The following is a 72089-nucleotide window of genomic DNA, read 5'->3' as shown; positions in this document are numbered from 1 at the left end:
TGGTTGGTAAATTCCTGTTTGGGGTATTGAGGTAACAATTTGCACCTTGATAATAAAAACAGGAAGGTCTGGTCTGTATCTTTCTTTGACATACATTCAAAATATAACAGAGTCTCCCAAGACTTTTCAATATAGATGACTACTATCCAATTCTAATGATTACTGCCCAGTTCTAGTGGGCACCCATGATGTTGCCAGAAGGAACCTAAAGAATATTATTAAAAACATTGACAAAATGTTGAGCAATAAACTGAAGAGAAGATCACAGGAGCACATTGTATTTTACTCATTGTTGCCCATTGAAGGCTAGGGACACAGAAGAGGAAAATTGCTTGGAGAAGTGGATGTCTAGCACAGAAAGTGATGTCTCAGAAAATGATTTAGACTTCTGGATTGTGGTTTAAAACACAGGGAAGAGACTAGTTCTGGGAGCCAAGATGGCAAAGTAAGCAATAAATCTCTGTAACTCTCCTATATTCACCTCCAACAACCATAAAATAATGTCCCAAAACAAATCCTGGGGTAGCAGAACCAGCAAAAAGATGGGGTGAAACAATCTTTTAGCACAAGAAACTTAGAGATTGGCAAGAAAGGTCCATCTGACTCAGGTAAAAGGGGAGCACAGTTCAGGACAGAAAGCATCCCAGCAAGCCAGCAGCAAGGCCCACCTGAGCAAACCAGCAGGAGATCCTGAGTCTCAGTGCTGTGGAGCAGCAAACACCAACACCAGGACTTCCATGTGTCTTGGCCTAGCCAGGGGAACCTGCAGACTCCAGCTCCAAGAACCACCATGTACTTTAGTGTAGCCCCAGGCAAAGAGGCATCCTCTAGTGGCCAAACTTCCAAGTACTTCCGCACAGCCCTGGGCAAACAGCTACATGCCAACCCTACAGGTGCTTAAGCAAACAGACATTTTCCAGCAGCCAGACCCCCATGTGCTTCAGTGTAGCCTTGAGGAAATGCAGAAACAGTCCACTAGGCCTCAGCACATATCAGTCACCACCACTAGGACCCCAGGTCAGCACCAGGTCCCTACAGCCTCCAACAGTACCAGTCATCCCCCACCCCACCCCACCAGTGCAGTAACCAATACAAGAGTTTCCAGTGGGCCTCAGGGCAACATCAGTGCAGTACTGGCTAAACAGCTACGGTCTGCAGCCACTGGCACAAGAAGCCTGAGGCAGTGCCCCTTCTACCTGGGTGTAGAGCTGAAATTTAAAAGGAAAAAGGCCCAAAAACATGAGCAAAAAATAATAACAAGGAGACTGAATCATAGACAGCTATGGTGATTTCCAGACGTCTCAAACCACAAATGCCAAAGACAACTTAGAAAGTCAGTGGGAAAGGTCTGTCAGACCTGGGTGAGAGAGGAGGATGGTCCAGCCCTGGCCCTAGCACAGCAATGGGGCTGTGGCCATAGAGGAAGCAGCTGCTTCTGGAGCTCTCGCCCCACTGGGGAAATTGAGCAGCTACTCAGAGGGGGATTACAGGGATATCTTTGCTGGCACTGAGGCAAGATTCTTTGCCTGTGCTTGGATCTGGGTCACAGTCCTGGGTGGGAGTCCCAGGGTGAGGAGGAGTGCTGGTGTGGCAGAGCTTATGGCAGTGGTGAGAAGTGAATTCTCAAAGTTCCAAGGCAGAAAAGAGTGCTTGTGTTCACTCATAGAGCAGAACACAGGTCAGGAAAGGAGTAAACACCTCTCCTTTGATCATATCACCTTGGAAAAACTGAAAATTTACAGGCTCCTAGAAGTATCTCTGAAAACAGTTGCACAAAACCCCTGAAGCTTAGAACAGTGCACTCTCCACACTGGAAGTGGAGCATTAACTTAACAAAGAGTTAAAAAAGTGAAGTAATTGGCTGAGAACATGAGCAAACTGCAGAAAAACCTCAGACTATACAATCTTACTTTGGTGACAAAGAAGATCAAAACATACAACCAGAAGAAGAAAACAAAGTCAAAACTCCTACATCCAAAGTCTCCAAGAAAAATATGAATTGGTCTCAGGCCATGGAAGAGCTCAAAAAGAATTTTGAAAAGCAAGTAAGAGAAGTAGAAGAAAAATTGGGAGGAGAAATGAGAGTGATGCAAGAAAAACATGAAAAATGAGTCAACAGCTTGCTTAAGGAGACCCCCCAAAATACTGAAGAAAATAACACCTTAAAAAATAGTCTAACTCATATGGCAAAAGAGGTCCAAAAAGCCAATGAGGAGAAGAATGCCTTAAAAAGCATAATTGACCAAATGGAAAAGGAGGTCCAAAAGCTCACTGAAGAAAATAATTCCTTAAAAATTAGAATGGAGCAAATGGAAGCTAGTGACTTTATGAGAAATCAAGAAATTATAAAACAATAACAAAAAAGAATCTGATCATAGAAAGCTATGCTGACAGGGAAGACCAAAATACCAACTCAGAAGAGGACAACAATGACAAAACACCTAAGGGCAAAACCCCAAAGAAAAAATGAGAAGCGGTCTCAAGTTCAGAAAGAACTCGTGGAAGAACTCAAAAAGGAACTTAAAATCATATAAGAAAGGTAGGAGAAAAATTGGGAAAAGAGGTGAGAATGATGCAAGAGAATTATGACAAAAAATCAACAACTTGGAAAAAGAAAACAACTCCTTAAAAGTTAGAATGGGGAAAGTGGAAGGAAACTAATGACTCTATGAGACATCAAGAATCAATCAAACAAATTCAAAAGATTAAAAAAATAGAAAAAAAAAGAAGAGGTATAAAATACCTCATTGGAAGAACAACTGACCTGGAAAATAGACCTAGGAGAGGCAATGTCAGAATCATTGGAATACCTGAGAATACTCCACCTCAAAAGTAGGACCTGGACAACATCTTTCAAGAAATTATCAAGGAAAACTGCCCTGACATCCTGGAACCAAAGGACAAGATAGACATTGAACGAATCCACTGATCACCTTATGAAAGAGATCCCAAAATAAAAACTCCAAGGAACATCATAGCCAAATTACAGAACCATCTGGTCAAGGAAAAAATGCTGCAAGTGGCCAGAAAGAAACAATTCAAATATTGGGGAGACACAATCAGGATTACACAGGATTTAGCAGTTGCAACATTAAAGGATTGGACATCATGGAACATGATATTCTGGAAGGCAAAGGAGCTAGGACTACAACCAACAATCATCTACCTGGTGAAATTAAGCATAATACTCCAAGGGAAAAAGTGGTCATTCAATGAAATAGAAAGATTTCAATCTTTCATAAGGAGATGACCAGAATTAAATAAAAAATTTATCTCCAATCAAGACACAAGAGAAGCCTAAAAAAAGTTAAAAAAAAAGGTAAAAAGAAAACACAGAGGGTTCAATGAAGCTGAACTCATTACATCCCTACATGGGAAGATGATGCAATTCTTAAAAATTGTACCACTAATGGTACAGCTAGAAGGAGTATACATAGACAGAGGGTATGGGTATAAGGTGAATTTGAGGAAATTACATGAATAAACAATTAAGTGATGAGAAAGAGGAATACACTGGATACAAAAGGAAGGAAGAGATAGAATGGGGTAAATTATTTCACATGAAGAGGAGCAGTGGTGGAGGAAAAGATGGGAGAGTGGGTGATGGGCATTGCTTGACCCTTACTCTTATAAGTATTGGCTCAAAGAGGGAATAATAAACACAATCAGTTGAATGTAGAAATCTATCTTACCTGATGGGGAAGTGGGAGGGGAGGAGATTAAGTGGGGGGACTTACAGAAGAGAAAGCAGACTGGGGAGGCAGTAGACAGAAGCAAAATGCTGGTGAGAAAGGAAAGGGTGAAAGGAGAGAGAGGACAAGCAGGAGGAAAAGTAGGATGGAGGGAAATATACAGGTAGTAATTATAATTGTGAATGTGAATGGGAAGAATTCTCTCATAAAACAGAAACAGATAGAAGAGTGGATAGAAGATAGAATTCTCCCATAAAACAGAAACAGATAGAAGAGTGAACTGGAATCCTACAATATGTTGTTACAAGTAACACACTTGAAGGAGAGAGACACACAGAGTAAAGCTTCAGCTAAAGTAAAAAAAAAAATTACAAAAAACAGGGATAGCAATTCTGATTTCAGACAAAGCAAAAGCAAAAATGGACCTAATTAAAAGAGATAAGGAAGGAAACTACATATTGCTAAAAAGTACCACAGACAATGAAGTAATATTAATACTAAACATATATTCACCAAGTGGTATAGGTCCCAATTCTTAAAGGTGAAGTTAAGTGAGTTACAGGTTCATGACCAAACAAAAGTTAGAGAGTATTACAAAATGTAAAGTAGATAATTTTGATTATATTAAATTAAAAACAGCTTTTGCACAAACAAAACTAATGCAACCAAGATTAGAAGGAAAGCAGAAAGCTAGGAGGCAATCTTTATAGCAAGTTGTCTCTGATAAAGGCTTCGTTTCTCAAATATATAGAGAACTGAGTCAAATTTATAAGAATATAAACCATTCCTCAATCAATAAGTGGTCAAAGGATGTGAACAGGCAGTTTTCACATGAAGAAATCAAAATTATCTATAAGCATATGAAGAATTGCTCTAAATCACTTTTGACTAGAGAAAATCAAATAAAAACAAAACTGAGGTACCACCTCACACCTATTAGATTGGCCAATATAACAAAAAAGGAAAATGATAAATGTTGGAGAGGATGTGGGAAAATTGGGACACTAACGCATTGTGGGTAGAGTTGTGAACCAATCCAACCATTCTGGAGAGCAATTTGGAACCATGCCAGAAGGGCAACCAAACTATGCCTATCCTTTGATACCATTACTAGGTCTGTATTCCAAAGAGATCATAAAAAAGGGAAAAGGACCTACATGTGCAAAAATATTAATAGAAGCCCTTTTCATGGTGACAAAATATTGGAAATTGAGGGGATGCCTATCAGTTGGGGAATGGTCGAACAATTGTGCAATAAGAAATGATGAACAGGCCGATTTCAGAAAAATCTGGAAAGACGTGTATGAACTGATGCAAAATGAAATGAACATAACCAGGAAAACATTGTACATAGAATCAGCAACATTGTGTGATGATCAACTATGAATGACTCAGCTCTTCTCAAGCAACACAATGATCAAAGACAAGTAAAAAAAACCTCACAAAGGAAAATGCTATTCACATCCAGATAAAGGACTGATAGACTCTGAATGCAGATCGAAGCATATTTTTTTTCACTTGCTTTATTCTTTTTCATGGTTTTTTCCCATTTTGATCTGTTTCTTCTTTTACAACTGTTACTAATATGGAAGTGTGTTTTACATGACAGCACATGCATTACCTATATCAAATTGCGTACCATTTTAGGAAAAGGGGAGGGGAGAGAGGTAGAAAAATTTGAAGCTCAAATCTTGTAAAAATGAGCACTAAAAATTGTCTTGACATGTAATTGGGAGAAAAATAAAATACTATTAAAAAAGAAAAAAAAACATAGGGCCTGGGCCTGTGTTGGAGTACTACCAACAAAGGGTAGTAAGAATGTACTTGTCTGGAATCTTATAAATCTAATCAAAATAATGTTTCACTAAATAGAATGCTAGAGAGAGAAAACTGCCAATGTATATTGAGCAAGATAGATACAATAGAGCATACTTATGGTGAAGGAAGAATAGCATGCCCAGAAACTAACAGGAGGCAAAACCCAAGAAAGGCTCTAGTAGCAAAACCAATAACCTCATATTTTATATACAAATGCCCAAAGTTCAGGAAATATGCAAGAGACTTAATGCAAATAGGTAACTTTGACCTCGTAGGTGTCACTGAGACTGGGTGGGATGAATCCCATGACTGAAACATGGATCTGGAGGGGTATGCTTTATTTAAAAGAAACAGGATAAGTAGAGGGGGAATGGGGTAGTGTGTATTAAGAAGGCATATTCATAAGGAAATCAAGGAGCCAGTTTTGGAAAACATTATAGAGAATGTAGAGCTCAATGGGAGAGAAACACAAGTGAGCTTGTCATGAGACAAAATTGCCTTCTGAGTCGGAGAAGTGTGGACCAGCTAGGGGTAAAAAAAGAGGAAGTAAATGAGTTCAGAAAAAAATGACAAACCTGTCACACAAGCATGACATGGTAGTGAAGGGAGACTGGTTATCTAGATATCTGCTGCAGCTCTCTGTCAAAAGCAGAGGAGCTAAAAACTTCTTGACTTTTTTAAAAATTGTAATTTCATCTTTTAAAATGTGGTGGAACCAAAAAGGGGAAATTCTATATTGGATCTGATTCTGACTAACAGGGAAGAGCTGGTTGCTGGGGTGGGAATAGTAGAAATCTGACAGAGGGGTGATGAAAAGTGGTCAGTCAGAGCCAGGCATTGTAGATTTAAAAGGGTTCAAAGTAAGGATAGTCAAGATCCTTCAAATTAAAATTCTACTGGGAAAATCAACTTAGGAGCATGGTCAACTTATAAAAATGAAATTTGGAAGACACAAAGGGAAACAATTTCAATGAGGAGGAAAAATGTGAGTTGTCTGGAGAGATCTATGTGATGCAGGGGACTTGACAATCAACTTAGATTAAAAAAAATAAGTGAAAACATGGGTAGGTAGCAGAGGATGGATACAAGAGGATATCACTGACTGTTAAAATAGTGTAAGGAGTGCTTAAACTCAGAATCAGTTGAGACCAGTGAAGTAGGCTCAGGATAGCAAAGATGATTTTTCAAGCTATACTGAGAAAAGAAGATACTCAAAAAAGGAAAAAGGAGTGGTACTTGGAGTGGATGGAACAATGATAAATAGACAATAGAGAGGTGACAGAGTTGCTCAATTTTTACTTTGCTTCTGTTTTCTCTACCTAGGACAAAGGCATTTGCACTATAAATGACAAAAATAGCTAAAGAAGAGTCAATGCTCATGATATGCAATGAGATAATGTACAGGGAACATAAAGATGTGACCTTATTATAATCTACATCTGGGTATCATGATTACATAACCACCCATATGATCACAGGCCATTCTTTGGCACCAAACCTTCTTTGTTCTGTTCATATATAAAATTCGACTAGATCTGAGGGCAGTGCAGAGATCTGTCACTGTCCTGCTGCTGCCCAGCACTGGCCTTGTATGTAAGTCTCTTTGAATAAACTCCATTTGCTATCATGTTGATTTGAATCACCTCTTTCTTTGTTCTCTCAATACTCTCTCAGTATGGTGAGACTCTCCCTCTGGATGGTCTGCTCCCTGACCAATGGCATAGTTGGCAGGATACCAAAGAAATGGGCCTGGGGAGAGAGCCTTCTGGGGAGGAAATCCTGGGTTAGACATCCATATCCATGTGGGGAGGGGTGGTCTGTATGCTAGATGCAGTCCACCATGTGAATACAGAGATGTACCTTCTTATTACAGTGGGGTCATCCCTCTGGATGGTCTGCTCCCTGACAGATAATAAGAGAAAATCTAGTTGGTCTTGATGCATTTAAGTCACTTGGCCCAGATGAACTTCACTATTTGGTTCAGAAAGGATTGGCAAGCCACTGTCAGTGATATTTGCAAGTTCATATAAAGTGGCAGTGGTACCACAGGATTGGAGAAGGGCAAGTGTTAACCTAATTTAAAAAAAGTAAAAAGATGGCATATGGAACCTATTGGCCCATGAACTTGACTTAGATTCCTAGGAAAAATTTTAGAACAGATTATTAAAGAATTGATTAATGAAGATCTGGACAAAGGGAGCAGGGACTTAATCAAGAATAGGGCATGACAGACTATACCTTTTTTGAAAGGAATAGATCAAGGGAATGTACTAGATATACTCTACATAGATTTTAGCAAAACATTTAATGAAGTATCTCTTGGGAAAAGATGGAGATAGGGTTAGGAGGCAGTACAATTAGATGAATTCAGGACTATTTGAATGGCCAGACTCAAAGAGAAGCTATTAATGGTTTGGTGTCAACTTGGAAGGAGGTCTCCAGTACAGTACCTCATGTATCCATGTTTGTACTCATGTTGCCAAATATTTTTTTGATAATAACTTAGATAAAGGCAGAGATCTTATGCTTATAAGCATATCAGATTACTCATAGTTTAGAAGTAGAGCTAACACCCTGGGTAAGTCAGGAACCAAGAAGATTTTGACAGGTTAGAACATTAAGAATGAAATTCTTGAGGGATAAATGTAAAGTCTTACATAGGTTCAAAAAGTCAAATTTACAGTAGTTTGGCTGAAAAAGGCCTGGAGATTTTAGTGGATTACAAACTCAGTATGAGCCTAGACCATGGTATGATAGATCAAAAAAGTGCCATGTGATCTGGGGCTATTTGAGGAGAGGTATAGCTTTCAGGAATAAGGACATGATTGTTCCACTGTGTTTTGCCCTTGGCACCTGGAGTGCTATGTTAAGTTTGGAGCATCGTAGCTTAAGAAGGCTACTGATAGGCTGGAGAGTGGCCAGAAGAAGTCAACCAGGATACCATACCATAATTGAATTCATTGAAGGAATTAGGGATGTTTCATTTGGAGGACTCATGGTCATGATAACTGTATTTTTAAAAGTCTGTAACAGGGAAAATGGATTGGACTTTTTCTATTTAGTCCCAGAGGGTAGAACTATGAGCAATGAGCAAAAGTGATAAAGAGGAAAAATTTAGGCTTGTGGTCAGGAAAACTTCTTAAATAAGGATGTCCAAGAGTGGAATGGGATTCCTCCCTCTCCTTGGAGGTCTTCAAGTGGAGTCTGGATGACTACTTATGGTGTATTTGATAGTGAGAATTCTTTTCAACTATGAGTTGGACTAGACAATGACTGGATCCCTTACAACTCTATGCAACAAAAGTGAATGTGGTTTCTTGAAATGTCCAAGTATGTACATCACCAAAGATCTGAAGGTCATTTGGCTCTTCATTCTATCTCAATTCATATTTAAAGAATGCCAGGTAATCTCTCATAATCCGTAAAAGCTTGAGGACCAGTATGGTGTAGCTCAAAGAGCCCTAGATTTGAAGTAAGGCTGAGCTACCAAGCAGAAAAACATTTATTAAGCACTTAGTATATTGTAGACCCTGTGCTAGGTACTGGAGAACACAAATAGGAAAGTGAGGCTGACTCTAACTTTAAGATGTTCCCATCCTACAGAGTACCTGGGTCAGCACCCCAGTTGTTCTGACTACTATCTTTGTGACTTTGTTGCTCAATCTATCTTTCCTCATCTATAAAATGAAAGGGTTGGACTTAAGTGATCTCTAAGTCTCCTTCCAGCTCCAAATCCTATAATTCTCTTAATAAATCAACTTATACTTCAATAGAAGTCCTCCTTTGAGTGATTCAAGAATCATGACCCATCTAAAACTTCCTATAATAATTATAACTAATATTCACATAGTTCTTTAAGGTTTGTCAAAGCACTTTACATATATTATCTCAGTGGATCTTTACTATAAGCCTACGAGGTAACTGCTATTATTATTGTCATTTTACAGATGAGCAAACTGAAGTTAAATAACTTGCCCAGGTTCAGTCAGCTAGATAAGCCAGGATTCTAACACAATTATTCTTAACTATTCCACCTAGTTGCCTGTCATTTTTTTTTTATGATTCTTATCCCAGGCTTTTCTCAAGTTCGAAGTCCTTCATGTGGGTAATATGGAAGAAAAACTTTGGACTCTGAATTTCTAGCCAATTTCTCTCTCTCTCTTTATGTATGTATGTATGTTTGTATGTATGTATGTATACACACGCATATAATACACACCCATATATGTACACATATATGTCTACAATATAATATCTATTGTATATATCTGTAGATAATAGAGACATATTGAATGTTGTATATAGTGTAGGTCTGTATCTATCTATGTATCTATCTATCTAGAGAAGTGCAGGGAGAATGACAGTGGATAGAAAGCTGTCCTTGAATTCATTAAAATCTGGGTTCAAGTCCTGCCCCTGGCACATGCTGGCTGTGTCACTTAACGGCAGCAAGTCACTTAACCTCCTAGTGCTCCAGGCAACTTTCTAAGACTATAAATTAGAGAGAAGGCACTGCATTGGTAGAGGGACCTTCTTCATCTTGGAGTTCTCAATGCCAAAGAAATCATGGATTCAGTCTCTAGTCTGATATTAATATATACACATTATTGTTTGGAGGAAAGTCCAAATGAGAAAATATCCTCTACTGATTCAAAATTTCCCTAACAAGCCATATCTTCTTACATTTATAGTGTTTAAGAAATAAAAGACAAAATTCATTCAGCAATATAAAGTAAGGTATAAAGTTTAGGTTATGGCTTTTGATTTACCAAACAGAACTACAGAAAGGGTAATGTTGGAGGTAAATGCCTGGAGATCATCTATCTTCCTGGAAAACTAAAGGATCTTCTTCAGGGAAAACAAAGGATCATCTCCCTTGAGTGTGGCTTTCCTTTCCAACTTGGCATGTATTCCCTTCCAAAAGGAAGGGAAAAATGGCCACCTGCTGAGGCTCACTAATCTGTCTCTGTGGTCATACTGTGCCAGCTGATTTACTAGAGGTATCTTCCTGGAGATAGTTCTCTCTCGTTCTAGACAGTTAATATAACAAATTAACAAACATATCTCTAGTTAATGTGTGGCTCTGAATCCCTGGACAGTTTGTAAATGTCAAAATTCAAATTGTGCTTACAAACCTCCAATGTATATTTCTCCCCTTTTGGATTTTCTTCCCATGCCTTCCAATCTCCCCATGTGAATTCAGGAAAATAGAACTAGGTGTCACAGTGGATAAAGTGCCATGCCTGAAGTCAGGAAGACTTATCTTCCTGAGTTCAAATCTGGCCTCAGACACTTATTACCTGTGACCCTGGGCAAGTCACTTAACCTTATTTGCCTCAATTTCAACTTCTGTAAAATAAGCTGGAGGGCACACCACTGCAGTATTTTGCCAAGAAAACCCCAAATGGGGTCGTAAAGAGTTGAACGCAACTGAAACAACTGAACATCAACAAAGCTTTGATAGCTATGTGGTTTTAATGTTTCAACTGTATAAGAAATCCAAAAAGCTACATAAAGAGACACCATTTAAAAATGCTAGCCACCAAGTCTAGATCTGTAGGGAGAAGAAAACTAGTAGCTTTTTACCTTTTCTGCCTTGTTTCCTGTTGGAATGGATAAAAGCAGGAAGTGGATAATGGCAGAGAAGAGTAGGGAGGTTCTCCACTCCTAGGAGAGCACCAGGAATAACCCAAGCTGGTTTCACTAATAGACACTTGCTGCTTCAATTTTGCTAGGAAGTAGTAGTTGTTGGACCATCTCTTTTCCTGTGTAGCTGTATCCCTTGTGCTAAGAACTCCTGTTATCCGGGTTATGATAGTAGTGGTCACTGAACTCAAGGCTCTACCCAGACTGGAAAAGATCAATATAAGAACTTTGGATAGGGCTCATCTTTGCCATCTCTTGTCTAGTACCACTTCCATTGTCTTTCCTTTTTCCCTTGGCATCCTCTCCAAACCAGTAAGAACTAGGAGGTTCTCCAGAGAAAATCTCTCCAGCCCCATCTAGTTTTCAGTCCTCTGATTTTCACTGGGCTTAGTGAGAAGTACCACATAAGCCTGAAAATCTATTCTTTATATGGGGACAGTGGACCATCTTTATTATTCCTCAAATCATAGAGTAAGTCTCATAAAAGTGCCTTCCCTTGGAATTTGTTCCAAGACATTGGAGTGTTCTATATAAATGTACTCAATCTATTCAAACTGGTGGTTTTCCTCTTAATTTTGGTCAAATTTGGATCCCCTTGAGTTCATAACAAGCTTTTGAAACAAGGTAGGATTGTAGCATTAGTTGTTAACCCAGGGAGCATTAATAACTTGGAAGAAGAAATAGAGTCATGTTCGGGGGCTAGGAAAGTGAAGAAAGTGTCTAAGATTCTTTGTAATCTGCAAATATGTTATGGACTTCTAATAATCTCTTCTGAAGTGAAAATAACCTTAACTTAAATGGCTACAGAGAGGCTCTATAGCCACATAACTTTTTTTTTTAAACATATCTCCATACTCCAGGAAGAAAAATACATCTCTGGAATCCAATAATGCCACATAGAGGAAAGGTCCTATTATCACAAGGTCTTACTCTGACCCCTTGAATGAGTTTTCTTTCCACTTCAAATCAACAGGTGAAAATCAATGACAGTAGGCATTTAGTTCATTGAGCAGTATCCTTGTGGATAAGCTTAAGGTTGATGAAAGTGAAGGAATGCTAGCTTAAGTGCTAGCTTAAGCCAAGCAATTTAGTGCCTGCTACTGCAGACATTGCTTCACTGAAGTTCTCACATGGCCTCTCAGTTTCAACTTGAATTACCATCAGCTCAGTCATAGGCAAGTGTCAGTCCCTAAGCCTCTTTAGTACTTAGTCCCTCCTTCCCTCTCCACTGTCTGGACATTTTAATAGGGTCATCCATCAGGAGACCTCCAAGGGTAATCAAGCCCAGCTCCTTGCCTCTGAGCATAACTAAACAATCTCAAGTTAAGCCAGTTAACTATTGGTTCTATTTCCAAAGGTCTCTTGGGGAGTGGAAAGTGATACATGCTTCTTATTAGATTTTTTTTTTTCCAAGACCCAAGCATGTTTATTGACAGGATGTTTCTACTAATGCCTCATTTGTAGGATTTAGAGCTGCAGTGGACTTTTGTTCAACAATCTCACTTTATACATCAGCAAACTGGGGGTCAGAAAGATTTAATGCCTTGTGCAACTAGTAAGAAAAGCTGGGCTTCAGACCCTGGTTTTCTGGTCCCTGGACTCTAGATCTAGTGTTCTATTTACCCAATATATTCTTCTTCCCAGTATACTACACTGCCTCATATCACTGGCTCTGATTTAAACTCCGTTCTTTTTACTTTCTTTGCCAGAAAAGATGGAAATATTGCTAGCCACTCTTAATGGGACAATTCATGACTCCATATTATGTTTTCCAACTACGGCCAATCCCATGACATAAAAATCTAAGGTCCTAGCTCTGTGTGTCTTGCCTCCCCACTTCCCAAGATTCTAATAAAGATGACTTTGAAACAGAGGATGTTAGCCAGAGGCTTTTCAACTCCAAGGAAAAAATAAGAACAAATAGGATGATATTTTGTACAGGGGACTTTCGATTAGATGTAAGGAAGAATTTCCTGATAGTGAATGAGGTTTAATTGCTGATTATGGAATCATCTTCTCTGAAGATCTTTTATTTTTAATAAGAGAAAGAATGGACTATCTTTGGACTATGGATTGGTTTACATGTCATTGGGTGACTTTGGATCCCTAATTCTGTGTAACATCACCCAGCTGAGTGTTCTTTGGATATTGGAAACAGGGCCCTGCATACTGAGTCATTGAGAGTAGAGTGACATTGTTCCTGAACCATTCTTTCAAATTTGGTTTAATCAGAGAGATGGCAGGAAGGGAGCTACACTTTATGGTCAGTATAAACTAGGACCGGGGATAACAGAACTTTGGAAGAAGCTGGGTATGTAGCTCGACAGCCATAACATCTCATGACCTAGAGAGATGAATTGACTTGTCAGTGTTGAGTCATTTGTGATGATTTTAATCTTTGCCTCTTAGAAGCCAGATGTTTCAACAGGTTATTTTTTAAAATCAATTAATAAGAATAGTAAGCTCTTCTCTCTAGCCAAGGAACACATTTCTCCTTGGTTTTCTTTAAGAATCCTGGAGTCACAGTTGACATGATGAGGACCAGTCCCCTCACAGACCACTAAAATTGATTCCACTTTCTCATCACCACTTAAATAAGTGATCACTGTCCTAATGGGATTAGTAATTGATTTGATATAGTTTCCCATCTTTACATATTGAGTGCTGAAGTGGTTTTCAGTATTGAGGTGTTAGAGGAAAACTGTTTGGTAGAAAAGAATAACATAAAATGGCATAACATATTTCATTGTATTAGGTATAGAGAATGGACAGCATGAAGATTTATGGTTTTTCTCCTTTACTTCTAATCCTTAATGTTTGGCTGTACTCCAGTGAGGCTGCTGGGCACAGGGAATGAATGCCATGTACTGGTCTCTTCTCTTTTGTCTATTTTAGTATTTATGCTGTCTAGAAGGTGGAAACTGGTGAAACATTTCATGGCCAAGTCATTTCCTCCTGGCAGTGACTTTCCTGCTCCTGGAAGGGGTTCTAGCTTTTCACCTTCTACTTTGTCAGTCCCTTGAGCTGCTAGACCCTTCCCCTCTAAAATTACTTTCTATCTATTCTGTATGAATCCTGTATATACCTATTTATGTGTGTGTGTGTATGTGTATATGTATCTATATATATATGTATATGAATGATATAGTATTTCCCAGTCCCATTAGAATGTGAGCTCCTAGTGGGCAGGGGCTGGTTTTGCCTTTATTTGCATCCCCAGTGTTTAGCACAGTGCCTGGCACATTGTAAGCACTTAATAAATATTTGTTGAGGCTAACTTCTGGACCCTAGTCCAAGGCACTGCACAAAATGGTTTTGGATTCTGTATTGTCATGTGGAACTGACTTGGACAAAGCCCAATAGTAAATGTTAGAAGCATGCTTTCCTTTGGGAGCTTTGGTTAATAATTAGATTGAATGTCACCAGGGCAGTGGTTCCCACCCAACCCTTTGGGACTTGTGTCACTCTGAAGTTATTTTTATTAAAATGTAAGTGTCATATGGCACATGAATACTTAATTAAATTACTTAAAGTCAATTAAAATGTTTTTAGAACTTTTGAGAGTTGTATGACTCTCCTTAAGATAATAAAAAACAGCCTGGGGTATTACCGAGTCAGAGTTGGGAATCACTGTCCTAAAAAGTAGCTGTGTTCCCACTAATAGTCTAGGAAGTGCCACCAAGGCTCTATGTGGATGAAGAATTTCAAATAGACTCTACTTGAAGGGAGTAATCTCAGTGATATGTCTAGAAAGGATCAACAGGACCTTTCATTGCTTGGTCTGTAGGTATGGTGACAACACATCTCACCTGTCTCTGGGTGGTTTGGGAGAATCAATGGACCATATTTGTAGAATTCCTAATTATTGAGAAGGAAGGAGTAAGGGCTAGAGAGAGTCAGAAATATATGGCAGAACATCACCAATTTGGATTCATTGTGGGAAGTCCATCATGGATTAATGAAACATCTAAATTACAAAATCTTTGAAAAACAAATTTAATTTCTTTTAAGAAGTCCAACAACATGTTGCCACATAGAGGGCTCTACAAATCCCTGAACTAAAAAATAGGCCAGAATAATTTGTAATAAGATAGTCATTGTAGCTAAATTAATTCTTCAAAAATAATTCAAAACAGTTTATCCATATGTGATTAGCTCCTCCTGCATTCTTATTTATATAACTTACTTAGCAAGTTCTCTTTTCAAAGATAAGCTTAATCTCAGCATCTGAAGTGCTACATTCTGAATTAGTTGGGTATTTTGTATGAACTTTACTGCTAATTTAAAAGAACAAATATTACCATAGGTGCCCAATTTACTGATAGACACTGCTTCAGGGACTAGAAAAATCTGGATTTGAATCAAGATATCTTAAAGGTGTAGACATTTTTCACCACAGATAAGTTGTATTTTATATTCATGGGATTTTAGAGTTGGAAGGTATATAAGAAATCATCTAGTCAAAAGTCCTCACTTTGCAGATGAAGAAACAGAACCAGAGAGGTTTTAAGATTACAGGTTTAGAGCTAACAAGAACTATAGAGTCCATCTTGTCCAATAACTTTATTGTGTACATGATGAGACTGAGGTTCAGAGAGGCTAAGTGATCAAGGTTCATAGGTCTGGGATGCAAACCCAGGTCCTATTACTCAAAACCTATAAAAACCTATTGCTCAAAAACTTTCGCTACTGTACCATGCTGACTCTCATCAGTTTCTGTAGTCACTCTATTGTTTTTTGTAAATGATCTTAATAGAAACTTTTATATGATTCTTCAGATTGTTAAAAAGCAGTTACTAACTCCTCCTGCTCATAGTAAACTTTATTGGCCCAAGTTTCCGTATTCATACAGTTTTTCCCCTTCTTAGTCCCTAGTCAATTTGTAGCTGGTCAATTTTCTAAAAAGTGCAGTAATTGAGGTACTTTTAAATTCATTTTGTCTCCTGATATATACAAATACTGTCACTGCTAACAGCAAGTGAAGATGGCTAAAGTCCTATCTTGGGTTGTATAACCATGAATGTTATACATCAGAATAATATTTCTCAACTGTTATGCTATGACCCTTTAGTGCATTTCAAAGCTTTTAATGGTGTTTCAAGGCAAACCAGGCTTCCTTTATAGCTCTGGCTCCAATTCCCCACTGCATGGGTTGTAATGTGACATCCCAAAAGCCATACAATAATTTAATGGTAGAGCTAGGACAAGAGCTAAGATCTCTTGACTGTCAGTCAAGTCCTCTTTCCACTAAGCCAAATTTTAATAAATTAAGTTAATATTATACAAATTCAATTAAATAAATGTTGGTTGAATTGAATTTGCTGGATGTTTTAAGTACACTGGCAGGGTTTATTTTTAAAATGAATCTCACTATAAAAAGGTATTATAAAATCAGTAATCATTTTGCAAAAAGAAATAATGCTCCCTAATTCATTTATGTGTGCATGTGTATGTGTATTTGTGTAAATCTGGATTTTCAAACATCAGGTTTCACCTAAAATGAGTTACAACTATGAAATTAATGAAACGAAAAGACTGTAAAATGATTTCAGAACCATGGACAGAAACAGAATGTCCAATTCTGACACCTCATTTGGAGTATAGCAGTAACCATGGGTTCTTAAAGGTTGGGTTCCTCTTTGGCCCAACCTTGTTCAGTTCTTCAGTAGTGGCCTCTACTACCCAGCATAGATCTCGAATTGCCCTTGAATTTTTGTCTCCCCTCCCCCATCTATGGGATATACTGTGATCTCAACCTCCTACATATCCTAGGTCTCATCTCTCCCTCAAAAATTGTCTTAAAACATTAATAGAAAAATGCCATTTATCTTGTTCATGCCAGATGCTTTTTATAGTGCTTGTCATGGGTACCAGAATTGCCAGTTATGGCTCTGCTGGTGAAGGAGGTATCTATCTTTTAATGTAGGACCAGTCTTTCTAAGAGCGGTGAACACCTCAGGTAAGAAGTTTTGTTGTTGTCATTGTTGTTTTTGTTTTACTATGTCAGGCTATGAAACATACAAGGGTTGCAGTCTTCATCAATGAAGAGACTATCTATACTATTGAAATCATAACTCTTTCAAAGTTTAAAAGTATATCTAACTTTGATCCCTAGATGCTATCATTTAAGCCTATTTCCTCATGTCTCATATGTATGGAGAGTATGATGGAGAATATTCAATGACCATTTTGTAGGTGACAATACTTCATTAACATGGTGATTTTAATTTCAGAATGTTGATGATGAGTTTGTTTCCTCTGCAGCTTTATTCTCCTTTTAATCAGAGAATTTCTTTCCTCTCTTTTTCCTGGCATGACAGTGACACATCCTTCCAATAAACCTAGGAAATTCACAGTTCTATTTATCCCAGTAGACACAAGCCTCTAACCACCTTGTTGTGTCTAGCAAATACAAGGGATTAATTGCATATTGCCATAATGGCTGAGCCATCACATTTAGCTGAGTGCACTAATAAAAGGATTATTATTTAACAGTTTGGCTTCCATAAACTGCCTTTTATTCTGCCTCCCTGGGTTGGTAGGAAAATTAGAAAGCTAAACCCAAACCCATAAGCTTTACTCTGAAGTTATAACACAACCTTTCAATAATTTTCTTCCACATGTTTGTATTATAATTTTTATTCCCCAAGTTGATGTAGAAATAGATTGAGACTAGGTACATGGTTGTTAGTATAAATGGCCATTTGAGTGGAATAATGTGGAACCTGGAGGATAAGTAGCCAGGACTTCTGGGCACAATCAATGTTCTATTCTCTAGCATGGTCAGGGTAATGGAGCATCCTAGTTCACCCGGTCTTGTGGTTAAAAGAAAGTGATCCTATATATCATATATGGATCACCTATAATTGAAAGATTAGAAGATCACAAAATATATTAAGCACTAAGATTATTGCAATGAACATAATTCTTTTTTTGGTGATCAAGAATTTTGCAAAGCCTCAGGGTTATTATGTGACTTAGAACTATAAGGGGCCTTAAAGACCATCTAGTGCAAGCTCTTTTATTTTATGGGTAAAAAAAAAACTGAGGCTGCAGAGGAGTCACATGGGAAGTAAGTAGCAGGATGAGGATTTGAACTGCAAAGGTACTTCTACTATATCATTCTGTCTTTCATCATTATGATCATCATGCATTGTTGTATCATAACCATTATATTAATGTATGGCTTTACACGTACAGGAGAGATTATTGATAGAGAAATAATGGACTTCTCCGTAACAGAGTTGACTGGTTTTATTTTCTATGTTTACAAGAAGAATGGTGTCTCTTCCCTCCAAATCTATCCTGAAGAAACAAAAATGTATCTTTTGGTCACAGAGTAGATGCTACTCATGCTTCCTTCTCATAAAACTAGTGCAATGCATAAGGTGAGACAGGGCTCTCTTCTTCGTGATATTCCTTTTAGTTTGCTTATATGTGTGTACATGTTGCATCCCTCAAGTAGAATTTAAGTTCCTTGAAGGCAGGAAATTATCATAGATCATAGATCTGGGAGTGGAAGGGATTTTAGAGGTCTACTAGTCAAACTCCCTCATTTCTGAGAAGGGAAAACTGAGGCTAAAAGACTGTACCAATGTCACACAGATAGCAAGTCGTAGTGCTGGGATTTGAACCCAGGTCCTCTGAATCTGAATATACTCTTTCCACTATATCATACCTTCTCCATGACTTCTCAGTTTTGACTTTGTATATTCAGTCAGTCAGTAAGCATTTATTAAGCACCACTATGTGTCAGGTACTGTGCTAAGTGCACCTCGTATAGTACATTGGATGTAGTAAATTAATAATGGATGTCTATTGTATTGAATAGGTAAAAGGCACAATTCAGGTTTATCATTTTAGCTTTTCAGTTGCTTACATAAGCACTCTCAATAGCCACAAGCATGAAAAACAAAGTACGCACCAGATCTGAATTTATTATTCATACAAACAAGTTTGCCAAACACAATATAGTATCTACTTAAGAAAATATGAACATTTACAATTTAGATATACTTCTTATTCTTAGACCTGGAATACCTAAAATTCAATTTAACTCACTTAGTCACTTTAGACATTCCTAGCTGGTCCCTCAACATTAAATATGCAGTCACTTTTCTCAAGTACGTTATTGTAATAGACATTCAATCCTCCTGTAAATTGATTTTTCTTTATCATCTTCTCTTTCCTCCTCTCTCTTCCATTCCTTGTCCCTCTAAGACATTCTAGTTCCCAAGTGGTTTAATGAAAATACAGTATGTGCTTGCTTAACTTTACTGTATGCCCATAGGAGGTCCAAATCATATAGCAAGAGTTTGGCTCATTAGCAGCCTTTCCAAGGAGCCTCACAGACCAAAAGTTAGGCCACAACTCATGGACAGTGGCTCCAACATGGCAGATTTCTTTAGTCAAGTCTTTGTTTCCCAAACTAGCCTGAAATAAAAGTCTTCAGAGTATTTATTATCTTTATTTATTTATTTACTTTTATCACTATTAATAATAAGTTAAAGCCCTCGATTTCTCTGAAGCAAAATTGTTCAAGAGACATATTTAAGAAACACATAATGAAATTGTTCAAGAGACACATAGAGACATTCACATGAATTCTAACCAGAAGAGAGTAAGGATTCAATGGAATGGCTTAAAAAATCAGATCTCTTTTATATGTTACTTATGAAGATATAAAATATAATCCAAAGGAAAATCAATGACACCACTAGTCAGTCGAGTCTCTATTGTTCAGAAAAGTAATGAATTGAAGCACATGGAAAACATTCTTTATGCTCAGTCTTAAAAAAAACCTAACAAACCTCAACATTCAAGTTTATATGTGATTAGTATAGAACAATGGAATTCATATAAATATTATCTTCCATGATAAATACAGTCACAAAAATGAATCACTTAATCTTTATAGATATTGCACTTGAACTCATTTACATAAAACTTAAACTAGCATTCCTTGTCACTAAGCATTTAAAAAATAAATAGACCTATTATGTGTTGATACACTTTGGTAAATATAAATCCACAAGAAAGCACTCATTTAAGGGGTTAATAGGGAACAGGTAGGGCCATGAAGACTGAAACAGTAAAATATAGACACTCCTTGGAATTTGGGCTGCTCAGGGGAGTCATGATTAACTGCAATAGAGTGGTCTTTTCCCATTCATCTATTGCAAATCCTGTTCAAATGGATATACATACACACTCAACTTTGGGACCCAAATAAAGTTAAAACATATTACTAAGGTAATTTGTTCTAGTGAGAACCTTACTAGATTCTCAAGGAAACAAGGGCCATTATCATAAAAGCATCCTATTTTGAATTTTCAGAGTCATTTTGGAAGAATCACCTAAAATTCTTCTAAAACAAGATGATTTTTCAGCCCTATAACTTCAGTCAGAGTGTGGTGAGCTATTCTTGGATGGATTTCCTTCCTTGATATAGAGAATTGGATGCATATGAATTCAAATCAGTTGGGCATGTATGTGTATATGTATTCAGATATGTGTATACGTTTGTAGGATACCACGTGGAAAACCTGATTCATTGACACTATATTGTGCATATTGGGAGTATGGAAGGAAATAGGTTATCATCATTATAACAGTCCAGCTATAAATCAGAACTAACCCTACTGGACAATGGGAGTCCAGTATGGAGATGCAGGCATGCTTCCCTGTTATGTTAACAGTTTCTGTCTGGGAAACTATTTGGGAAAGCTGATTGTACATATGAATTATTGGGGAGAGTTGATTTTTGTCCTTGTTTAAAACTTGGAGAACTCTCATAACTGAACCCAAAATATTTGGCCCATTTTTACCTCACCTCAAAAAAAGCAAATCAGAGAATGTCTGTACAAGAAGAACTGTGGATCTTGTTTTCATTGCTGCATGGCTTCCATAAAAAGCAAACTTGAAATTCTATGCTTAAAAGGTTTATTTGGATTTTTGAAGAAAAAAACCCCCACAAGGCAAGCCTTTTAGATGAAAAATATTAGAGTGCTGTGTCCATGTATAGTTCCATAAACTCATGAGCCTCTGGAAAATTCAATGAAAACTAATGGCAATAATTTGCTGCTGTTGTTGTTTTGGGCTCAAGAAATCTTCCTTTTCTTTTACTTGCCAGAAGATCCTTTGTCTTGGATAAGATGAAAACAATCTATACATAAAGTTAGTTTGTGGGGATGCTTCTTGGTTGCCCAGGAAATAGGAACGGAAAGTATTTTGTTCCAGAGATTTTTCCAAGAGAGCCTATCAAAAGTGAGAAGGACAGGTAAAGATGCTTCTATTTCCCGAAGTGTCATCTTTAGCACCAGCAACTAATGAGTGGGGAGATATGTCAAGTCAAAAACCCCCTTTTCGGTAAGTGCACCAAATGCAAACAAGACCTTGAAAAAATGCAGAAACATTCAATTTTAGGAGCTAGGAATAGCATGATGAAGAGATTACCTTAGCTCATTGAATAAAGAATGTAGTATCAATTAAGCACTACTGGGTCTTGGGTGTATTGAAAAAAATGAGTTATTCCCAGTGACCACATAGAGTGCTGAGACTTGACTACATACTATTTTTTATGCCATTGGTCCATACAGACCCAAGAGCAAAGTACTCTTGCCCTCCATAAAGGTATCAAACTGGCAGGGATTTTCACTCTTAACATGACTTGCCAAAAAAAACCAAAACAAAATTATGCTTCTCTTCTTTTTCTACCAGACCAGCATTCATTCTACCAGTTCGATAGTCTTTTAGGCTACAGAGACAAGAAATCTGATTACCACTCTTGGGAAGAGAAGTTTCAGCAAGTATAATGTGAAGATCTTAGAGCCCCATTAAATGGAGCAGAAGTGAAAATAGCAACCTGGTCATGGGGATACTTTTATAGGCTTCCCATTTTTATCATATTGATAAACCAGCATTTTGATACAGTGGGAATTGGCTGGTGAAATCCAGGGACTACTTGTTATTGAGAAGTTATGATTAGTATAGAACTGGACAGGCTGCTTTTGACACTTAAAGAAAGCTTTCAGTGTTCCAGCTGCCATGGTACGGAACCTCTTGCTGATAAAACAATAAAGGAAGAAGTTGATTGCAGTGTTCAACAAGGCCAGCATATTGGCAATGTCTGATATAATATGCACTAACCAGCTATTGTGGATAGGTGACACATAAAGATGATATAGGATCATTATCATTCTGGGTGCCCAAAGTGTGGCAAAAATGGAAGTGATGGTGAACAGAATAGCTGTGGTTTTTCCTGTGGAATAGCCACGGAGTCGGAAATTGCTTTTTCGCCTAAGCTTATATACAATGATAGAATTTAAGATGAAAAAAATGGAGCAGGGCACCAGGTACACGGTGAAACAATGAACCCAGATGAGGACATGGTGCATAGAAGTACTGATGTAGTCTTCAATCCATATATTGGGCCACCAGTAATATGGGATGCTGGTCAGAAAGCAGGTAACGTAGACACTTATGATGACTTTCCGAGTGCGAGCTGGATAGGAAACAGTGTGGTATTTGAGTGGATGGCAGACTGCAATATACCTGTCAATAGTTAATGGAACAGTAATCCAAATGGAGGTGTGAATGGAAGAAAATTCCAGAACTTCTATGATTTTATCTGGGACATGAGGCATCTGTTTGTTTAAGATAAAATCTTCCAGCAAAAAATCTACAAACACAATGAAGAAGAGGACCATGATGTCAGCAGCAGCAAGGGCTAAGAGATAGTTATAGGATGACTTCTGTCTACGTGCCACTAGCTGGGACAGGATGATCACAGTTAAGATGTTAGCTGCAGAGAAAAGAGAAATTAATACTGTTTAGAAGCACACATGACTTTTTGGTTAACATCAATCCCCAAGCCCACATCTCATGGGTTTATGCAGTGGCAATCATGCAAAGTGGAGACAAAGGCCCAAATTCTTTTAATGGTTAGTGTGCACTTTACTACTATATCGATAACCATCATTTAAATTGGTCCTGGCAGGAGGCATGGAGATTGACTGGATGAACCCTTGAGACTTTTCTCCTCCATTAGACTGTAAGCTCCTTAAAGGCGGGGAAAGTCTTTGCCTCTTTTTGCATTCTTGTCACTTAGCAGAGTATCTGACACATAGTAGGTGCTTAATAAATGTCTATTGATTTATTGATTGATTCCTGATTGGGTATTCTAGACTTAGGATTCTAAGAGAATGATTTTCAGATTCATTTTCAAATTCCACTTCCTCATTTTGTACCAGTTTCTTTAGTCATGGGCTATCTTATTCAAAGGATCTATAGATTCTTTGGAAATAGCTCACTGAATAACTCTGGGTAAATTTATCTTTTGGGGCCTCAGTTTTCTCCTCTCTGAAATGAGAAAGTTAGACTAAATGATATCTTCTTTTGAAGATTTTTATTGATCTATTTTATTTTTATATCTCTTACATTTCCCAATATATTTCCCTTTTCTCTCCCTCCCAGAGATCTACCCCATGTGACAAAGAAAGGGGAGTGGGAAAACAACAGTTCAGAAAAACTAGCCAAGATATCAGTGAAATTTGACTTTATATACAGAGTCCACTACTCATAGTCCCTTCCCTCTCCTTTCCTCACCCTCTCATCAATACGGAAGAGAAGTGCATTTTCATCTTTTTTTCTTCTGGGACCAAACTCGGCAATTATAATTAATTTTTTTTTTAGAATTCTGAACTTGAACAACAAAAAAGTACATTTATATACACCTAGCATAATACCAAAAGAGGATAGTATATTAAAGCATGAATCTCCATTTCACTTGGCTATCTTTTGAAAAAAAACCCACTATAATAATTCCATATTATTTTCAAATTGTTCTGCTTGTTGTACTTCCTTCTGAACTTCCTTCTGTCCTATGCATTCAAAAATGTTTCAGTGGCCCACCTTTTGGGCATTACCAAAATGTTAAAAAAAAATCGTTGGGATGAATAAGCCTAGTTAAATGAAAAAGAAAAAGTGGCCATATCCAAAGATGTAGATTTCTTTTTGAATCTTGAGTTCATCATCATTTTTCTTGGTAGATGGGTAACATGTTTCAATGTAATTCTTTTGGACACATGGTTGGTTATTGCATTGAATGGAGTTCTGCTATCTTTCAAAGTTACTTATTTTTATAATGTTACTGTCTTTGTTCTGATTTTGCTCACTTCTTCTTGCATCAATTCATATTACATAAATTCTTTACAATTGTAATTTTTGTTATTTCTTATGGTGCTGTATTATTTCATTGCATCCACGTATCAAAATTTGTCCAACCATTCCCTAAATGATGGGCAGTCCCTTAAATTCTAGTTCTTCATGCTTTTTGTTTTTTCTTATTTAAAATCCCTTTCAGTATCATAGCATTTGTTTTGCTTGTGACTATTTCTTCCCCAGTATTAGCCTCCCTTTTAGCCCCTCCCCCCATTCTTGCATGTTTCTTTGTTGGATTTGAGGTACTTCTACACTAAACTTTTTTTTTTGCATATGTATGTGTTCAACTTTCCTTTGTCTATTTCCAATAAGTGTAGCTCATTTGATGTTCATTTCCTCCTACCCCTTCCTCAATATTTGTATACTTCTTCTCATGTACTCCAATGATAAGAAATATCAAGTTCTACTCACATGTTCTTCCTTTCTATATTAATGAATTCCTTTTACCCTCCTTTCTCAAGTACTCTGTAAATGCTAGTTATTATTACTACTGCTAGTAATCATTGTTTATATAGGCTTTAAGGTTTGTAAAGCACTTTGCAAATATTTTCTCTTTTATCTTTACAAAAACTCTATTTTACAGAGGAGGAAATTGAGGTCGCTAGAGATTCTGTAGCTTACCCAGGGTCACACAATAGTAAGTATCTGAGGCCAAATTTGGACTCTGGTTTTCTTGATTCCAGGTTCCATACTCTGTGTGACCTACCTACAGGCTAGCTAAAGAGCAAAACTTGTAGGTTGTACAGTTGTGACCCGGGGCCCATCTTACTGGCCCAAAAAATGAAGTAGATAGGTGCTAGATAGCTAATAACCCCAGGACAGACCGGTAAGTACATTTAGATTACTCAGATTTAAAAAATACTTTAACTCAGGTAACCCATAGAGGTTGTATAAACATCCCCAAGCTTTGGATTCCTTCCTTTTTGGATTCCTTTGGATTCCTCTGGCTAGAGGCTAGAAACAGTGGCTAGAAAGTTTCCTTGGTTTCCTCATTTATAAAATGAGATTTTTGTAAGGTCAAAAGGAGAAAATATTTGTAAAGTGCTTTGCAGTCCTTAAAGCCTTGGATATGTAAGACAAGCTCTTTTGATTTCAATAAGAATAAATTTACCCTCTGAAGACTCAGGGGGCCACTTAGTGAAATCTCCATATAGAACAATCTTCTTAGCACAATATGAGAAGATACTTAGCTGTTTGTCTCCACAATGTAACCACAGTAGTTCTGGATCATGCTGAAGGGCTGTGTCACAATTGGTTTTGAGAGGCCTATTCTTCCCCTTCTCCCTCTCAAAATGCTATGGAAAATTGTTTTGAAGTGGTGGAGAGTTAAGTGTCCAAATCACATTACAGGTTGACTGACTCTGGGCTCTTACCTCGTCCCTCTCTGATTTGCCTTGATCATTGCATAAAAGCTTTGTATCTTACTTGCATGCAGAATAAGATGGCAATCAAATTACCAACAGCTTCCATTGGAGCTGATAGAAGTTTACCCACATGATTAGGGATAATTCAGGGGTTTGAGTTCATAGTGTGTGTGGGAACAGTGCTGCCGCAAAAACTAACTGCCGGCAAGGCTATGAAAATAAGTTGAGAAAAATAAATGCTGATCTGGCATTAATCCAGCATTTAAATAAAAACAACACTCCTTCAGTAGGCCAGTATGAAAACTGAGCTAAACCTTTTGGGGTCTGAGATTTGAGGTCATTTGGAATCAGTTGAAACCCTAAAGCTTGAGTAGGGGCACATCTACCTCTTGAGCCAAATCTTACCCAGTGCTTGCAGCTGGGTGGTGCAGTGGACAGAGAGCTGGGCCTGGAGACAGAAAGACGTGAATTCAAATCTACCTCAGACACTTAATAGCTGTGTGACCCTGGACAAGTCACTTAACCTCTGTTTCCTCATCTGTAAAATAATAGCACCTATTTTGCAGGGTTGTTGTAAGGATCAAATCAAATGAAATAATATTTGCAAAGTTCTTAACACAGTGCCTGGTACATAGTAGGTGCTATATAAATGTTGTCTATTATTATTATTATTATTATTATATTTATAAAATACTTTGCAAACTTTAATATGCTTTACAAATGCTAGTTATTATTATTATTAGCTAGCTTGCCACCACAATGGGGATGTTCAAGAACTATCATTTAATTATGAAGGTACATTACTTTAACAATAGAAATCATCCTTGAAGAGTGTGTATAAATTGATTTTTTTGGGGGGGCGATAAATAAAATTCTGTTTTATACAAATGTTTTACAATGAGAGGCAGTCTTGGGGGAGTGCCTAGAGAGTTGGTCTCTTGAGTCAAGAAGACCTAAGTTCAAGTCCTACTTCTGACACATACTAGCTGTGTGACCTAGGGAAATTCACTTAACCTCTCAATGCTCTGGCATCTCCCCAAGACTCAAAGTTGCATTGAAGATGTCAACCTATATTGGTTAGAGGGAGTTTTCTCACTTGGGAGTTGCCTGTACCAATGTAACCACAGATCCAATCCCCTTCCTTGCTGTGTGACCCTGGGCAAATCATGTAATGTATTTGGGCTTTAGTTTCCTCATCTGTAGAACGAGGGTGTTGGACTTGCTGACTTCCAAGGTCCCTTCTGCTTCCCAATCTGTGATTCTATGAGCAATGACATTGCTTTTAAGCTTTTGTATCCAAAATAGGCCCACCAACCAGCAACTTTCAATCTAGGTGGAGTGACAAGACATGCGTAAAGAAGAACAATGTGTGAGTTAAGCAACAATGCAAGATGAGTGTAAGGCAATGTCTGACTAAGTGATGGACTAAAGAAATAAGCATGTGTGGGTGTGTGTCTGTGTCTAAGGATGGAGAGTTGGCACCTGTTTTGCTTCACTGGATAGATGATGAGAAAAGGGGTACCAGTCCAAGGATGTAGAAGAATGTAAGTAGTATGTGAAAGGGGGCATGGACAATGGTGGATTCTAGGGCAATGGGAGTGTGTGGTTTGGAAATGTAGGTTATTTGGTTTAGAGCTGGAAGGGATCTTAGAGGTAATCCAGTCCTACTCCCTTTTTTGTTTTTCAGAGTCACAGAGAAGTTAGGCAACTTGCCCAAGGTTATACAGTGACAAAGCTGGGACTTGAACTTATGCTTTCTGATCCCAAATAATAAATGCATTTCACTTACCCATCAAACATTTATTAAATAACTATTGTATCTATATCGTTGTATTGGCCATTGTAGATGGGGGATTTGGGGTCTGGAGTGGTAAAGATTACAAAAGAGGTAAAATACATCATCTGTGCATTGAAAGAGCTTACATTCTAGTTTCTGGATAGTTGCAGATGTCTTAATAATCAGTGATTCAGTGGGACCTGGTCACCTGTGTTCCTGAGATAGCTTTCCTTGTCCTGGCTCTCCGCCATGCCTGGGATGATGCATCCCCTCACCTCTGAGTCTTGGCTTCTCTGGCTTTCTTCAGGACCTAACTCAAGTCCTACCTTTTCCAGGAGGTTTTTTTTCCCATTCCCCCTTCTCTCCCAGCTGCTAGTATCTTCCCCTCTGATATTGTCTTCCATGTACTCTGAACATACCTTGTGTGTACCTAGTTTTTGCATGTTGTCTCCTCAATTAGAATGTAATCTTCTTACAGTGACCATTTTGCTTTTCTTTATATCTCAAGTGCTTAGCACTGTGCCTGGATCACCAGAAGTGCTTAATAAATGCTTATTGACTAATGGTTGACTTCCACAGCAGTTTACCCTCAATGTAGTTCATCATCATGCAGCATTCAGTCCCCAGGGAGTATCTGAGGAAGCCCTTCTCTCCTGTCAAGTTGATCTAGCAACCGAGTTCCATGTTTTGAATTTGGCAAGGGCTAAGAGCAGCAACATTTTCACACAACAGATGCTCTCAGTCTCTTCTCCAACTATGAAAAAAATATTGTGTCATAACTAGAAGAAACAAAACCATTTTTTCCTTTCCCTTGGAATGCCCCCAAGGAGCTCTTTTTTCCCTCCTCTCATTACTCATTGCTTCCATCCATCTTTCCCAAAGTTTCATTGATTCCAGACTTCCCATTGGAATAAAACATGTTGGAGGCAGATCTGGCTGACTCAGCCTTTTGGGAAAGGTAGCAATGGTGTTAGCTGGTGACAAGGGCTTGCAGGACAATTTTTGGGCCTGGGACAACTTTTGCCTTTCAGGGTAATGATGAGAAAAAAGGTTTGGTGATGTATGACCTTGGGCAAATTATGTGCCTGTTAGCAAGTCACTTTACATCTCTGAGCCTCTTTTTCCTTACCTATAAATTTAATTTAGTTCAATAAATATTTATTATATACCTACTAGATTCCAGGCATTAGGTGGTAGGTACACAATAACAATAACAACAACAACATTGTCTTCTGCACTTAGCACAGTGCCCAGCACATAGTAGGCACTTAAATATTGTTTGATTGATTGATTGAGGAATTTATATTCTATTCATAGTTGGACTAGGTCAGGAGTTCTTAACCTTTTTTATATCATAGACCCCTTGGGCAGTCTGATGAAGCCTACTCAGAAGAATGTTTTTAAATGTATAGAATAAAATACACAGCATTACAAAGGGAACCAATTACACTAAAATAAAATTATCAAAGCATTAAAAAAAAAACCAAGTTCATGAATCACAGCTAAAGAACTTTCGAAAATGATTCCCAACGGTCCTCTCTCAAAAATCTATAAATCAAAATCCTTGAATTTTGAAGTTCAAGGAAACTATCTTTCCTTATTGACTCAGAACCAAGAAGTGATGACATTAGGCATTTGGAATAGTCTTGCTACTTTCTGTATCACCCAGTGGATCTGTAATCCTCAACTTATTTTCTCTGTTTCCTCCCCTCCCCTCTTCTACTGTTGAATGGGATAATAGAAAGATTTAGCAGCAGAGGCTGTACAGAACCATAATGGTAGTTACAAGGAATGGAGAAGACCAAGCTCAGGTAGTTTGGAGGCAGAAAGGTTCAAGAATAGCTATAAAGGACTAGAGGCAAGACAGAACCAGGAAGTCTAAGGTTAATGTGATGAAAATACCAAGAAGAGCCCAAATAGACTATTATGGAGTCAGGAATTGTGCTGAGTGATTTATTGCTGCCACAAACCTCTCGGGCTTCTTGAGGCCTTTTATTGAGTGGATGGTGTAGTGGAAAGAACACTGTAGATTAGAAGACCTGGTTCAAGTCTTGGCCCTGCTACTTTCTATCTCTTGTTTAATATGTTTGGGCCTCAATTACTTCATCTGTAAAATGAGGATGTTGGAGTTGATGACACTGAAAGGTCCCTTTCCCCTTCCAGCTCTAAATTTACCATCCCATGATGCTTAGTGAGCCAGCATTTATTAAGCATCTACTATGTACCAGGCACTATACTTAGTGATGAGGATACAAAGAAAGGCAAAAGCTATTCCTTGTCATCTCTGGTTGACTCTGACCCCTAGAACAGAGTTTTTGGGCTAAAGGGACCCTATCAGCATCTTGAGGTGGGGAAATCATTTATATTAATCAAAGAGCTTTTTTGTAAACCTTAAAACATGATATAAATGTTATCTACTATTTTGTACTACATAAATATTGCTATTAATTATTAATAACAAATATTAATTAATATTGATAAATCTTCATGATTAATAAAAGCAGCATTTATATAGTGCATAATAGTAGCCAGAATTTATATAGCACTTTACGGTTTGTAAAGCACTTTGTAAATCTTTGTTTATATAGCACTTATATGCTATAAATGCTATATAAATACTGGCTATAATAACAATAATTAATAATAGCCAGTATTTATATAGTGCTTTAAGGTTTTCAAAGCACATTATATATGCTAACACATTTGATCCCTACAATAATTCTGTGAGGTAAATGCTATTATTATCCCCATTTTACAGATGAGGAAACTGAGTCTGAAGAAAGTTAAATTACTTCACCCAGATTCATATATCTAGTATCTGAAGCAGGATTCAAATTCACATCTTCTTGACTCCAAGTACAACATTCTATCTATCTATTGCACCACATAGCAGCCTCAAAATGAGGAGAAAAAACCCTTCTCACTGGGGAGTAAAACCCCAGTCTCCTGTGTGATAGGCCAGGAAACCCTTCCACCAAATCAAAGGGGACTGTATTATCTTCTTCTTCAGAGCTATTTCCCATAAAGGTGAGAGAACTGGATCCTGATAACCCTCAGTTATACCCTTGCCATTGGGGTAGCTTTAGTATATTGGTTTGGCCAGTCCTGTCTGAGTCACCCTGCCTTATAAATCTAAGTTGGCAAGTCCCCAAAGTCCATGCAATGGGGTGAAGTACGTTGTTCTAAATCAGGGATCTTTGTTGGGTTTTGGGCTCCTTTAGCAGCTGGTAAAACCTATACCTTCTCAGAATAACATCTTTTTAAAAATTCATAATTGAAGGAAAGGAAATGCTAAATTTCAGTTCCAAATTAATGGAAACAGAAGTAATTTTTTTCCCATCCAAGTTCACAGACCCCTTCAAATGTATTCATGGGACCCCTTGGAAGGCTGTGATCTTCATGTTAGAACCCCTGCTCTAAATCATTAACAAAGATATTAGAAAAAAAGGGCTTGTGTCCTTGAAACTGAAAAGTGCTATTTCGGGGGGAAACTAACTAGATAAATGGCCAAGATCCACACACAGACCTGTGATGGAGGCAGCATGGAGTGGTGAGATTGGAGTTACAAGACCTGAGTCTGGATACCAGCTCAGTTTCTTACTCTCTGTATAACGTTGGACAACTCACTTCCTTGACCTCACTTTCTGAATGAATGAATGATTGAAGTATTTATTAAATTATCTATACAATGAAGAGATTGTACAAGATAACCTATTAAGACTCTTCCACTCTGGGTCTATGATCCTAAAATCTTAATTCTATACTTCTCATGACGAACTAAGCTCCCCTTCTTATTGTATATGTTTGAGTCCTAGGGACTGGAAAGAACATTTTCACAAACTGTACTTTATTTTTTATACTTCTAAGATTCTAATTTCATTGGAGTGAGTGCTCCCTCCACTGACACAGATTACAACTCCTCCACGACTAAGTAGATGGTCTCTAAGAGTTGCTCAACCTGAAAATTTTCATTACCCAGTGGCTAACCTGGTAATGAGGTTTATTATTTATATTCAAGATTAATTGAGTTTCTCCTTCAGAGGCTCCAGGCTTTGTACTGAAGACTGAACAATTCAACACTCTAATGGCAGAGATAAGAAATAATGTAAGGGAGGAACTAAGGAAAATATGGAGGAAAAAAGAGGAGTCAGAGGTAGAACATTTAGCAACTATTTAGTTAGGGTTGTGCAGGTGTGTGCAGGTGTGTATGATTACATATGTGCACACATGTGTACCAAGGAGAAAGGGAGACAGAGAGAACTACAAGGGCACCTCAGCCTTTCCAAATCATTAGAGATCTTTGATTAAAGGGTGAGATCAGCTTTGGGAAATGAGACACACTGAAAGCCTCAAAAGGTGACCTCCACCAGTAATCATGCTTCTTTATGAGCCTGGAGATAATGATATAATTCACATGGGCTATTGACCTGGCATGAAGGCCCTGCAGTTATGCGTCATTGGCTATCATAGTTGGCAAAGACATAAAGGGTATCTGAAAAAGACCCCGAATCTGACTGCTTAGCTTCTTGGATGCAGAGCTTTAGGGCCCCTGACACGAACAGGCAGTGTGAGTCTTGTTTGGGGCTATGGAGTTTCAATGTTAGCTGCAAGATCCAGCCTCCATTTGAGCAGGTGAGGAATCCACTGGGCAAGCCAGCAGGTGTAGCCAAAGTCCTCTGTAACTTAGCCTTTTATCACACAGGTTTGGTTACACTACCAATCAAATCATGCTGTTGAAACATAGTGACCCACATGAATAATCGTCACTTAATCCCAGAATTTGAGAATCAGAAGGGGCTTCAGTGGCCATCTAGTCCAAACCATATATGAAAGGAAACCTGACCAAAGCCTCTGCCTGAAGACTCTAAAGAGGAAGAAAATACCACTTCTTTAGGCAGATCATTCTACTTCTGGACAGCTCTGATTGTTAGGAAAGATTCTCCTGCATGAGCCAAAATTTGCTTCTTTTCAACTTCCATCCGTTGTTCCAGGTTCTGCCCTCTGTGAGTAAATGGAATATCTATCCCCTTCTCCCCATTATAGCCTTTCAAATACTGGAAGACAGGTAACACATCCCCCTGAGTCTTCTTGTCTCTAGGTTAAACATGCCTAGTTCCTTTAACTAATCTTCGAATGATATGGACTCAAGGTCCTTCGTCATTTTGGTTGTCCTCTCTTGGCTACTCTCTACCTTATCAATGTCTTTCTTAAACCATGGTGCCTAAAATTGAACATAAAACTCTAAATGGGGTCAGATGAAGATAGCATGCAGAGGAACTATCACCTCCCCAATAGCAGGATTGGAATGCCTTGTCAATTAAATTGTGGTGCACCTGTTCCTTCCCACCATCATTTATTTTCTTTCATTGAAAAAAGGTTTATTGATGGCTGTTGTTATTACATTATATTATAATCAGAGAAATATAATTAGAAATATTTGTAAAGTACTTTGCAAATCTGAAAGTGTTATATAAGTGCCAGTTGTTTTTGTTATTACTATGTTACATTACGGCAGCAATTCATTTCAGGATATCCCCTATTCCCTCTCCACCTTTATGACAAAGAAAAACAGTTAAACAAAGTTGACTGACAGTGACTACATCTGAGAATATGTGTATATAACATTCCATACCCATAGTCCCTCACCTCTAAAAAACAAGGAAGGAAATCTCACCTTTATTTGTTGCTGTCAAGCATGGTCTTTATGCAGAGCATATTACATTCTACATTCTAGACAGCTTACATAAACTTTATGTCATAGGCTGAAATGTAATGATTAAATGGAAAACAAACTGGGCTAGAAGATAGGACAAGGGCCTTATTCCCTAAACTGCCCTTGACTTCCTTCGATAACTTGGATGGATGCCTTAGTTTCTTAGGTTTTCTTAATTATGGAGGTGAGGAGGGAGAACATTCCAAATATGATAGCCCACTTGTACAAAGGCAGAGAGGTAGGAGATGGAATAGCATGTATGGGCAAAATTTAATACGCCGCTTTTACTGGAATGGAGATTGCAACGATAGCAGCATTTATATGGCACCCAACAGTAGCCAATATTTATACAGCACTTTAAGGTTTGTTGCTGTTGAGTTGTTTAAGTCATGTTTGACTCTGTGATCCCATTTGGGGTTTTCTTAGTAAAGACACTGGAGTAGTTTGCCATTTCCTTCTCTAGCTTATTTTACAGATGAGGAAACTGAGGCAAATAGGTTAAGTGACTTGTCCAGGATTACACAGCTAGCAAGTGTCTGTGTTCAGATTTGAACTCAGGTCTTCCTGGCATTGTGCTACTTAGCTGCCCCTTTAAGGTTTACAAAGCTCTTTGGTAAAGGCCCATCTGTAAGTTGTTAACCAAACTCTCTGCTCCACCTCTTAGGAAGCTACCAAAGATGAATAAGAAGGTATGAATGAACTCTCATAGGTTCCTCAGAGCAAAGGGGCTTTTGTAAGTTAAGGGGAGAACATTTTTTGCCCCTGTTATCAGTTTCTGTTGAACCACAGATGGACTTGGTTTGATGTTTTGAGCTGAAATTTCTATATATCAAAACCTTTATTTTTAAATATTCTAACCCATTTTAATTAGTGCTTTAGTAATGCATCCCCATCCTACTGACAAGTTAAATTGCTAGGTATTTATATTTGACATTTTCCTAAGTTTGTAATAATTGCCTCTCTTGTGAAGCGAACTCTTCAAACATTGAGCATTTCATTTCCTTTGTACAGATGTTTTCTCTTTCCCACCACCCCCCTTGCCCCAAGGCAAATAAAGAACAGTTAGAAAATGCCTAGGGATCTTAAGAAGAGGAAACCTGGAGGGGATAGAAATGATGTGATGTATGTGTATGTGACTTTGGGGAAAAAAAAGTGAAGAGTCATATTTTCCACCTCTTATTACTTGACATTTGCTGTAACTTTCAACTTCCAAAATGCCATATCAGCTTAGTTTTTTACAATGGCATTTTTTTTAATCCTTGGAAGGAAAAGGCTGTGGATATTGGTTATGGCTGTATTTGTGTTTATCTATGTGTCTGATTTCCTGTTCATGTAATGGGTAGGTAGGTTGAATTGCTCAAGTAATCAAATAAGATAATAATGGTGATGATGATGATAATAATAATAATAATAATTTTTGTCTTGTTCTTCAGTTGTTTTCAGTGATATCTTACTCTTTGTGGCCCCATTTGAGGTTTTTTTTTGGCAGAGATACTGGAATGATTTACTATTTCCTTTTCTAGTTCATTTTACAGATGAGGAAACTGAGGCAAACAGGGTAGGTGACTTGCCCAAGGTCATATAATTAGTAAGTGTCTGAGTCCAGGTCTGAACTCCAGATCTGGCATTTTATCCACTGTGCCACCTAGATGCCCTAATAATAATACTAGCTAACATTTATATAGTATTTACTATGTGCCAGGCATTGTGCTAAGCACTTTATAATTATCTCATTTGACCCTCACAATAATCCAGGAGGTAGGTGCTATTATTAACTCCATTTTACACATGAGAATATTGAAGCAAACAGAGGTTAAGTGACGTGCCCAGGGTCACACAGCTAGTAAGTGTCTGTGGCCAGAACTGAACTCAGATTTTCCTACTTTAGGCCCAATGCTCTATCTACTATTCCACCTAGTTATCTCTCAATTAGGTATATAATGTGCTTTGCAAAAGTGCCACAAGAATATGATCGTAGTGAAAGCAGTAATAGTAACTATAATTATAATCTCTATCTACAATTCCATTTCTTTAATATACATTTTTTTAGTGAGCCTAATTCAGGATCATATCACCTCTCACCTGGATAATCAGGAGCCTCCTGATTTCCCTCCTCCCAGTATCTCCTCTCCATTCTCCATACAACTCATAAATTGAGAATCCTAAAACATAGATTTGACTGTTACTCTCCTACACAAAAATCTTCAGTTGCTCCCTATTACCTTAAGGATAACACAAAAAATCATTGACCTGACATTTAACAGTCTTTGCCATCTGGATTTTAATAACCTTTCCAGTTTTATTTTGTCTCCTCCTCCTCCTCCTCCTCCTCCTCCTTCTCCTTCTCCTCCTCCTCCTCCCCTTCCTCCTCCTCCTCCTCCTCCTTCTCCTTTCCATTCCAATAAAAGTGACTCATTGGCTTTTCCCCACTATCCCCCACCTCTCTACCTTTGTACAGGTGGTCCCCATGTTTGGAATGTATTCTCGCCTCACCTCCACCTTGTAGAGGTGTGCTTCCCTTCAGTACACAGCTCTGGTGTCATACGCCCCCCCCCAACATTGTTAATGCTTTCTTCCAATTGAAATTACATTGAATTCCTTTGTATTTACTTGTGTACATATATTCTCCCCCTCCACACTATGTAATCTCTTTAACAGGAGGGACTGTTTTGTTTTTGTCTTTGAATTTCCGGTATGTTACATTAAGTAGGTACTTAATAAATGTTGGGTTGAATTGAATTTAATCCATTAAAGCAAGAAAATTTATCTAGTTAAGACCACAGCATGGAAACCAAAGCAACTACTTTCATGGGAGCTGGATTAAATTTGGTGATCAAAATATCAGAGCTTCCAAAAAGTAAATTCTTTCCCCCCAAATTATCATCAAGATAATTTAAGCTATCCAATATGTTGACAGGTCCCTTCAGTTTTACCTGTTGATTATTTCAGATTTATCTTGTATATAGCTTGTTTGTACAGTTATTTACATGTTGTCTTCCCCATTATATTGTGAGTTCCTTGAGGGAAGAGACTATCTTTTACCTTTCTTTATATCCCTTGGAGGCAGTTAGTAGTGAAGCAGAGAGAGCCCTGGGTCTGGACTCAAGAAGACCAGAGTTAAAATCTAGCCTCATATGTTTCCTAACTGTGTGATCCTGGGCACGTCACTTAACCACTGTTTGCCTCAGTTTCCTCAACTATAAAATAGGGATAGTAGTAGCACCTACCTCAAAGGATTGTTGTAAAGATCAAATGAGGTATTTGTAAAAAGTGCTTAGCAACAGTGGCTGGCACATATTAGGAGCTATATACTTATTCCCTTTGCCTTCCCTAGTGCTTAGCATAGTGCCTGGCACAGAGGCAGTTCACTGGATAGAGCACTGATCCTGAGTCAGGAAGAGCTGAGTTCAAATTCAGCCTCAGACACTTCCTAGTTGTGTGATCCTGGGCAAGTCACTTCACCTCTGATTGCCTGATAAAATGGATTTGCTGGAGAAGAAAATAGCAAATCATTCCAGTGTCTTTGCTAGAAAACCCCAAATGGGGCCACAAAGGGTCAGACACGACTGAAACAACTAAACAACAATAAAAGAGGAAATGGTCTAAAATTTTGGCAAGAAATATTTAGGATATATATAGAGATGGACTTCTTATTAACCACAGTGATTGTTGGAAGAAGAAAATGAAAGGCAACAGGAAACTATTATATTCAAAACCCTGAAGGTCTCCTAAGTATAGGAAAAAACAACCATATGCCTTGGGTGGTTTAGGTAGAGTCTTATCTAGAGGCAGGGCACTCAACTGTACAGCCTTCGAAAGTCCATTCCATATCACTTCATCCTAAGAAATAACAACTATGAGGAATTCAGAGAATCACGCTAAGACATTCAAGTGAAGTAGAACAAAGAACAAAGAAAACAATATTTACATTGACTACAGCAATGTCAATGAAAGAACAACAAAAATAATGAAATGGAACATTGTGTAATTTTAATGGTCAAATTTAGTCTGGGAAAAGACTTGAGAACCCTAACCCTCTCTCTTCTTTGTAGAGGTGGAGGACTAGGGATGTGGACTATTGCATATGTTGTCAGATTTTGTCACCGTCACTTGATTTTGCTGAACTGCTTTCTCCTCCTCATTCAAGTGTCCCTTACGCTAAAAACCTTTGCCCCAGTCCTTCTACCCTCTCAAGTTATCACCCTCTACCTCTTCATACCTTCATTGCTGAACTTGTAGAAAGATCAATCAGTAACAACTAACCCCACTTCCCCAGAAGCTCTCACCCTTGTCATGAGCAGTGTCAGATTTCGTTTCACAAGCCCTGCATCTTACAGGGATTTGCTCCTAGGTAGACTGATGCCATAATTCTTGCCTAGTGGCTGCATAGAAAGTGCCATTCTTTTGTAATTTATGACTGGTCTCACTGAGACATTCAGAGCTGGGTCTATATCTCTGGGGCAGTGTTTATGCAATCACAGCAATGGGGTTTTTATTTATGCTATTATAGTAGATAGCGTGCTGGCCAGAAATTTGGAAGAACCTGGGTTAAAACACTTCTTCATACACTAGCCATATTACCATGGGCAAGTCATTTAACTTTTTTGGGTGCTGGTTTCCCCATCTACAAAATGGGAAAAATAATGCTTAACATTTATACAGCACTGACTACACAGGGTTGTTATAAAGATGAAATAAGATAATATATAAAAAGATCATGACAAACTTTAAACCTTTAAATATCATTTGTGATTACTAGCAGTTTTCTTTCACTGTCTCCTTCCCAAAACCATCTGCTGCCTTGGAAATGGGTCTTAGGAAAGGTGAGGAAGAAAGCTGATGAGCTCAGGCATGAGCACAATCACCTTGTGCCCCTCATCTGATTCATGGATAGTACCTTGAAGCCCTTTCCAAATACTTCTGGCAGAGCACTCTACCTATGTTTTTCTGTAGAGAAGTTGCACTCACCCTAAAGGTTGTGAGAAAGAGAAATGGGAGGCATTCATTCACCAAGTGCAGCTGTCTAACTGCCTGCTTCCAACGTCAGTGGCCGCTCATATGTCTAGAAGAGATGATTGTGTGCTTCCTGGTGTCATGCCTCTCCAAATCCCAGGGCAGGGGCTTCTGGTTTGTTGTAGCTTCTTGTAAGATTGTTGCATTTCAATGGATCATTTAGGGTACACAGTCCCAATGACTCCATAGAGAATTAGGGGCAGGGACTGGAGTCCTGGAGTACAGCTACCCAATGTATAGTCCTGAAACTGCAAGAGAACTTTATAGGTGGAATGGAATAAGCCTACTATGTGCCAGGCACTGCTAAGTACTTTACAGTTGGTTGTCTCATTTGATCCTCACAACAACCCTGGAAGGTAGGTGCTATTATATGCATCATTTTATAGTTGAGGAAACTAAGGTATACAGAGGTTAGGTGACTTATCCAAGATCACACAGATAGTACATGTTTGAGGCTGAATTTGAACTCAGGTCTTCCAAACTCCAGGCCCAGTGCTCTAGCTGCCTAGATCATGGAAAAGGACTAGGGACAATTCTATTGATCTTCGTATCTCTCCTAGCACCCAGCAGAATCACAGAATGTTAGAACTGAAAGGGACCTTGGGAATCATTTCTTACAAACTTTTATTTTCTAGATGAGGAAACTAAGTCTTGGAGAGGCAGGAAAGTGACTTGTGCAAGGTGACTCTATAAGAAGCCTAACTGGGACTTGAAGACAGATAAATCCTGGAGTCGTAGAATTTGGAGCTAGAAGTACTGTGTTTAAATCCTGGCTGTAATACTCACTGTTTGTGTATCTACAGGCAAGTCCTTTTTCCTTTCTGGGTTCCAATTTCCTCATGTATAAAATGAGCAACCTGGATTCAGTCCTTTTGACTCCAAGTTCAATTCTTACTCCAATAAATAATACTTATTTTTTCCTCAACAAGTATAATAAATATGTGTTAAATTAATTTGAATGTAGTCCATCTTTGGCCTCTGGGCTTAACCTCACTTGGTGTACCCAGGTAAATGAACACCTCTAGGAAGGAAGATGTTGCAACTTCCTGCTACCTCCTACTCCAGTGCCAATCATATATCACTACCAGAAAGCTCTTCCTTACAGTGAACCTAAATCCCACCAACTGGAACCTAATACTTTTCTCTTGTTCTCGGTATAAGGGAGACAAAGCTCACGTTGTTTACCAATTTTTATTTATTAATTTATTTATTTTTAGTTTTCAACATTCACTTCCACAAGATTTTGAGTTCCAAATTTTCTTCCCATCTCATCCTTCCCCCCACCCCAAGATGGTGTGCATTCTGAATATCTCTTCCCCTAATCTGCCCTCCCTTCTATCTTCCCCCTGCCCTTCTCTTATTCCCTTCCCCTTCTATTTTCCTGTAGGGCAGAATAGATTTCTATACCCCATTTCCTGTATATCTTATTTCCCAGTTGCATGTGAAAACAATTTTTTTTACATTTGTTTTTAAAACTTTAGGTTCCAAATTTTCTCCCTTCCGCCCTCCCCACCCACCTTCATTGAGAAGTCAAGCAACTTGATACAGGTTATATATGTGTAGTCATGCAAAACACTTTCATAGTGGTCATGTTGTGAAAAACTATTTCCCTTCATCCTATCCTGCCCCCTGTTTATTCTATTCTCTCTTTTGACCCTGTCCCTCCTCAGAAGTGTTTGCTTCTGATTACCCCCTCCCCCATCTACCTTCCCCTCTATCATCTCCCCCCTCACTCTCTAATCCTTCTGATTTTCCTAGGATGAGACAGATTTCCATACCCAATTGAGTGTGTGTGTCATTCCCTCCTTAAGCCAAATCCGATGAGAATAAGATTCACTCATTCCCTCTCACCTTCCCCCACTTCCCCTCCACTGTAAAAACCTTTTCTTGTCTGTTTTATGTGAGATAATTTACCCCGTTCTACCTCTCCCTTTCTCCTTCTCCCACTATAATCCTCTCTCATCACTTAATTTTATTCTCCAGATATCACTTCTTCATATTCAACTCACCCTGTGCCCTCTATCTATCTATCTATACATACATATATATATAATTTTTTTCCCTCCAACTACCCTAATACTGACAAAGGTCTTATGAGTTACAAATATCATTTTTCCATGTAGGAATGTAAACAGTTAAACCTTAATAAGTCCCTTATGATTTCTCTTTCCTGTTTACTTCTTCATGCTTCTCTTGAGTTTTGTATTTGAAAGTCATATTTTCTATTCAGCTCTGGTCTTTTCATCAAGAATGCTTGAAAGTCCTCTATTTCACTGAATGTCCATTTTTCTCCCTGAAGGATTATACTCAGTTTTGCTGGGTAGGTGATTTTTGGCTTCTTCTTTGTCCTCCGGAATATTATATTCCAAGCCCTCCCATCCCTTAATGTAGAAGCTGCTAAATTTTGTATTATCCTGATTGTGTTTCCACAATACTTGAATTGTTTCTTTGAAGGACATTTTAAAAATCACCCTTAGAAACATAAGGATAAGACCATAAATTTAGAGCAGGATATGATCCTAGGGGTTCTTAACTTGGGGTCCATGAACTTAAAAATGTTCTGAAAACTTTAATGTTTTGATTTCCTCTTTGGGCTCCACTCCTGACTTTCTCCATCATGCCCCAGCATCCTTCTCCCCCTGGAAGTTCCTTCAACCCCTTACCTTCTCACACAGGAAATACACTCTGCCCTTCTGATTGGTTGGTTACACTGGAAGGACTTCCCTGCTTAGCACCTAGTAAGGACTTAATAAATGCTTGTTAACTTGTTGACTAACTATTTCAGTATAATGAGCTTCCATTGTAATTCTATATATTTTATTTTATGCATTTAGACACATTAAACTGAGAAGGGGTCCCTAGGCTTTACCAGACTGCCAAAAGGGTCCATGACACAAAGGAAGTTAATAACCCCTCATCAAGGCTAACCTCTCATTTTAAAGAAGCAGCTGAGGGATGTTAAATGACCTGCCCTAAGGTAGGAAACCAATGGTAGAACTGGGACTCAAACCCAGGTCCTTTGACTGCAATCCCAACAGTCCTTCTACTGTATTCTTCATTGTTTTAGCCTTTCATGAGTCTAAATTCACCGCTATTTAAATTCTTATTTTGGCTCCCTGCAGTTGGCTCCTCGTTTAGTTTTCCTTACCTTTCTTTTGTTCCTTTGCCCATAGTTGATGTAGTCCCCTAGCATCATATAGACAGCTGGCAATGTCTATGTCATCCTCTTCTTTTGTCTCCCTACCCATCTGTGTCCTATGTCCCGTGTCCCACATTGAACCCATTTGGTATATGATACTGGTTGACTGGTTCATCCTTCCTCCTCTCTTCTCTTTCTCCCTAGAGCTGAACATGATGGTGGCTGCCAGGGCCTGGCTGGTACCTGCTGAGAACCAAGAAGCCTTCCCCTTGCCAAAGAATTGTAACCAAGGTGGCCAACAGCCAGTGGGAGTCTGACTCAGAGTTGTGAGAAAAGTGAGTTAGCACTAGGCCCTCAGTGTTAGAGCCGGCCAAGCCAATCAATTGACCTTCTCTCTACAGCGACTCAGATCTGCTGACTGCCACTTCCCTTTTCCAAGCTGCCCACCAATGGCAGCTTCCTTGGTGGCTCTGGTCTTTCAGTAACCATAGTAACTGCTAGGCCCAGGCAGTGAAAGTAATAATAGGACTGGTCAGTAGATCCATATCATCATCATCATCATCATCATCATCATCATCATCATCAAGAATTAATTGCTCTGGGTCTATACAAAGTAATTATGGGAAGTGGGGAATCCATGCCACTTTCTCTGGAGTTTGCATTATAAACCAAGCAATATGGTTTTACAAACAAGGGCCTTGTATATTATAGAGATAGGGACTGAACCTGAGATTTAATTGGCACAGGGAATTCCTAGAAGATTAAATTCTCTCTGTGTGGATTGGCACTTTCTCTGCAACTTATAACTTGAAACTTGCCTAGAGCATTGAGAGGTTAGGTGATTTACCCAGGGTCACATAGCCAGTATGTGTCAGAAATGGGACTTGAATCCAGGTCTTCTTGGCTCTGAGGTCATGGCAGGAAAGGAGTCATATTTGTTGGTTATCTAGAACCATTGTGGCCTAAGGCCAATGAGTCCTTACTTAAATAATTAGCCTTGGGAATAGTAGTATAAATAAAAACACAATTCACAAATGCTGATTGCTCTTCCCTCCGTATGACCATTAACCTAGGGTCATTTGGACAGATACAGGGAAATTCATTTTTGAGTTAGTGGACAAGAAGGGGAAGGTTAGGATGGTCTTCTCAAAAATCTCAGAAAAGGTTCATGAAATCTCCTGCAGAAGTTGGAAGGGACTTCAGAGACTGTCTTGTTCTATCTATCCCTGAGCAGGAATCTCTTCCACAGTATCCTTGACAAATGGTCATCCAGACTTTTCTTGAGGACCTCCAGTGATGGAGATATCACCCCATTAAGAGGTAGCCACTTTTGCTTAGCTCTCATTGCAGAGAAGTTTTTACTGACATTAAAACTGAATATCTCTCTCTGCAGCTTCTACTCGTTGCTTTTAGTTCTATCCTCAGAGGCCAACCAGAAAAAGTCTAGTCCCTTTGCCATGATTGCCATTAAAATACTTGAATGAAGAGAGCTCTCATATGTCTCCTTTTTTCTTGGTAAAGCACCCCTATTTCCTCCAACTCTTCCTTTTGTGATTTGCTCTCTAGTCCTCTCAGCATCCCTTGTACTAGACACAATTCAGTTTTTTACTGTCCATTCTAAATCGTGGCTTCCAGAGATGAACATGATATTTTGGACCATGGTCTGAGACAAGGCAGAGGATGGCAGGATGGTTACTTCCCTTATTCTAGCTAGTAGGCCTTTTGATTCATTTTAGGATAGGCATTAGCTTTTTGGGGGGGGTTTCATATCACATTCTTGACTAATAATAATAACAACAATAATAATAGCTAACATTTATGTTGTGTCTACCATATGCCAGGCACCGTGCTAAGTAATCACTTTGCAAATATTATCTCATTTAATCTTCACAACAATCCTGGGAGGTAGGTGCTATTATTATCCCCATTTTGCAGTTGAGGAAACTGAGGCAAACAAAGGTTAAGTGACTATATTAAACTAGCAATCCACCCTAACTTCTAGATCTTGTACAGAGAAAGATGTTGTCTAACTATCCCCCCACCTCATCCTGTAATTTTTATGCTGCTATTTGTATTTTTATTTGTTGGATTTGGCTCATAATTTTCATCCATTGAGACCTTATTGGAGCTATATTGTTTTTTCCACTGTGTTAGCTTCCTCCCAGCTTCATGCCCTCTGCAAATTTATCATCTAATACCTTTTATGGCACCATTGAAATAATTTATGAAATTGTTGAACAGCACGGGGCCCAAAGCCTTCTTCCATGTTGACAACAAACCATTAATGATTACTCTTTGAGTACATTAATTCAATCAGTTTTTGTTTCCACCTAACTGTATTAGAATCTAGCTCACATCTCTCCATCTTGTCCACAGGATGTATCATCTGAATCTTTCTCATTGCTAAAATTTAAAAGATAAACAAAGGGGAGAAAAAACCCCAATTCCTTCTTGGGGATTCAACTTTCAGTCCCAGGAATTAAATTGAGACCTCCTTCCACTGCCAATTTCAATGTCTAGTGGCCCTCACTATTGGAAACTTCTTCCTTCATGTAACTTTAATCCAAAGCTCTTCCATCTCTTTCTCTCTTTCCACATGCAGAAGTTTTGCCAGTTCTACTTATTGTCAAATATACCATCTGGTGGCTGCCTTGGGGGAGAAGAGGTTCATTTGTTTTTCTGTTTTCTTGGACCCTGGGTGGTGGTGACTGGGTAGTTGGTGACCAATAGAAAGCCAAAAGCATCAGATGCTCTTCATCTGGAGTTCAATGTAGATGTCAGAGGCTAACTGCAATTTCTATCTGGTTTTAGCTAGTTGATTAAATATCTTAAGCTAAGTACTATTCCATCTGTCTCTTCAACAGTGGGTGCCAGAGGCAGGTATTTTTAGCTGTGGGGCAAATAGTTTAACAGTTTTACATAAAAAATTTATCCACTCTGACATTGAATTTCAATCATATCTTTCTTCCTCAAGAACAAATGGGGTTTCAGTTTTGTGATTGTTTTAAGAATGACACCAGTATTAGTGTCCTTTTAAGAATGACACTAGTATTGAAGTTATTTCCTTCACAGAGGCCACACCTTAAAGGGACATTCTTGCTTCCTTTTAAGTAGAATCTGCTTAGAAGGGATTTGGAGTTCATACTGATTTTTTTATACCAAACCTTTCTCCCAGTTGTGTTTCCCCAGGGCGTCCACTTCAATCCATCCAATTTAAAAACAAATAACCAAATCAATCAGTATAAGACAACCAGCATATTTGGGGCAGGGACTTCGTTTCCCACAAACATATGTGAAGAGCAGTAGATGATGATATTACCCCAGCACAAACTCAAGCTAGATCGGAACATTTTAAGTGAGAGACTAGATGTTGTCTTACAAGAGAAAAGAAGTGGAAAGATTCAGAAAAGAGGGGAAAACAGATAAAGGAGCAAATAATTGTTCTAGGCCATGTCCTACTTTTTGTTATTCACAGAAGCATTCTAGCATACTTTCTTTCATGGAGAGATGGTCATTAACATTAACCAGCAAACATTTACCGGCAAACCCTTGGTGATAGTAAACTTACTACATAGTAAGGTTCCACTTTTCGTTTTTAAATAGCTAGAAAATTCTTTCTTAGATTCTTGCTAGAACTAGCAAGTTTTTAGAGATACTAATGTGAACCAACATTAGTATCTCTAGAACTTCCTAGGTCTGTCCTCTAGAACAACATATATAAATTGTCTCTCTATTCCCCATGAGACCTTTCAAATATCTGAAGATAATATGTCCTTCTTAAGTGTTCTAAGTATCCTCTTTTCTAAGTTATATTTAGAATCAGGTAGGAATGGCTACGCCATTCCTAATCAGTTTCATGCCTCATGACCAACCACTGTATACTCCAATATTTTAATTCAGGTGAAGTCCAATTTTTGTTTTTTTCCTAGACATAAAAAAAATGATCTAACCATGTATATTGGAAAAAATGAATGAAAAATGTATGTTGTTCAGACTATGACATATGGTTGGACAGGTAGAACGTTGAATTTGTCTATGAATATATATGTATATATATGCATACTAACTTCACAAATTATATATATATATAAAATTTACAAATCTATTTAATATACAAATATATAATATGAATATTACATATACTATACATATAAACTTGAAAAGACATGAGCAGAACTAGGAAAATAATTTAGGCAATGATTACAATATTATAGAACTTTTTTTTAAAAAAGACTTAAAAAACTTTTAAATTAAAAAAAAAACCTTTAGAACTTTGATCAGCCCAAGGATAAACTAAGAGTCCAGAAACATGAAAATGAAACAATGCCACTCACCTCCTAGACATTGTCTATTTGGGAATTTATTTTGTTTGATTATGTATATTTGTAACAAGGGTTTTCTTTTTCTTTTTCTTGTTAATGGGAGAGATGGGAGGGAGAAAAAATAGATTTTGTTGATTGAAATAAATGAACAAATGCTATTTAACCTCAACTAGGTTCTTACTGAAGCAAGACAATCTTTTGCTTCTTTCTTAATTGATTCTCTATGTCACTCTTCATAGAAGCTATTTCAGACATTCTCTTCTTAATTCAATCCTTCTACACGTTCCTCTCCCTAAACCCTCTTGAGTGAAGACTTCATTTCTTAATTTTACTGTAAAGATTAAGGCCATTTGCTATGACCTCCTTCTTCTTATAACCTCTCAGCGTTATAACCTACTGTCTTCTCTTTTCTTCAGTTTCCTATAATGAGGTGGCCTTTCTTGCCAAAGCCAATCTCTCTACGTGTACCCTTCATCCCATCTCCCTTTTTTCTAGCACATTGACTCATCAATCTTCCCTTTCTAATCTTTAATCTCTATTTACTGGCTTTTTCTGTCATGTCTTCCACATTTCTCCCATGTATCTTCTTCTCTGCACTCACATGGTCACCATCCTAATTTAGGCTCATATTATCTTTTCTGAGACTTACAATGACCTCCTAATTGGGCTCCCTGCTTCAAGTCTATCTCAATTACAATCCTTACCCAACACAGCTCCCAAAGTGATCTTCTTAAAGTGCATATATGACCACATCACTCTTTTACTCAATGAACTCCACTGGCTTCCTATGGCTTTTGATATAAACTCCTCTGGCTTTTAAAGACCTTTCCAACCTAGCCTGAAGATATCTCTGGAGTTTTACTATATTTGATTTTTCTTCTTGGATGCTTTGATCCAGCCAAACTGGCCTTCCTTTTGTTTCTTACACACAGCATTCTATCTCCTGTCTCCATGTTTTTGCACTGGCCATCCCCAGTGCTTGGCAATGTATGGCCTTCTAAGCTTTAGCCCACGAAATATCTTACTTCTTTTGAGTCACTGCTAAAACATCACATTCTCTATGAAACCCTTCCTGACCAGCCAGTTGTTAGTGCCCTCCCTCCCTAACAACCCTGTATAACTTTATCTTGATTTCTCACATGTATGTATATGTTATCTCCTCCGATAGAATTTAAGCTCCCTAAGAGAGGGACTTCTGCACATTTTGTATCTGTATCTCCAGTAGCTAGTGGTTAGGGAACTAGACCTGTCAGGAAGACTTAGATTCAAATCTGGCTCAAATGCCTACTAACTATGTGACCCTGGGTAAGTCGCAACTTCTATTTTCCTCAGTTTCCTCTACCATCAGATGGGGATCACAATAATAGCACTTACCTCCTAAATTAATTATGAGGATCAAATGAGTAATATTTGTGAAGTGCTTAGCACAGTACCTGGCCTACTAGGCATTTGATTAATGTTTGTTTCCTTCATTCAAGCATACAGCAGACTGTGGGCACATAGTAGGTGCTTACTAAATGCTTGTTGATTTACTGACTAATCAATAATATTAGGGAACAAAAGCTAGACAGACTGAGTGAATGCTCCATTTGTACCCCTGAATTATTAAAAGATCTAGAAGAAGGTTTCCCAGCATGTTTGGGTGGGTTTTTTTACGATAGTTTTAGGGAAAGACTAACAAGATTGGCAAATGATGAAAAGTCAAGGGGTTGGAGTCTTCATGGGGGGAAGAAAACACCTCCATCAGAGAAAGATCCACAAATCCATAGGATCACAGATTTAAAGCTAGAAGGGACATTGGTCCAATCCCTTCATTTTACATATGAGAAAACTGGACCTTGATGAGGTTAAATGACTAAGGTCACATGAGTAGCAATTAACAAAGCCAGAATTTGAATCCAGGTCCTGTCACTGCAAATCCCTCAAAATATTAAAGTAAGAAATGAAGTTAAAGTAGATACCAAGGGCATCTTTGAAAAGGAAAAGGAGTGACAAAAGTAACATGCAACCTTGTTGGTAGGAATTTTTCAGGAAGGAAAGAACACCTCCATCTACTTTGATTTGGTGATGATTCTTTGCATGTCATGAGATGTACACATGTGCATGCATGCAGGTAGGTAGGTGTGTGTGTGTGTGTGTGTAAATGGTGCAGGTCTGTAGTATATAAAATTCAGTAAAGTGTTTTGATGATTCAATATTCTGGATTAGAATTGAGTTGCCACACATATCATATAGCATAATGGAAAAAACACTGGAGAAATTAGAAGCCTTGGGTTTGAATATTGGCTGGGCCATTTAGTGCTTGTGTGACCTTGGACAAATCACTTTCTTTTTGTGGGTTTCACTTCCCTCTTCTCTGAAAAGAGCAGTTGGGGGTCCATCCAGCTCTAAGATCTTTTGGTGACCAATTAAAAAAATAGTGTAAGGATAAATGAATGTTCTTAGCAACCAACTAACCAACAAGCATTTATCTAGCACCTACTATATGCCAGGCACTGTGCTAGCTGCTGGAAAGACAAAGACAAAAAGGAAACAGTCTAAGGCAACATAATATAGTGGAAAGAACATTGGCTATAGAGACAGAGGATCTGGGTTCAAATCTTGCCTTTGATACTTACAACCTGTGAGGCCTTGCGCAAATTACTTATCTTTCCTTGGCCTCAGTTTCCTCATCTGTATAGTGAGTGGCTTGAACTAGATGGCCTCTGAGCTCCCTTCCAGGAGTAGATCTAGGATCTTATGACATTCTATGGGGGAAACGATATGTATAAATATAAATAAATGCAAGTTAATTTCAAAGAGGCATTAGTAGCTAGGGGAGGATCAGAAAAAGCCTCTTACAGGAGGTGAATGTTGAGCTGGGATTTTAGGGCAGTGAAGGATCTTAACATGCAGAGATGTGGAGGGAATGCACTCCAGGTATGAGGGACAGCCTGTGCCAAGGCATGGAGACAGGACTGAGGAAGAGCAAGAAGAACAATTTGGCTAAACCATTAAGGGGAGTGATATGTAATAAGCCTGGAAAGGTTTGTTCCCACATTGTGAAGAGATCGAAATGATCCTGGAGGGTCTTCAGAAGGGAAGTAACATAGTCAGAATTATGCTTTATGAAAACCACTTTGGCACCTGAGGATTGGCTAGCATTTATATAGCATTTTAAGGTTTGCAAAGTACTTTATCTATATTATCTCATTTGGTCCTCACTAGAGTTCTGTAAAGTAGATCATTTCATAGATGCGGATATTGAGATTATGCCCAGATTACTTGATTAGGATCATTCAGGTAGTAAGTGGAGAAAAGTTTTGAACTCAGGTCTTCCTGATTCCAACTAGCACTTTCTGTACTGTACCCCCTAGATGCTTGTTTAGAGGCTGGGACAGAATGGTGAGGGAAGGGAAGAGAGACCAATTAAGAGATTACTTGCAAAACAGAAATAAAAGGTAGGATTGAGAAGATTTAGCAACTGGTTGACCATGGTGGGGAGGGGAGAGAATAAGAAATCAAGAATGACTCTGAGCCTGTGAATCTGAGTGACTGGAAGAATGGTGGAACAGGGGTATGGTGCCTTCAACAGAAATAAGAAAGTTGGGAATAAGGATGGGTTTTGGGGAAAGGTGATAAGTTCTGTTTGGACATGTTGAATTTGAAGTGCCCATGGGACATCCAGTGAGAAATATCTAACAGGCAGCTGGTGATGTGGATATGAAGCTTAGCTATATAGATATGGAAATCACCTGCATAGAGCTAATAATTGAACCCATAGGAGCTAATAATAACATTGAGAGAGAATGAGGAGAGAGAAACAGGCCTAGGACAGAGCCCTGGGAGATACCATATTTTGGGGGAGGATATGGATGAAGATCCAGCAAAGAAGACTGAAGAGAGGTTGGAAAAATAGGAGGAAAAACAAGAGTGAAGATTGTAAGGTCAGGAACTACATGTAGGATTGGTCTAAAATAATAAAAAAAAATTAATTCATTCCTCTTTCCATCCATCCACCTATCTATCTATCTATCTATCTATCTATCTATCTATCTATCTATCTATCTATCTATCTGTCTGTCTGTCTATCCATTCATTAATCTATCTATTCATTCATCTACGCATTTATTTATTCATCTATCTACCCATTTATTTATTCATCTATTTTTTATTTATTCATTTATTCATCTTTCCATCTATCCACTGATCCATCTATTCTCTCATCTATTTATCCATTCATTAATTCACTCATTCATCTATTTATCCATTCATTCATTCATCTATCCATTTATTTATTCATTTATCTATCTGTTAATTTCTTTTTATTTCTTTTTAATTTAATTTCAAAATTCTCTCCCTTCCTCCTCCTCTCCCCCACCAATTGAAAAGGCAAGAAATATGATATACATTTTTTCTAATAACAACTTGTAAAGACAAAGTACTTTGAAAGACCTAAGAACTCTGACCAACCATGATTCCAGAGGACTGATGATGAAGCATGCTATCCTATTCCTGTCAGAGAGGTGGTGGATTTAGGATGCAGAATGAGACATACACTTCTGGATGTCACCAGTGAGGGAATTTGTTTCACTGGACTATGTGTATTTGTCACTACAGTTTTTTTTTCTTCTTTTTTCAATGGAGGTAGAGGTGGTGGAAGGGAGAGAAAATAAGTACTTGTTTAATTGGGGGAAAAAAGTTTTAAAAAATCTCCAGAGAAACATTCTCTGCTTGTGGTAATTTACTTGATACTAACTCAGGTTTCTATAACACCTTCAGGTTTATGAAATGCTTTTCTTACAACTACCCTGAGTCAGGTGGTACAAGCATGATTATCCCTATTTCACACGTAAATAAACAGATTTGGAGAGATGAAGTGACAAGCTCCAAATTACACACTAAGAGGCAAAGTCAGAATTTGAATTAAGGTCTTTTTTTTTTTAAGGCAATTGGGGTTAAGTGACTTGCCCAGGATCACATAGTTAGTAAGGAACTAAGGTCTTCTGATTCCAAGTCTAGGTCTCTTTTTACTACATCAAACAAATATTACTAATGTTTACTAATAATACCGTTATTCTTGTAAATAATAATAGCTTCATAAATCTAGAGATGGAAGGGACCCCAAACACCATCTTGTCCAACTTTCCCTTCCTTCTTATTTTACTGAGAAATAAACTGAGGCCATGGAGGGTGAGTGTCTTGCCCAAGGTCATGCAGTTAGTAAGCATCAGAGGGAGGATTTGAACCCTCCATACTTCTGACAATGGTTAGTGCTCTTTCCACTGACCCACAGTGACCTTCATTTTGTTCAACCTTCCCTTCTCTTGTTCAGCCTATTTTCTGTCCTCTCTGCTAAACAGCTATGTGGAACAGTGGGCGTGGAGTCAGGAATACATGAGTTCAAATCCAGCCTTAAGACCAGCTGTGTGACCCTGGGCAACTCTGTCTCCTTCAGTTTCCTCAAGGATAAAATAATAGCACCTGTCTTCCAGGGTTTTTCCAGACACAGTGTCTGGCACATAGTAGGTGCATAATAAATGTTTGTTTCCTTCCTTTGTGGTATCTTTCCAACCATCATAGCAAAATGCCTTCTCTCCATCCTACTCTTGGAAAGCAAAAGCTATAGTTGTGGGGAGAATCAGTGAGAGCTATCTTCATTCTCCTTTTATTGATGAGGGGAGAATCTCCAAGAAGCTGTTAAATGATGTCAGAAAATTTCTTATCATCACATAAACACCCACCAAGGTGTTTATTTTATTTTATTTTAAAATTTTATTTATCATATATTTATTTGTTATACATTATTAACTAATTAATATTATTGACATATTATCTATTATTTTAGATGAATGCCAGGGGATACTTTATTTCTCTCTGGGTCCAACATTACAACTGAGTTCTCTTGGACTCTACAAAACCAAAGGGCCACCTGGGTCAAATGACTGCAACATCAGCAGTCAGGCAATGTCATCTCCAGACAACAGGCATACCAAGAAGAGAGTAGTCAAGCCCCATTATTCAGAGACAGCAATGTGGTAATTTTCTTCAGTAGGAGAGATTGTTTTTGTTCATACAGTGAATGCAGACAACAGAATGACATTCAGGTCAAGGAGACGTAATTATTATGGAAATGGTTTATTAGCATTTGGCAACTTAAAAAAAAAACCCAATAACAACCCTAAAGTCTGTAAGCATCATGAGGAGGGGGAGGGGCAGAGTAGTTTCTAACAACATTAACTCCAAATTTTGAGTTTTGTTCATTTTTTAGAGATGTTAAGGAATATATTTTCCCTTTAGCTTCATGTATCACTGTCATTGGGAAAAGAAAGCAGATCCTACCCATGTGGCTTACAGTACTCAAAGAAGACACATAAATCAGTCTCAGGTCTGGGGGCAAAGCCTTTGTCTGTTGAAGGTGTGTCCTTGCCCATTGACTTCTACTGTGATTTTGAAGATGCTCTGTTTTCATTTGGGAATATATCTTCTATGTCTTCCTAACATTCTAGCCATCTCTAACCCTTAGCCTTGCAATCAAGTAATAATAGGTAACATTTATATAGCACTTTGAAATTTGCAAAGCATTGCACATAGGTTATCTCATTTGATCCTTACAACCACCTTGGGAGGTAGGACGTTTTATAAATGAAGAAGGGCTGAGGCTGAGTCTGGTGAAGTGATTCGCCTAAGGTTACAAATAAGTAGTTAATGAGCCATTAATGAAAATTTAAGCGAATTTAGGGAGCTCTCTATTTGGAGGAACTCTAATGTAAATTCTTTTTTTTTCATTTGATTCAATTTAATAATTTAAAAAATCCAGTGTCTATTAAGTGCTGGGGATTCAAATAAAAAAACAAAATAATCCCTGCCTTCAAGGAACCTATGTTGTGTGTGTGTGTGTGTGTGTGTGTGTGTGTGTGTGTGAATGTATTGGGAGGATAGACATACAGTTTAAGTATAATACATACAGGCTAGGAATATAAGCTCTGAGAATTCTTATCTCACAGATGAGATGTGTCCCCTAGCAAGGCTACATCTGATGTAAGTTCTTATATTAGCTCTTCTCTCCTCATTCTCCCCATCGCCTCAGATCTGCTTTGTAATTTTGAATGGGCGAGGGAAGGCAGAACTTTGATTTACTGAGTTTCCCTCTATTTATATAGATTGGCACATGTGTGGCAACTTAGAGAGTATTGCCAAACGTATTTAAAAAGTCAAATGACTTGTCCAGGGTCAGAATATGTCAGAAGGAGGACTTGAACTCAGATCTGTCCTGACCCTGAAGCTAGCTTTCTAGAAAGCTGCTATGCCACAGTGCAACTCTTTGACTATTGGACCTCAGCTGGGGTCACCTATGGAGGAGAATGGGAATTTTAGGTATGCTTTAGGAAGACTTCTTCCTCCCCCTGAACTCGCATTAGAAATGCTAGGTTACCACAGATCTAGAACTTTAAAAAAGTCAAATAGGTTAGAGTTGAGGAGAAGAGGGAATTCATCTACCTGGTCTTACTTAAAAATAATTTTAAATAATTAAATCACCTGCTTAAGGAGAGGGAAATGGGGACAACTACAGAGCCATCAATCAGGGAAGACAATAGCCAAAGTGCCTGTAAAAGCAAGGGCTGTGGAGACCAACCAAAAACAAAATTTGCAAGGACAGAGAATGTTCTGAGATGTGCTTAGCATTGACTTCTGCGGGACTGTGAAACACACACACACACATCCACAAAAATAAACAAACCCACTAGATTCAGAGGTGGCACTGGGCTTTCCCTTTATTTAGCCTTAATGGTTGGCATAGAAATCACAACCACCCAGATCAAGAACCTGAGTTCTCTGACAAGAGCTCTTGCTATAGCAACTACCTCTCCAGCAGCAAACTTAAGCCTTGTTGCAAATGGAAAAAAAACCCCAAAACACCAACAACAAAAAACAAGTACTCAGTACCTGCTCATCAGTGATTTTTGGCTACGACCCTAATTTGGTTTGTCTGCTCTGTAGTTGGCCACAGAAACCAATCTGGGTTCTCTGCATTCATGGGATGGGGGGAATGTTATTTATCTGCATTCACAAGACACCTGGCTTGTCCAGGGTCAGAATATGTCAGAAGGAGAACTTGAATTCAGATCTGTCCTGACTCTGAAGCTGGCTTTCTAGAAAGCTGCTATGCCACAGTGCAACTCTTTGACCATTGGACTTAGCTGGGGTCACCTACGGATGAGAATGGGAATTTTAGGTATGCCTTAGGAAGACTCCCTCCTCCCCCTCAACTCCCTTTAGAAATGCTAGGTTACCACAGGTAAATTTCATTGACTAAACACTTAGGAAAGGTAGCATGAAGTTGTAGATCAAGAACCAGCCTCATTTGGCAGGTGAAGAATCTAAGACACAGATTGTCCACGGTCTTGTCCATGGTCACATAACTAGTATGTTTCTGACCTGGGAATTGAACCCAAGTCCTTTTGACTCCAAACCCATACTTGGGGCTTTATTATTCTTCTCTTAAGCACCTCTAGGACAGATCAGGGCAAATTAACTTAATTAGCCCTACTTTTTCTTCAGAGGGAAATAATTTTTTTAGTAAGTATAGTGCAACCCATGTGTGAATTGAAGCATGACTCCTGACACTGTAGACTTGGGTACAATCATTGGTGGGGGTAGGTGTCTTTCAGAAATTCTCTTTAGCTTGTATACCACTCAGGGTTTCTTTTGGGTCCAATAGAATATGGTTTGTATTTCTCTTGAAATAGGTCCTTAGCTCCCCTGCAACAACCCAGGCTAACAGGAAATTAAGCATAGGAGGAGTTTTATTTGATCTGATAGAAAACACAAATAGGTTTATGTAGAAACTCTTCAACAATCAGGAAAACTCTCTTTTCTTTTCTTGAGAACATCAAGTAACCCTCCCTCTGCTGGATCTCATGTTTCCTTAGCACTTACCAGTCACAAGACTTACAGTATGTGTGAAAGGATAGCTATAGTTTGCTTTTCAATTAATGTGATTCCCTGCTATGCTGATTCCTCTTTCCTTTCAGCACTATAAAGATGGTGTAGCCTATGGACCCTCTCTTTAAGGCAGAGATGCCTGGCCTCCTTTTTCACCTTCTTCCTCCAGCTAGAGAGTGGAGAGCTCCTCCTAGAACTTCTATTGAAGCAGGGTACCCAAGTCAGCTCTTCATTTCCCACCCAGCTCACACCTAGATACTTCTCTATCATTCCTCTTTTCAACTTCCTTTTGTGTATTGTATTCCCTCGTTAGACTGTATGCTCCTTGAGGGCAGAGACTGTTTTTGGCTTTTCTTTGTATCCCCAGCCCTTAGCATGGTGCCTGATACTTAAATGTTTGTTTACTGACTGACTCCCATTTCTGCTTCAAATCCCTTTTCTCTCACTGAGGCCCAATCTCTCTTTCCTCATGACTTACCATCTGACACTGGCCTTTATGTATCTGGGATTTCCTGGCAAGACTGCATAGATTTGTTCAGGCCTCCTTCTAGGTAGGCGGGTATCTTTATGTCTCCATATTTGACCCTCTGAGCATTGTGTGTGTGTGTCTCTATCTGTCTCTGAGTTTATATCTGACTGTCTGCTTCATTCCATCTCCTTTAGATGGCCAAGCTGAAGGTCTAGGTCAGGTATGGGAAATCTAGCATTCTAGGAGCATCCCTTTGGGGTTCCTCATTGCTATTGTCATTTCTGAAGCTATCAATTTCATTCAGTGCTGGTAAAGCAATGAGAACTCAAGACAAGAATTCTCACCTTTCTAGGGAATTAATATGCCATTCAGGAGAACAGAGGGGGAAAGAATGACATTCCTGGCCACCCTCACTTAGTAAGACGTGCCTGCTTTGTCAGCACTGGCAGGAAAAGAGGTTATCTTACAATCTCATAACTTAAGATAGTTATATAGGACTGAAAATAGTGCTTGTCTTTTTCTCCATCAACAACTGTAGACCAGACCTGAAAAAGTTCACCTAACAAATTCTCTATAACTCCCTGGAGTTGCTTAGCATAATGCCTGAATACAGAGTAGGTGCTTAATAAAATGTTGATTGATTGATTGATTGATTGGATGGATCAACCTGGAAAACTTGACTGTTGATGGGAACTCAAACTTTTGTCACCTGTTTTGAAGAGGTGCAATGAAATTTAGTCTTTCTCTTTCAGAATAACCCTGTTCCCCCACCTCCCTCTATTCCATCTTAAGCTATAGTACCATTATTGGGTTGTTCTTGGAGAAGTTAACCAAAGAGTAGCACTGATAGTTCTTTGGAGATAAACTCTGCCTGTGTCCAACAATCCATGGAAGATGATTTCGTATACCAGCATTTATGGTCTCTGGCACAGATGTACGAACTCCCAAATATCTGTAGTGATTGGACTTTCCAAAGCTTCTATTTAATTAATAAGCCACTCAGAATCCAAATATCCCTGTCCCCTTGCAGAATATTAATTTGAAACTCTAACACATAGTGCAGGAAATTTGACATAAGGTTACTTCATCTAGAGAGAGATTTAAGGCTATGGGGTGAAGGCTTTAATTCTAAAACTGTGAAGTAAATAGAGCCAAGAAAATAATATACACAATGACTACAGCAATGTAAATGGAAATAATTACCAAAAAATAAAAAGTGAATGTTGAAAAATTATAATGAACAAGCATGACTTGAAAGAAGTGATATGAGAAGACACTCCCACCTCATCCTTTTGCAGACATGGGAGGTCCACAAGTGTACATTGCACCCATTTTCAGACTTTTATGTATTGATTAATTATGCTGATTTCTTCTCTGTCTTTTTTTTTGGCTTTAAAATACTTTTTCTTAGGTGAGGTGGCTTTCTGGGAGAGGGAAGGAGAAGAATACTGGGGAAAAACTATGGTGATATAAAAATACATCAATACAAACATTTTACAATTCTGAAACTCAACATATTCATATTGATCTTCATGATAAGAAGGCAAATCAACTTTTTAAGAGCAGGATAATTTTGTTTCCTCCCTGTCCATCTTATTCCCATAATCTATATGTTTTTGAAGTTTTACTGTGGGAACCATGTATTTAATAATGTCTAGATGTTAATCATTTAATCACAGATTTCAAGTGCTAGAAGAGAACTTAGATATCATTGAGTCTAACCTTTCACTTTATTTTGTAGATGAGGAAACTGAAGATCAGAGAATAGTGACTTTTTAGTTAGTAGCAAAGTCAAGACTAGAACCCAAGCTTCTGAAATCTAGATCTCTGTCTTTTAGTGATGCCTTTCAATGTATTTTAAGGACATATACCCCAGTAAGATCCAATCATAGAATCTTGGAGTTGGAAGGGACCCCAGAAGTCATCTAGACCAACCCATATTTGAAGTAGGAATCTTCTTTACATTCTTGAGAGGTAATTGGTTATCTCTCCTCTGCTTAGTGAACTACATAGGAGTAAAGGAAACCGTCTTATTGAATAGCCAGGGAATCTTAAAAGGAATGGGACCATGGGGCACCTTTATTTCCTGTCACTGCTATGGTGCAGGAGTATCCTGGCTATGCTTCTCACTCCATGAACTTTGACAACATGATGCGTTCTCATTGGAACTTCTTTAGCCTCTGGAGTCTTCTTACCTGGAATATCCCTTTACTCCGCTGGCCCCCTTCTCTCATTGGTGAGTTTCTTTCAGGCCTTCATGTGGGGGATGGCTAGCCATGTGTCATCCCCTTCTCAGGTGTGTTTGGACTCTATGAATTTCAATATCATGCCTTCTCATGGCTGTATTCTCTCTATCTCCCTTCAGCTCCCTTTTATGTGCTCTTTTTTCCCCGTTAGAATGTAAGCTCTTTGAGGGCAGGTACTGTCATTTTTGTTTGTATTTATATTCCCGTAGCTTAGCACAGTTCCTGGCATCTAGTAATTCCTTAATAAATGCTTGTTGCTTGACTTGTATCAGTAGACGGTACTAGCAAAGAAATCAGGCAGGCACAAGATGCAGATGTTGAATGACATTATCTATGTGTCCTTTTGCCAGACTGACCCACGAGTAGTTTCTAGTCCTAGTCATAGAAGTTGACAGAATCAGGAGCTGTTCCAAGAACAAGGCCTCTTGGATCCCCAAATCTTCTCTTATTCCTATTGCCTCCACTTTTTCTCCTCTCTTTGTGTGCCTTTGGTAAAGAATAAAAGGACCAATGTTGAAGCATGCTACTCACTCCCTCACAGAGAAATGATGGACTCAAGGTGCAGAATAAAACACCCATTTTGGGGACATGGCCAATGCAAGAATTTGTTTTGTTTGGATAAGGATATTTGATATGAAGATTTTTCTCCAACACCTTTCCTTCCCCCACCCCCAACCTCTCCAATCCCCACCCAGGGAAGCCTTCAAGGGGAGAGAAAATTTTTGTTAATTGAAAAAAAATAAGAGGCAAAACAGACCTCTGAAAATATTCTTCCTTTCTTGTATAGCAGGGCAATGGAGACTTATTTTCTGTGGCAAAAGAAAAAAAAGGCCTCAGCACTTGGTGATAGGAGGCTCTGAAGATGGAGAAAGCAAATGAGTCTTGAAGAAACAGTGTTGTTTCACCCTTGAGCAGGAAGAGAAATCTTAGGGAAAGCTGGATGAAGAGTGGGACACAGGGATGATTGAAGGAGTTTGGCCAGTTTGAGGAATTTAAGTGGAAAATTTGATTTGAGTGAGAAAAGTGTGAGAGAGGTGGAAGGTGACCAGCATGTCTGATGACTTCTTCAGCTTTCCAGAGGTCTGTTGGAACAGTCTTGGCCTCAAGGAGTGTCTGGAGTGGACGGATCAATTGAGGGGACTTTCCTTTGGGAAGAATGATAAGAGCAAAGTTTCTGTTTCTCCTCTACATGTCCCACCCCTCATGTCTGACAGGGCAGATGTTAAATCCAAAGTTTTCTTATTTTTTAAAATTTGTTTACATGTTTCTTTAATTAGTCCTAATGCTTGTTTAGATAAAGTGACTGATCATAACTGCTTCTAGTTTATATGTTTCATGATTTGTGAGTAGATAGTGTCAAGGAAAAGGACACAGATGAGAAAGAAAAGGGCATAGAACATGGACCCTTTCTGTTGTAATTGTAGCTGGGGGCCCTGGAGATAATGAGAGAGAATCTAATGGATTTCATATTTTATAAAATATAATTTTCCAAAGCAGAGCAAGCAGGAATCCACTTTTTTTTCAGACCAAAATGAGAGCTGAAAATAGTAAAATTATCTCTGGTAGGAGAGGGCAAAATGGCTGTTGTGGTCATGTAGCCCTTTCTCCCTTTGTTCCCTCTTGCCAAACTCACAGAGACTCAATCCCACCCTCTGCCCAACTAGAGAGTAGAACACATCGAGGAGGAAAAGAAGAGTGTTTGGAGATTGAAAACACTCATTTACCAAGGGTGGGAGCCAAAGGAGAGAGGGTGAGAATCCTACTTTTCCCTTCCTTAGTAGTACAGCAGATGAGTTTTTTGCTTCATGCAACAAACCCTTAAAACCACACTATTGTAACTGGAAAAAAGGTACCTAGGGCAGGTGGAAAGAAGTAGGTGGTGCAAATAATAATAACTGACATTTATATATTACTTCAAGGTTTGCAAAACTCTTTATATACATTTTCCCTCGTTTTCATGACAATTCTGAGACTGGTACTACAGGGTTTGGGGTTTGTTTGTTTTAGACTGGACCTTTTATATTATTGATATATTTATTATAAGAGAGTTCCTGTTGAAGAGCTTCCTCTATTGTAAATTGTAAAATGGCAATGTAACTTTTTGAAGTAGAAGGTTGGCTGCATCTCTGAGACGTTGAATAACTTGCCCAAAGTCACACAGACAGTCTTTGTTGGGGACAGGATTTGAATCCCCATTTTACTAATCCTGAGGCCAGCATTATTAATTAATCTACTACATTATTCAACATGTTTAAGTTTATTTTCAGGATGGAGTCAAAAATGGTACTGTCTTTGAAAAATGTTGATCAAGTTTGGTTTGGGGAAATATGAGAGTGATTTTCCTATATTTTGATGGGGATTTCCATCTAATTTTCACTAACCAAAGAATTCTTGAGATAGAAAGAACCTTGTCTAGCTTCCTGCCTTCAGGCAATGACAAGCTAGGTATATTGTAGACAATCACAAACTATGTATCTGGAACTTGGCATCTATTGTATTATGAGAGAATCAAGCTTTCAGAGCATAAATGATTCTCCTGTCGTAAAAATATCCCACACTCCTCTTCTATAGCCCTCTGCTGGCAACCTAACTATTTGGCCAACAGATATACAAAATCTTGGGCTCTGCTCTGAAAAGATTTATAAAATATTAGAGCAGAAAGGGAACTCTGGTGAAGGAATATAGTGCCCTTGACTCCCTTGATATGACCAGTAAGTTTCCTTTCCAGGTCTCCTTCCTAATCACATCCCCCTGTTCTGTAGTCATGAGGATATTCCTCCCTTATAGACTACCAAGGGTCACTGGTATCGCAATGCTGCTGTGGCCCATTCTCTCAGTCAAGCTGACCAGACTAAATGCCTTCCATTTGTCAAATGATGGCCATGAAGGTGACATTTCCCATCTTCCTTCACTATGCAGTGATATTGCAGGGAGGCTCAGTCTTCTTTTAGTTGCCTAGACTCTGAAAAAAAATGACAGCTCGGTCATCAGTGGGAGTCACCAACTGATAGTACCAGGATGAGAATTTTCTTTGTGCCTCAGGTTTTCTCCTAAAGTCTCCTTAGATAGAGTTTTCTGACTTTTGCAACAAAAAGGTGTCCTTGCTAGGAGGACATCCTAGATTCTCTCATTTCCGTTTGCCAACCTTTTTCCTGGAGGGTAAAGATGGGGGTGGGTAGAGGGCAGGAAGAAATGTTGTAGGAAGGAGGGGGTGTGACAGGTGTGCTTCTGTGCATAATATATGAAGTATGGTGATAAAGTAATGTTATAGTTTTTTAAAATAAACATACACAACGTCCTTGACTGTTAGAGCTAGAGGAGACCTTAGAGTACATTTAATCCAACCCTGTCATCATATAGATAAGGAAATTGAGACTCTTGGCATTTAAATGACTTACCCAAGGTCATGTAGTCAGTTAATAGCAGAGCTAGAACTGGAATGCAAATGCTGTTTTCATTATATCAAAAACATTCTGAGCTTCTCTTTGGAAATTTCCTTCAGACTCTGTGGCATACTCTGTTTTAAAAAATTATTGTCATTATTACTAATAGCAACCATATTTTGCATATGTTGAAAATACTCTTATATATTATTGTTTTTGGTTGTGTATGTTATCAAATTAATGACCTTGATGATGACAAATTCATCATCCTTTGTTGGTGACTTTGGGAAACAATGATATTTATTGAGGGCCAAATGTAGTAAATAAGTTAGATGATTACGCCAGATCTGGTCTTTTTTTTTTCTCCAGGTTTGACCAAAGTAATTAGACTTTATTACAAATAGACTCATTTACTTTTGTAACTGGTAGATTTGTTCTGAAGGCAATTCCCACAGAGGGATTCCAAATAAATTTCAAACAATGGCATCCTTGTTGGAAAAGGAGACTCCTTAGAAAGAGTCACAACACTCATCTATGGACACATGCATTTAGGTATGCTTATCAAATTTACCTCATTGCTGGATAGTTATGCATAAAGGAATGAAGGTTTGAGTGATGGATGGGTCACCCTCCCCTCCCCCAGATGTGTCTTGCCAAGTTCACAAGTGTTATCGGATAAAGGTAGACTAGGTTAATAAGCACTGCCGTTTCATAACAAGCAAGCCAGGGACTAAATTCGTTTTTTGTCTTCCAGAGTCTATTCCCTGTACCACAGGACACCTTTTACTTGTTTGTTTGTTTTTTTCAGCTACTGCCCTATTTCTCCACCTTCGAGGGATGATATTCATCTTCTTTATTAGGGCAGGTGATGTTGCTTGTACTCTTTTCCATGGAGTTGTGCTGATCAGGCAAAGGAGTGCATGGGAACAATTGGAATCTAGCCATCGTCCATCTCTAGCCTGTGCTGTGCTGTGCTGTGCTGTGCTATGATGTGTGTGTGTGATTCCCTCTGTTCAAAACAATTTAACTGATAACTTGCCTTTCACATTAGATTAGAATGAAAAGAAATGGATTTAGCGATATGTTATTCCCCTGACCCTGCCAATAAACAACACTTTGGCAAACCAGAAGAAAAGTTAACCCATGATATTTAGGCCTTCATGTTCATGGGCTTCAGCCTGTTTCCTCCCTCCAAACTAGGGATTAATTTGGTTTATTTCCATAAAGGTCAGGGCCAGATGTTTCTCCCATTCTACTGGCTTACAATATATCAAGCATATTGAGACTCCAGTGGGTAGCAGCAAGGTAATTAAAAAACTTAAAATGTGTTGCAGTTGAGAAAGCACCGACCTGGGTGTCAGGAGATCTCATATCTAGTCCTGACTCTGCTGTTATCTAGTTGGGTTTATCACTTGACCTACACTATATCATCTATAAAATGAGGCGGCTAAACTAAACAACCATTAAGGTCCTCTCCAGCTCTAAATTACTATGGTAATTATGACATTTGGTTGGTGCAAGGGATAAAGTGCTGGATTTGGGCTTTGGGAAGACCTGGGTTTGAATCCTATCTAAGACACTTACTAGCTGTGTGACCCTGGGCAAATCACTTACTTTCTATTTGCCTTAGTTTCCTCATCTATAAAATGGGGTTAATAATAGTACTTACCACCTAGAGCTATTGTGAGGATCAGATTTTATATCTATTTACTATCTATCCACATATTGATATATACATACATATATCTACTTGCAAACATTAAAGTGCTATATAAATTTCAACTATTATTAGTAAATCATTATTTCTTCCATGGATGACCTTGGACAAGTTACTTTACCTTTCTGAGTTTCCTTGTTTGAAACATGAAAAATGAAGAGGGGGCAGTCAGACTAGATTAATATTTCTTCCAGTTGGAAAATTCAATGGCTCTGTGATTTAAAAGCTGCTGGTCCATGATGGACCCTGCTCTTGAGAAAATAAACCATGACTTACTTTCTAGAAAAGTGAAACTTCTAGGCAATTCTAAAATACACAAAGTTATTTTTTCTCTTAAAAACCCAGTACATTCTACCAAGCAACCCCAACCCCCCAATCTTGGCCTATTTAAAGGTATAGTTCCTGGCTCTTCCCACATTTCTTTGTGCTGATACAAAGAACTATCTCTGCCATGGTATAGAGTAGGAGTTTTTGGCCTGAGGTCTATGAACCTTCAATAAGTTTGTGGATAGATTTCAAGGGGCCTGTGAACTTGCATGCGGAAAAGATTATTTTCAGTAGCTTCTAACTGAAATTCAATATTTCTATCAATTATGATTTAGGCAACAATTACTCTGAGAAAGGGGTGCATAGGCTTCACCAGACTGCCAAAGGGGTCCATGAGGCATGCAAACAAAGGTTAAGAATCCCTGATATAGAACAAAGCCCTATAGAGGATTGAGGTGGTGGTGACAGTGGAAAGAGAAAGGAGTATTATGGGTTTGTGTTAGGAATCCAAGATACAAATTGTAGCTGTAAAGTTAGGAACTGGAGTCTTGGGTTCTAGGCATGGCTTTGCTGCTGGTGTGCTCTATGATCAGGGGCAAATCACTTCCCAGAATGACTCCCCTCGCCCCTTTAGTCTAAACACTTTGCAAACTCATATCTGAGACATAGTCCAAAGCTCACCCTAAGATATTTCATGCTATTCAAACTTTCCTGGATTATTCCAGTTCACTGAATCAGAGTTACAGTTTATATTTCTTTCTTAGACACATATTTCAGTTTCTTTTTTCATTCTCCCACCCCAACCCTCATGAACCTGGCTCACTCTTATTCCTTATTTGGTGTCCCACCCATTTTTAACCTATGGATATTCTGGGATGCTCTCTGCAGTGACTTCTATATCAACATCACCTATATTTTGGGGTATAGGACCGCTGGCAGTGCTGATGTTAAACTCCCTGCTCCCCTACCCCCAAGGCAATATGAGAAGTGATATGCCAAAGGTGGAAGAACAGCTGCTACCTTTCTTTCTTTGTTAATGGCCTCAGCTAGTCAGTTTAGAGGTAAAATTTGTCAGTTTCAATCACCAGATGCATTTTGTAACTTCATACAAGGTTAAACAACATCTGATCCTTTCTACAGGTTTCACTGAACCAGATACAACTATTTGAGGTCAGGGAACAGTAAGCTCATGCGCCATTCTCCTAGTATTTTGGAATCTTGCTAGAACAGGGTGCATAATAGAATGTAGCTTAATATAAGGCAGTGTAGACAAAGCATTGAATTATCAGATGTCAGTGCTTGAAACAACTAGGATCACAGTTCTGGAGATAAAAAGGGACCTCAGAAGCTGTCCAATCCAACCTTCTCATCTTCAAGATGAAGAAATGGAGGCTGTGGGAAGGGAAATGACTTGTTCAAGGTCACAAAAGTACTAAGTGTCACAGATGGGATTTGAACCCAAGGCCAAATCCTTTGACTCCAGAGCCTCTTTCCTCTTTGATAAGCTGACTCTCTAATTTGATTCTCTCATTTTGCTTCTGAGCCCCGGCGGTAAAGTAATTTAGCCAAGGTCATTCATGGAATAGGCAACAGGGCCTAGATCCAGGTGCCCAACATTCTGTCTTCTACACAGCTCACCTGTAAGGCAGCTTTATGAGAGGGTATGTTGCAAATCTTGTTGGAGGGAGGTCCTATATTAGGAGAATCTGTTCATGATGTGAGACCAAGAACAGCTTTACAAGTTGAAGCAGCAAGCAGTGGATTTAGGATTTTGCCATATGATACTGCATGTTGTTCAATGTAGTGTCCAAATAACTTCTCATCTGATCTTAGTGAAGAATGTCAGAGGATAAAGCAGGTACTTTGTGTAAATATGTAAGTAGTTCAAGCATCCACGATGTCATTGTTTTCCTCACTATAGGTAGAAGTCACAGTTCCTCAGGGACTGTGTAAGTAGAAGGGCTTCAAATGCTACTTTGGCCCAAACAATCTGTTACTTGGATGATCTCACATTGAGCCTCGGAATGTAGCTAGGGCTAGCTTTTGGATGACATATAGTGTGTCTGGCATTCTAGATTTGGGATTGGGAACACCTGAGGTCAAGCATAATCTCTGACACTTACAAAGAGCTCTGTGGCCCTGAGGCAGCTGGTGGCTTAGTGGATAGCATGAGACAGAAAGAACTGAGTTCAAACCTAGCTGCAAACCTTTATTAGTAGTATGATCCTAGGCAAGGCACTTACTTAACCTTTGTATGACTTAGTTTCTTCAACTATGAAGTGTGGATAATAATGATACCCACTCCCAGGGTTGTTGCAAAGATCAAATGAGTTAATATTTGTAAATTGTTTAGCACAGTGCCTGGAACACAGTTGGCATTTAATTTTTCTTTCCTTCTTTTCTTCTCCCTCTCCTTCCCCTCCCCTTCCCTTCCCTTCCCCTCCCCTCTCCTCCCTCTTTCCCTTCCCCTTCCCTTTCCTCCCCTTCCCTTCCCTTCCTAACCTTCTGTACCTTAGTTGACTTATCTGTAAAATGGAGATATCTGCAGTTTCTACCTCATAGGATTGTTTGAGGCTCAGATGAGCCAACATACATAAAATACTTTATAAACTTCATAATATAATATAGAGAACACTTAGCTCTGATGTCAGAGATCTAGGTTCAAATCCAGCTTTGGATGATTACTATCTTGGTGACCTTGAACAAGTCACAGATCACTGGACTGGTGAGGTTTCTTGAGGCTCTCACTTTTTGATCCTAAAATTATCCAATTTTCAGCTCCATACTTGAAACCTTTCCAGTTTGTTTGTACTGACTAGAACTTACACATGCCTTTAAGTATACAAGTATCTTCTAATAACTCCTAACAACCACCCCCTTTATTATTAAATAACTGCATTGCCCATGAATATTGATTGTGTACCAATAATGGGTTTCACAACTGTAATCCATGTGAAAAATGACTAAAAAATGACAAATGGAGGTTTCTATCTGGGTAGAGGGTCTTTTTAAGTAAATTTTTTAAAAGTTATGTATCAGCCTTATTTCTTGCTGTCCCTTCCTTATTAGTAGTGTCCCTTTAACTCTTCTCATAACATACTTTTCTCATTTTTCCTTCATCTATTTTTTCTTTCTCCTGTAGGCCTAGTCTATGTAGCCAACTCATGATGGCTTCCCTTCTATTTGGCATAGATTGCCAACTTAAAATCTTTCAAGTAAGTTTGGAAGAGGAGAAGAGATACATATGGAATTCTAGTGTGGACCAGCTGGCAGAGTAGATATCTTCTCATGAAGACAATCTAAGGGATTTGGGTTAATTTACAAGATTTTTTGTTAGTAAGGTGTTTATGGCATTGGAGGCTACTTGCTATAGTTGAGAAGGTTCACATCCTGGCTCTGCTATCCACTACTTGTGTGACCTTGGGTAAGTCACTTTGACACTCTGAGCCTCAGTTGCTTCATCTGTAAAGTGAAGGAGTTGAACTAGATGAATAATAAGGTTTCTTCCAACTCTAAATCCTGTGAGTATGTGACTGGCATCATAGATCCTAGGGAACCTTTGTTGTTGTTGTCATTGTTGAGTCATTCAGTTGTGTTCAGTTCTTCATGAACCCATGGACATGGACACGCCAATATTGTCCATGGGGTTTTCTTGACTAAGGGAACCTTAAAGGCTATCAAGTTCAATCTCTTCATTTTACAGATGAGAAAACTGAGGCACAGAGAAGCAATTTGTCCAGGATCACACAGCTAGCAAGTATCTGAGATGGGAATTGAACCCAGGTCTTCTTGAGTCCTGTACCCTATGTATTATATCAAGACATTTCTTAATTATGTGGCCTTTCACAGTCCTTTCCTTCCATCTCTTACAATGTTGGACAGTTTCTGGAGAGGACTGCCCTCTCCTTCCAATTACCATCCTATTTCCCCTTCATGGTAGCATAGCTCACACCCACTCCACATTCAACTCCAAATTCCCATAAACATTTCCTACTCACAGTGCCATGCTAATTTGGAACACTTTGGGTGAGCCCACTGCTGGGAACAGTAATTCAATTAAAATCTCAGTTTTCAACAATATCATCAAACCCTGTGGTCTGTTACTTTACACCCAGCTTAACTGTGTGTTCCTGTCAGCTACAGAATAATGAGAGTTCTCTAATTGAGGGGAGGGAGGGTATTACAGTGAAAGTCTCAGTAATAGGAGTAATATGCTGAGCTAAGTACTTTTTCTTTGCCTCTGCCTCTTCAGGCTCTTCCCTGGCTGATGGGTGGATCTGGTCTGTCACTCAGCTCCTAATAACCACCTGCCTTTTCTGTTAAATAACTCTAGTGCCCATGAATATTGCTTGTGTATGCATTGTGGGCTTCACAACTGTAGTCAGTGCAAAAAATAACTAAAAATAACAATGCTTTTCCCACTCAGAGACATGACCCTTGAATCAGCCTTGCAAGCAATTTTCAAAAATCACTGGACCGTGAAATTTGCACGTGCCCCATCCCCATCCCCCATTCCCTGCGGCCACCCCCTTTTTCATCTGGCCATATCTACTCTCCTCCACTTTGCCTTACACAGCCAGGCTGGAGCAGACACCTTCAGAGTTCCCTTCCCCACCCATCAGTGACTCCCTATAAAATAAGATGTCTAATTTTTCTTTTCTTCCAAATGCCTCATTTTTACTCATCCTTTTATCTTGTTTCTTTCAGGCTCTTTGCACAAGGCTGGCTGCTGGTTGGAGAGGGGGGAGAGCTTTCACTTCATGGTCCCCCTACCTCCTATTTCTGTTTGGGCAAGTCCTTGCTTTTGAAGCTTCCTTAATTGGCATCAGATTCAGATTCTGAAGGTCTGAGCTGTCCAGCATTCTCTCACCTAGAGACACAAGTCCCCATTTTTGGCACCATCACCTTGGGATGACATTCTGTCCCTTCAATTTCTAAAGATGATGTAGCTAAAGGAGAAAGGTAGGAAATGAGGTGAATGAGGCTAGCCTGCCATCCTGAGGGAGAAAATTCTGAGGTTAGTAAACTATTACTCTGTCTTGGCTATGTATACTTTGGGGAGAAACAGGAGATTAACGTTTTCTGTTTTCCCTCTGGCACTTATTGCCACTGGAAAACTCAGTTATCAAAAGGTGCATCAGGAAGGAGCAAGGGAAGCCCAGGAGAGAAAAATTTGTTTGCTGGGTAAGAATTACTCCATGTGTGCAATAATTACAATATATGTTCTCATTTGCCCGGTCAGACAATAATTTGCCTTCTTTTTTTTCGTCTAAGGTAGGAGTGATTAATTCTTAACAATCACATTGTGGAGTTTCACTTAGATTCAAGAAAGTGGAGAACCTTGGAAATGAGTAATTTTTTTTTAATGGCTACCCACTTCAGTGGAACAAAAAGGAGACAAGATAAAAACAAACAACAACAGTGATGATTGATTGAGACCCTCAGTGCTGTTTGAATGCATTTGGAGGGTAATCTCAAGAATCAATCAATTAACAATCAACAAGCATTTATTAAGCACCTGTTATGCGCCATATACTGTGCTGGCTGGGTATACAAAGTGCAAACTGGAACTGTTTCTGTCCCCAAGTAGTTTACATTCTATCCAGGGTAGCTTGTACATAGTCTCAGTTCAGGCTTTCTTCTTTCTCCTCCCCCACCCCCCACGCCTTCCCAAGTACGGTTGTAAAGGACTGATCTGTGGCTAAAGTGTATATGTGTATGGGGGGACGGAGGTGCGGTTGTGAGATTTCCGATTCTTGCTGAGCCTCTTGAAAGGAATCCATCAAAGGAGGTATCCAAAGTGCAGTGGGCTCCCTCACATAACGGATCCGAACATAAGAAAGAAAACCCACACTCCTTCCTTTCAGGAATTCTGTGCGAGTCTCAACTACGCTTTAGGTAGAAGATGGAGAGGGTTGGGGCAAAAGAATAATCTCCACAGCGCTGCCTCCGAGGACAGGAAATTAGAAAGAAAAGCGAAGCCAAGGGGCAAGGACGGTGCTCAAGGAGACTGTCACCTGGGAGGCCGTGGTGATATGTGTGTGTGTGTGTGTGTGTGTGTGTGTGTGTGTGTGTGTACGTGTGCGCGCGGGCGCTCTCATCATTTCTAAGACAGATCGCAGGGATCCATCCCATCCCCCTGCTCCCAGCCCCCTCCCCAACCATTCCTTAGATCCCCTACTCCCTGGGGGAACAGTAGTTCTGGAATACTAAAGGACGGACAGAGAAAGCACGCTTCTCCATCCTCTCTCCTCAGAGCGCAATATCAGCAGTGTCTCCTTCTTGATCTTGGACTTGATCTTTGGGTTGTCAGGACAGCCTCTTGAGAGCTTGGGGGGCAGGGGTCTGGACAACCAGAGGGTGCAGGAAACTGACTGTCCCAACCTGGGCTGGAAGGAGGTAGGGGACAGGATGGGCAGGCGCCTTCGCATCCCTCCCCTGCCCTTTACCAAAGCAGCTGTCCACAATGCTCCAAGAGCAGTGCACCAGCTGCAGGCACGTCCCAGGTGCTTAGTGGGTATCAACTTTCTTTCCCAATGGAAATCCCTTCGCTGCCTTTGGGTATAAACTTTTCTGGTAGGATTAGCTGGGGATGGGTGGGCTGGGGGAGTTGGTGGTGAGAGTTCAGGATGGTGGGGAGGGGGGGGGACTTCGGTCATACCGCCACCCCTCTCCTCGCCTCGCAGTTGATTTGCCCCGCAGCCCTCACGCATCTTCCCTGACAGTTCCCTCTAGGAGCTACACACAGGCACGCAGACACCCTGACACCTGGACACACAGACCTACACCCCACCCCCTCCCATCCTATGTCTTACACACATATACACACGCACACGCCCCTTACCTGGCAAGCCAAGGCAGAGTAGGAGGCTGTAGTAGATGACCGGCACCAAGCCCAAACCGCAAGCATAGCGGTTATGCGAGAAGAGCGAGCTGTTGGCGAGATGGAAATGTGTGTGCTCCATGAGATCCGGGGAGGGCTCTCCGGCGCCAGGGTGCGCGTCTTAGCCGCCTCCCAGCCCGGTTCTGGCTTCCAGCCTCCAAGCAGCCAGTGTAGCGGCAGCGGCTGCTGTGGCTCTTCAGCGCCTCCTTCCTCACAGGACCTCCTTCTACCCCCCACCCCCGCCCCTCTCCTGTAACTCCTCGCTCCTTCCCCACCCCCTCCTTCCCTTTCAGCCTCCCGCACCCGCCCGTCCGCACCTGCTGTGCGCTGGAGTCCCCACTCTATCTTCCCGCTCCCACCCTACCCCCAAGTAGTCTGCAGGGGCACAGGCTCGCTGTGGGGTTTTTTTGGGGGGACAATAGGGGATAAGGTAGAGGATCCCCGTTATCCCTCCTCTCCAAAACCGTGACTGATCAGAATGGGGATGGAGAAGAGATATCTCTTGCTTTTCGGGGTGGTGGAGGCACTTGATTCTCTTGTCTCTAAAACCTAGAGAGGGATTCCGAAATGTCCCTTCCTAGCCCCTTCCAGTCCTGAGAAGAATGGGGGAGCTGTTTCACTCAAAGAGCAGGCAGACTGGAGTTGACAGGGAGGAGGGGGATGGGCTACAAAGGAAAAGGAGGGCTGAATGTAAGGACAAAGTGCTCCCTTTCCCCCCAGGAGGGGCTTGATGTGGGTATGACCTGTAATTTCCAGCAGAGGCTCAGGTGGCAATGAGAGTTGAACACCTCTTGTGTCCTCATTTTGCCTTCCTCTTCCCCCTGCTTTCCCCAGTTCAATGTGCATCCAGAATGGCTAATCTCCCCCCCCCCCCCCCATTCTTTCCCCTCTCTCCCATCCACAACAGGCTTAAATCTATTCAGGAGATGCTGCAACTTCCCCAGGCTTTGATCCGCACTTGGCAAGGACAGAACAATATCAGAGGTGTGTTTCGGGGTGCAGAAGTAGGAAGAGGCCAAAAGGTTAATAGGAAACCTTCTAGGAGACTTAGGAGATAATAAATGCCAAGCTATTGGTTATTCTCCTCTATACATCTACCTCCTTGGAGCCTTCCCCACAGGACTGGACCAGAGATATTGAGTCTGCCTGCCCTGGGGAAGGAACATAAGCTTTTGGAGCATTGAACTGTCACCACAGGGAAGGGGAGGCGGAGGAGAGAGAGAGAGAGAGAGAGAGAGAGAGAGAGAGAGAGAGAGAGAGAGAGAGAAAGCATCTTCCTGGAGCTGCTTCCTTTGCTGTACATTAGAAGATACAGGTGAGATCCCCACCTCTGAGCTCCAGGGCACAGTAGGAGAAAGCTTAAAGGGGTCATGAGACTTGGGCTTGAGACAATAGCTTTTACGTTCAGTGTTAGCTCTACTTGTAAGTGGAGTAGGTGGCCACCTACAGAGCTAAACCTCACATTCACCCCCTCCCCCCACCGGCCTGTTTCACTGCCTAAAGTCTTACAATTCGAGCCACTACTTAAGGTTAATAAACTGATTTTCTGGAAGGCTCCTGTGGAAAAGTAACATGAGCTGAGAAGGTTGGTCATGAATATACACTAAAGTTTATCAGATTAACAGATGAGTCCTCTGACACCAGAATAATCTCCTTTTCCCAACCCCTTTCCCCAGTGGAGTACAAGACAGTCCAGAATAGAGGGTACATTTGGGGAGGAATGTCCTTGATGAGGCATTACCTGCTGTAGCAGGATGTTGCAACTAATCAATTAGTAGATGGATATCAAGAAGAAAGTGACATCGTGGAGTTATAAAAAGAGTATTAGATTTAAAATCAGAAGAGCTGAATTTAAGTCCCAGCTCCAATACTTGCTATCCATGTAACAGGCATTGGGGAAGTTACTTTCTGAATTCATCTTAGCTCATGTGCAAAAATGGGGATAATAATGCCACTTCACAGGGTTCTTGTGAAAATTGAGTGAGATCATGCAAGTAAGGTGCTTTTAAATTATAAAGTGCCAGTTAAATGTAAATTATAGTTTTGATGAAATTGTATAGTTCCTCGAGGAAAAGAAGGTAATCTAGTTTAGTAGAAAAAGTACTGCACTAGGAGCCAGGAAAACCCAAGTATAAGGCCTAGCTCTGCAACTGAGACTTGTATAGATAACCTTGGACAAATCATTTCCCTTTGGTAGACCTTGGTTTTCTCATCTTTAACATTGATTTAATCTATGTTTGGCTCATGGTGATTGCTTTGAGCAGTCTACAAAACTTTTATTACCAAATATCCTTTTTTCTTAAAACCTATAATTTTAAAAAAGCCCTCATTATTTTCCGATTGCTCCCATCCCCTTTCTGAGTCCTGTAACTCTTTGGATTTGATCTTCTTCTTCTTTTTTTTTTTTTTGCTTGTGTTTTTTTTAGTTGGGCAATGGGGGTTAAATGACTTGCCCAGGGTCACACAGCTAGTAAGTGTTATGTGTCTGAGGTCA

The 72089-nt window shown here is 39.2% G+C and overlaps 1 protein-coding gene across 1 annotated transcript; it reads right to left on the bottom strand.

Moving 5' to 3' along the window:
• Nucleotides 1–22024: 22024 nt before the first annotated feature.
• On the bottom strand, nucleotides 22025–69677 carry LOC114052010 (probable G-protein coupled receptor 139). The gene is made up of 2 exons (XM_027874422.1): nucleotides 69557–69677; nucleotides 22025–22959 (listed from the first exon to the last, which is right to left on the bottom strand). The coding sequence occupies exons 1-2, from the start codon at nucleotides 69675–69677 to the stop codon at nucleotides 22025–22027; spliced, it is 1056 nt and encodes a 351-aa protein (XP_027730223.1).
• Between the last annotated feature and the right edge of the window lie 2412 nt (nucleotides 69678–72089).

The sequence above is a fragment of the Vombatus ursinus genome, unplaced genomic scaffold (genome assembly GCF_900497805.2).
Source record: "Vombatus ursinus unplaced genomic scaffold, bare-nosed wombat genome assembly UNPS02014807.1, whole genome shotgun sequence".
NCBI classification, from domain to species: Eukaryota; Metazoa; Chordata; class Mammalia; order Diprotodontia; family Vombatidae; genus Vombatus; species Vombatus ursinus.
Note: the sequence above shows the minus strand (reverse complement) of the source record. Positions and strands in the feature narration are given on the sequence as shown.

Excerpts from the sequence above, each read along its gene's own strand:
- LOC114052010 (XM_027874422.1), bottom strand. The coding sequence starts at position 69,677 with ATGGAGCACACACATTTCCATCTCGCCAACAGCTCGCTCTTCTCGCAT. Across the intron at positions 22,960-69,556 it reads ACTCTGCCTTGGCTTGCCAG|CTAACATCTTAACTGTGATC; the intron begins GTAAGGGGCGTG and ends TTTTCTCTGCAG.